The 72,089-nt window shown below is 40.9% G+C and overlaps 1 protein-coding gene and 1 pseudogene across 1 annotated transcript; one reads left to right on the top strand and one right to left on the bottom strand.

Moving 5' to 3' along the window:
• Positions 1 to 28,833: 28,833 nt before the first annotated feature.
• LOC147437354 (GDSL esterase/lipase At5g22810-like) lies at positions 28,834 to 29,563 on the bottom strand (annotated as a pseudogene).
• A 1,684-nt stretch (positions 29,564 to 31,247) lies between these two features.
• LOC147437353 (pentatricopeptide repeat-containing protein At5g39350-like) lies at positions 31,248 to 36,433 on the top strand. Its single transcript, XM_086486900.1, has one exon. The coding sequence runs from the start codon at positions 31,676 to 31,678 to the stop codon at positions 34,121 to 34,123; it is 2,448 nt and encodes an 815-aa protein (XP_086343026.1). The 5' UTR covers positions 31,248 to 31,675; the 3' UTR covers positions 34,124 to 36,433.
• The last annotated feature ends 35,656 nt before the right edge of the window (positions 36,434 to 72,089 follow it).

Here is a 72,089-nt window from a genome sequence, read left to right as displayed (position 1 = left end):
CTCTCTCTCTCTCTCTCTCTCTCTCTCTCTCTCTCTCTCTCTCTCTCTCTCTCTCTATCACAGAGTAGATAGAGACAAACTTGCTCTGGGGAACCTGCGCACTACCTATCCAAACTGCTTTTTGGGAATGTGCAAACTGCCTGTCCAAGATGCTTCTGGGGAACTTGCAAATTGCCTGTGGAGAAGTTCGAAGTGGTTATGAGTGCAATTGAGCAACGTAGACTCGCATATATTTTTTTAAGTTGGTTGAGTTGGTAGCTTTTCATGGAAGCGTAGAGCTTTTCATGGTAGCGTTTTTTTATATTTTTTATTTAAATGTAATGCTAGGTGGTGGCTTCTGTGTTCAGATATTGGAAAGAGAGCCTTGGGATCACCAAGTTAAATGTGAAACATAATTCACTTATAGATACAAACAATGAAAAATTTTCATTCATAGTACATAGCCTTGTTATATGCATAAACAGCCATCCATTAATGTTGTTTAACAGCACTTGTAACCTTAACAAGTCATTCTAAGTATTCAGAAATTTCTTGCCACTGAAATTGTTCCTGATACTATGTGCTGAAAGTGGTCGAGCAAACGGACTTGAGTAGCACCTAGGGAGTTCGTCGCAACACATAGTTGAAATAGCGGGCGCCAATGTCAGTCCCAGAGACTCATATTCTCCACATGTAGAATATGTCTCAAATAAAGATGTCTGGAAAAGGACATTCATCAAGTAAGAGATGTACTTGTGTGTGGAGGTAATTGTAAACACTCAGCTACATGAGTGAGAGGGACCCTCATTAACCTTGGTCCACACTAGCTAAACCAAACTCCTTAAGTTTCTAGACCATGTTGTATCCCATGTGACAACATGTTACCTTACGTATAGGTTCATAAGTACGTAATGTAAGAATGTTGGCCACTACAACCCAAAATACTTTGCTCCTACATGACCTTGGCATGTCTCTTAAAGAGCAAAACAAATGAAAACATAGAAGTGTATGCATCCTTCTTGGAGAAATAGAAAACATATTCAAAAAAGAAATAAAACCAAATCAAAGCGTATATGGAGGTTGAATAAGTGTTCACTTACTTGTAGTCAAATGCACATGCGCAAATTTCCCGCCTGCAAGGCCTAGGAACACTAATTGAAAATTAGTAAAACTCAAGCGGTATTGCACTCGTAACCATGCGTGTTGCCTTTGCAATCCAAACCCCTTGGTTAGATTTTGCAATGTCAAATCGCTTGGTCAAAAATGTTTGGAATCAATTGAGAAAGTTGAATATGTCCACTAACCCTTGGTAGATTGTGGAATGCTTTCCTTGAAAGTACAACTGTGTTGAACTCAAATCATGACTCTCAACACCTATGGATTGTGTATTAGCTGGTTCATACCCTTGAAAATATCACTACTAGAGACATAATCAATGTTGCAATTAAGCAACATATTTTCTGCAATTGGAATCTTATTTACAACTAAGTCATGAGAGGATCTGCTTCCTCCATGAACAGAGGTGAAAAAATGTCAAATACCCCAAAAGAAAATATCCATACTACATTTTCTCAAGTGTTTATACAAGAGATTGCCTGCGTGGAGGCTCTCCTAATTTATTCATGTCTTCCCATGAATCAGGTACTTGATAGCTAGGCTATGCCTACTTGCTACCCATAGGAATCATCATTGGAATTGGCTGCACATTGTGCATAGAGCCAATGGTGTGAAGTGCTTACCATTGTATACATATACAACGATTGGAAGCATATCTACTAGCCTCAAATCTTCTTGGATAGAGTAGGTGATCTGATTGTGGAAGTGTAAATACTGATGCACTGGACGTACTACCATCTTATTCGCATGCCATGTATGCATCTGAGAAAAAGAGATAGATAAGCCCTTGGCGTCAATGACAGTCTCAACTTTGTGAGCAACTGCATTCAATGATAATCTCAACCTTGTGAGCTACTGCTATACGTACCCTTCAAAAAATAGATGGCTCTCAGCCCTTCGTTTTAGCAGATCAACTTAGAAAGATTTTAGTAAAATCATGCCTAATTTCACTATTCGTGTGAGAATTTGGAAAGAAAAAGAGAGAGAATGCTGGGCTAAGGAAAATTGTGCCCCCTGTATATGCTTCTTTGCATACAATATATGACTCGTAGCTTATCTTATAAGCGTACAACAATGTGCTTTTGCAATGCTTTTCCATAGAGATGTAACAAAAAACATAAGTTACAGCTTGACTCACCCACCCTTGGTAGTGATCGTGACTGTATTATATTGACGTACTTCCGACGCTTTGGTTTTGAATGAAGTTCGTTTGATTAAATGGTTTTAAACATTCAACATTTGATTGTATCTTGGACAAAGTAATTGACATTATAACGAAAGGGTAAACAATGATGAGGTGGAATTAAATCCACCATACTGGCACAACACAAAAAAAAAAAAATGATAAGCCCTTGGCTAGAGCAACAGTCTCAGTAGAGTGAGCCAAAACAGTAAGTGTCATGCAACGTATGGAGTAGCTTGGATACATCGTGTTGCATATTGTCATAAAATCTAATATCTAACCAACCCAAATGACTTTTTCATATTAAATTGATCATTTAATGTGATATAATAAACGGGAACAAGGGTTAGAATATAGACATGTGCTTACGGATCTATCTTAACACGGGGACAATGGTAAAGGGGTCCAAATGAGAGATGGTCTGTTAAAGAGAATTGCTACCTAATGGAGCTTAAAAGACCTTAGGGTTAGCTTCATTAAAGACCTCCAAAAGCTAGTGTTAAAAAGTTCTTTGACCTTACGCAAGCTAGGGCTAACCTTGATGTGGGAATCGCACCCAAGCATGAGGTGCTAAGACTCTTAAAGTGGTTGTGGGAACCTTGCCCAAAGCTTGAGGTGATTTTTATGCTTAAATGACAGGTTTTTGAAATGTTAAATTCAAAGAGAAGTTCTCAAGAGGCATGAACTTGAGGGGAAGAGCTGGGAGCACAACGAAAGAGGAATACACATGCACACACTCACCACCATAGCCACACACGGATTGGAGGGGGAGATCCAACACGTACTTTGTGCCCCCTTTCTTTCTTCTCTTATGCACTAAGGCACAATACACATTGTACTTAGTGTTAGTGACTCACATAAGTGTATGGTTGTACACTTAGGGTTAGTAGAAGTTAGTGATGGGCGGTCGGCCACATGGCCATTAAACCTAACATTCTCCCACATGATGGCCAATGTGGGAGACTATAATAATGGAAGAGACTGCAACAATGGTACATGTAACTGGCTATGGAAGCTCTGCAGTACAAACTACCAAAAGAGGTTGAAAATTTCAGCTCTTGAACTGTAGCTTGAATGGGGTTTTTGATGGCTCGAATGGCCCTGAAAGGGAGGTAAAACTGCAGGACATCTGCTGGAAACGCTCGCGGAATGCTGAATTTGATGATGCCGAAATCAAAAACTTGTTTGTATTTATGAAATTGCGCGCGTGTAAAAACAATTTCTGGAATGAAACCACTCTGATACAAGATGAAGGGGAGGAGCTGGGAGCACAACGAAAGAGGAATACGCACGCAAACACTCACCACCATAGCCATACACAGATTGGAGGAGGAGAGCCAACACGTACTGTGTGTCCCCTTTCTTTCTTCTCTTATGCACTAAGGCACAATACACATTGTTACTTAGTGTTAGTGGCTCACATAAGTGTTTGGCTGTACACTTAGGGTTAGTAGCAGTTAGTGATTGGCGGTCGGCCACATGGCCATTAAACCTAACATGAACATCCATGCTTGATTGACTAAGGCTTGAAGTATTCAATTCAAAACAAATGACTTAAGAAGCATAAAAGACACATGCTTGCTTGATTGAATAAGTCCTTGAAGTATTCCATTCAACCAAATGACTTTATAAGCATAAAAGACACATGTTCAAATGATCCTCCACATGTGGCCCTCATGATGTGCTTGAATGCTATTTGTTAGGTTTTAAAGGGGTCCAATGAGAATTAAGATACATAAAAAAGAAATTAAGTTCTTTCTCTCAAAAGAGGAAAAAGAGGACACAGGTCCAAAGGAAATAATAAAATAATTCGAGAGAGAGAAATAGAGAGAGAGAGAGGTGGACCAAGCATGAGAGGGGGGGTATACTCTCCCACACACATGCACACACATTCTCTCATTGTGTGGAGTGCAAAATGCAAGAGCTCCATCTCCTTCTCTATGTTTGTTGAGAAGTGGAGAGCCTACACCAACACTCTTGGCTATGGAATGCAAATCCAACCAAGAGCCATGCTTCAATGCTTAAGCTTTCCATCTTCTTCATCTTCATTACTATGCTATTATGCTATGCTAAGCAAGAAGAGTGATGATAAGTGAGGAACTATTTCTTTCTCCTATGGAATGTTTCTTCTTCCTCTTCCCTGCCCTCATTCCCCGCTAGCTCTCTCCACCTTCAAAGGTGTTTGAGGCCTTGGGACTGAGGCTTGGGATAGTTAATGATTTTTGCAAAGTTTACGTTAAGCTCGTGATGCATGAAGCTTTCCATCTTCATAGCATCACCAATGTCACAAGGAACACAAAGATTGTATTGTAAAAAAGTCTCTCTTGATGGGATAGTCTATAATACAAACGCCTTTTGGAGGGGGGACCGGCCCCAAGTAAATCCGGTCCTCATCTATTGTCATGTTCTCTAATACTCTCTCTCTTGAAAAAGTATTTTTCATGCCAAGTTAATTAAGTACTATGTTTATGTTGCTACCATCAATTAAGTTCACCCTCCAAGTTCTCAAAGTAATCTCACAAAAATGCTCACTATAATTCTCTTAATTCCGCTATCCTCAAAGTTCATAGGCCATTTCCGTTACATTGGTATCAAAGCATTTGGTTTCTCTTTTCTTGCTTAAGAAGAGAGTTCCTTAAGTAGCCTATTAGTGGTTGATTTTTTTAATTATATTAGGGTAAGTGGGACTGGGATCTATTATCGGTTTTGTTGATCCCACTATGTGGGATATGATACACACCTCGGGAGCTTTGGTCTTAATAATGGAGTCTTCTTAGACTGATCTATTATCGGTTTTGTTGATCCCACTATGTGGGATATGATACACACCTCGGGAGCTTTGGTCTTAATAATGGATTCTTCTTAGACTTTCCTATGGCTTTACCATTATTAATTCATAAGAAGTCCGAAAGGAGCTATCCCTCGACAACTTTTCTATGTTAGACCCACTCCACTACTCTCTATAATTAACCAATTCGAGCCGTGGGTGTCGATACTTAAGTGCCTATTTTCAAAGGCTAAGAGGAGTAGCAACTAAGGTTTTGAATTGCCGAAGCATACACTAAGTAAACACATAAGTTTAATTAACATGACTGACAATAACCAAGAGAGTAGAAAGAACATTGATAACTTTGATTTTGCACATGAAGGTGCTAAAGATGATGCCCCCATGTTTGTTAATTATATTTTTACTAGGTTGCAGCAAGCTATGGGAAACCTGCTTTGCAAGCCAAAGTTACTCAACAAATTCGTGCTTATGGGATTTCCTTGCCTCTCCAAGAGGAGAGAGAGCTTAGGAGGCCCCTTGATGAGACCCCCAAAAGAAGACTCTCTCCCATACGAGAGGAGGAATCCAAAGATCAAGAAAGTAATGAATCCCTAAGTTCCTCCGAAGATGTGGCTCCACAAAGGAGGTGGACTAAACGATCGCCAACTCCTCCCAAGAGGAAATAGTTAACCCATATTCCTTCTTCTCGTCACTCCAAAAGGGAAGAGAGGAAACAAAGGAAGAAAAGGGCAAGAAAGAGGTCACCCTCTTCTCCTTCTTCTTCACCTTCCTCCTCTACCGATGAAAGCTATGGCTATTCTCCTAGAGAATACAAGAGGGGAGGACATCGCAAATCTTACCCTGCATGGCGAAGGTCACAAAAGCTAAAGAAGTTCAAAGAGGGAGGAAAGAGTATCTCTTTTGTCACCTATGATGGCACCTTTGGTGCTACCGACTTCATCCAACAATTTGATGTGGCCTTTGGAGACAAGGGATTCATGGAGTCCTCCAAGCTACACCATGTAGCTATGCACTTCTAAAAATTGGCTCATCAATGGTGGGCTAGCCTTCATGGAAATGGTGAAGCCCCAAAGACATGGAAAACTCTACGAGTTTCCATCATGAAGCACTTCCTTGCAAGCAATTCAAAGGACAAAGGGCTCACCGAATGGCGGAGTTTGAGGTTTCTCTCTCATGAGTCTATCCACAAATATATGGACAAGTTTTGGTATTTACATCTCAAGGCTACTGTCTTTCAAAAGGCATACTTCACCGAGCAAAGTAACAATTTTGTGAGGGATTACTTGAAGAAATGGCCGAGTATGTCAACTCCCAACGGCCTGGTTCTATCACCGAAGTAATCCACCACACCATGGTTGCTTCCCACATCAATTTCCAACAAGTGGCTAGACAGAATGTCAAACCCATGGAAAACAAAGACAAAAATGATGCAAAGGGAAAAACCAATGCCCAAAATTCTTCCCAAAGCACTTCCTACAACAACAACAATAGGTCCAAGGAGAAGGGAGTTTACAAAGGTAAAAACAAACTCTCTCATGAAGATCTTGAAGCTTTTTGCAAGGACCATAAGTGTTTTAAGTGTGGGGAGCAAGGACATGGCTATCATTCTTGCCCCAAGAAAAATGTTGTCAATGAAACTCCTGAGGCTTCCACCATCAAAGCTCCAAAAGAGGATGCTCATTGCAAAGGATCATCTCTCTCCTATGCTTGGGGAAAGGTAAGGGAGTATGATGCCTTCATCTTGTTTGACCCTGGCTCTACTCACAACTTCATATCAACGGATTTGGCCACCAAGCTAGGCATTTAAGCTTTTTAGATGGGAGATATTGTAACGACTAACACAGCTTTCAAGGGACAGCAAGCCTCCATTACTCCCTTGATTGGGAAATTGAGGCTTCATGTCCAAAGCTATGTTGACAAAGAAGAATTTTTCATCTCTCCTCTCCAACATGAGGATGCTATCCTAGGGGTGCCATGGTTCGATCGCATGGCTGCCAACATGAAGTTCCCAGAGAGAAGAATCTACTTCTCCCACAGGGGAAAGAACATGTATGTAGATGCTAATGAGTCTGGTCGTACTATACCACTTGTAAATCCTCTTGCCCTTGATAAATCAATGAAGAGCTCAGTTTCTGCGTACATGATTTTTGTCAAAGAGTCCATAAAAGGTACTAATGTTTCATCAAAGGTGAATGGTAGGAATCAAGAAGAGTTAGACTTGTCTAACTTTCTAAAAGGATTCCAAGATGTGTTCATCAATGATATCCCTATGGAATTACCTCCAAAACGAGGGGATGATGACCATCGAATTGAGCTCCTATCAGGAATCTCACCACCTTACAAACCTCCTTATCGAGTTTCCCAAGCTCAACAAGAGGAGATCATGAGGCAAGTACAAGAATTGGTAGACAAAGGGATGGTGAGGCCTAGCTCCTCTCCCTTTTGTTCTCTAGTCATTTTAGTGCAAAAGAAAGATGGAACATACCGCATGTGTGTGGACTATCGTGCACTAAACCATATCACTATCAAAAATAGGCTCTACCTACTTCAGTAGGATTGACCTTAAAAGTGGCTATCATCAAATAAGGATAGTGGAGGAAGTTATCATAAAGACCGCGTTTCATACAATGTTTAGTCTTTATGAATATCTAGTCATGCCTTTTAGCTTGACCAATGCACCTTCCACATTCAATTGTTTGATGGAGAAAATATTTAGATCCCACCGCAAGTTCACTCGAGTGTTCTTTGATGATATCATCATCTACTCCAATTCCTTGGAGGAACACAAGCAGCATCTCCAAGTGATTTTTCAAGCATTGAGGGAGAACAAGCTTTTTCTCAAAGAAAAGTGAATTTTTCCTTCAAGAGAATCAATAATTAGGTCATATTATCTCTCAAGATGGTATCCGTATGGATCCATCAAAGTTAGAGGTAATAAAAGCATGGCCTAATCCAAGGAATCTACATGAGCTAAGAAGCTTTATTGCTAAGAAGCTTACCTCTAAACCAGTCCTCATGCTTCTGGATCTCTCAAAACCATTTGAGGTCCAATGTGATGCTTGTGGTGATTGCCTTGGAACGGTCTTGCTTCAAGAAGGGCATGCCATAGACAATGAGAGCCGAAGGCTCAATACAGATGAACAGGTCTTGGGCATTTATGAGAAAGAGCTTTTAGCTATTCTACATGCCCTAGACACATGGAAGCACTATCTATTGGGGACTCCATTCATTTTAAGAACAGACCATCAAAGTCTCAAGTACTTCATGACGCAAAAAGAGTTTTCTGACAAACAAATGAGGTGGAGACATTTCCTTTCGCAATTTAATTTCCACATTGCTCACATTGCTAGTAAGCACAATCAAGTGGATGATGCACTTTCACGACGACCAGAAGTTAATGATGTGTCTATAGCAACTCACAATGATCTATCTTCTATGATAGATGAGTATGCTACTGACCCTGACTTTAAAGACATAATGTCAGCCCTTGCTTTAGGGAAGAAACAGGAACCATTTACCTTGCAGGATGGTTATCTTCTCCATGGCAATAGGCTATGTGTTACCCACTCCCTTCGTGAGAAAGTCGTGTATGAATCCCATGCTCCTCCCTATGCGGGGCATAGAGGCATTCAACCTACTCTTCGAGGAGTAGAGACGTACTTTTATTGGCCTACCATGAAAGTGGACATACAAGAGTATGTTTCAAAATGTGTGGTATGCCAAAAGACCAAGTATGATAGAGGGAAGCAACCTGTATTACCCCAGCCATTTCCAATCCCTAGTTCACCATGGGAGAGTATATCCATGGATTTTATCTTTGGATTACCCAAGTCTATCCATGGGAATACGGAAATATGGACAATAGTCGACATGTTTAGCAAGCAAGCACACTTTATTCCTGTCAAGAAGACTATTAAAGCACACCAAATGGAAACTCTCTTCATATCCTAGATTTTCAAACACCATGGATTGCCAACATCCATCGTGTCAGATAGAGATCCTAGAATGACCAGTAATTTTTGGAAAGGTCTCTTTGAAAATCTAGGTACAAGATTGAATTTCTCTTCGGCCTATCACCCACAAACAGATGGCTAAAGTGAGATAGCCAATTTTATGATTCTTGATCTACTAAATACCTATGTTACACAAGTAGATCAATGTTCACAATGGGAAAACTACTTACCTCTTGTAGAGTATGCGTATAATAATACTATCCATACTTCTACAGAAAAAGCACCTTTTGAAATCATAGAGGGAAGACCTAAAAGTCCCTTGCTACTTAAAGTACATGTGAAGATCTTTGTTGCGGATGAGTATAGCCATGACCTGCAAGCATCTTTTCAAAAGATTAAGGAGGCTATATCCATCTCTCAACTAAGGCAAAAAGTTGTTGCTGACAAGCAACAAAAGGGACTTAACGTTCAAAAAAAATAATTGGGTCTTACTTAAGTTTCCTAAGGCTTGATTGAGGCAAACGACGGGAAAAAATCCTACGGGCCATCAAAAGTATTATGCTAAACTAGCAAAAAGATACTTTGGTCCATTTTGAAGCCAATCAATGAGGTGGCTTATCAACTCAAGTTACCTAACCATTGGCTCATACACAATGCTTTTCGTGTGAGCCTACTTAAGCCCTACAAAGGAGAGTCTCCAAATGAACCAATTATTGAAGACCCTCCCAAAATCAAAGACCAAGAAGAGGTGCTACAACCCGAAGCTATCCTTTGGCATGAAGACAAGGTACTACGACATGGTAAGATTATCCGACGGTATCTTATTAAGTTCAAAAATTATTGTTTTGAAGATGCTAGATGGATGCAAGGAATCGAGCTTAAGGATATCATGAACCTTGTCAACACTTACAATGTTACATTAGAGTAAGCAAATGTACATGTTTCTTTTGCACAAATTTAAGTAGTATGCATACTAAGAATCATGTTTGTGATGAGACGTCTCTCAAACACCATGTACAATTTGTCACTCTACTTGGGAGGGACTAAAGACCAGATATGCTTGCGGCAACTATGTCTCCCAAGCACCAAATGGATTAGTCATCCATCTTGAAATGATGTCGTAGGGTTAAAAGAGATCCTCTACCCGCTAAGACAAATTGACTAATGACTATGGCTTTATCTCTTTTACCTCATAGTCGAGGACGACTATGATTTCAAGAGAGAGGTAATGTCATAAAATCTAATATCTAACCAACCCAATGATTTTTTCATATTAAATTGATCATTTAATATGGGATAATAAATGGGAACAAGGGTTAGAATATAGACATGTGCTAACGGATCTATCTCAACACGGGGCCAATGGTAAAGGGGTCCAAATGAGAGATGGTTTGTCAAAGAGCAATGCTACCTAATGGAACTTAAAAGACCTTAGGGTTTGCTTCATTAAATACCTCTAGTGTTAAAAAGTCCTTTGACCTTACGCAAGCTGTGGCTAACTTCGAGGTGGGAATCATACCCAAGCATGAGGTGCGAAGACGCTTAAAGTGGTTGTGAGAACCTTGCCCAAAGCTTGAGGTGATTTTTATGTTTAAATGACTAAGGTTTTTGAAATGTTAAATTCAAAGATAAGTTCTCAAGAGGCATGAACATCCATGCTCGATTGACTAAGGCTTGAAGTATGCAATTAAAAAAAAATGACTTAAGAAGCATAAAAGACACATGCTTGTTGGATTGAATAAGTCCTTGAAGTATTCCATTCAACCAAATGACTTAATAAGCATAAAAGACACATGTTCAAATGATCCTCCACATGTGGCTCTCATGATGTGCTTGAATGCTATTGGTTAGGTTTTAAAGGGGTCCAATGAGAATTTAGATACATTAAAAAAAAAAAAGTTATTTCTCTCAAAAGAGGACACATGTCCAAAGAGAACTATAAAATAATACAAGAGAGAGAAAAAGAGAGAGAGAGAGAGGTGTGGACCAAGCATGAGAGGGGGGTTATACTCTCCTACACACACACACACACATTCTCTCATTTTGTGGAGTGCAAAATGCAAGAGCTCCATATCCTTCTCCAAGTTTGTTGAGAAGTGGAGAGCCTACACCAACACTCTTGTCTATGGAATGCAAATCCAACCAAGAGCCATGCTTCAATGCTTAAGCTTGCCATCTTATTCATCTTCAGTACTATGCTATTATGCTATGCTAAGCAAGAAGAGTGATGATAAGTGAGGAACTATGAATGTTTCTTCTTCCTCTTGCCTACCCTCATTCTCCGCTAGCTCTCCACCTTCGAAGGTGTTTGAGGCCTTGGGATTGAGGCTTGGGATAGTTAATGCTTTTTGCAAAGTTTATGTTAAGCGTTGTGAGCGGGATGAAAACACACACAGCGCCTCTATAACAACTCGACACACACTCTTGGAATGATACACACACACACACACACACACACACACACACACACTATGGGGCACCACTCGGCTTACACAACACACCTGGCCGAGACAGGGAACACACCTCTGGAGTGAGAGGAGAGAGACTTTCCTTTTACCCACTCCACACAGAGACACACACACACACACACACACACACAAAACTCAGCTCAAAAGAGGAGAATTTCTGATGTTTAGATACAAATGAGCTTGGGCCAACACCAATGGGGCAAATAGCTCACACAATATGGGTAAAAATAATCCAGATACAATCACAAACTGGAGCAGAAGCTTCACTCACCGGAGAAACTTACACAGCAAAAATAGCAGAAAAAGAGTGAGGAATTTGACAAAATGGACAGCGCCATCGCGTCCGGAACGGCCCAAAACCTCATTCTACAATGTCAAAGTGCTCAAATCCGACCTCGGATGAGCAGTTTACGGCCAAAACAGACTCCAAAACCCCCAAAAACACACCTGCGGCTGTTCCTCCTCTCTTCTCCACGTTTTTTCTGGTCTTCTCTTCCTTTTTCAGTTCCCAAACTTAGCTTTATTAGTTGGGCACCCTTGGCCTTTTAGATGACCTCAAACGGACCCCGAACAGGCCAAAAACTGACCTCGCAGTGCATAGTTGTCACCTTTTTGCATCATCCGCACACTTGGCACTCAGCTTTTTCCAATAATGAGTCTCGCCACCACATGAAGTGGCCCCAAAATATGGTCCTCATGATCACCTTTCTGCATAATTATCACAAGAAAACATTCACGTCGTGTCTGTACTCATCCACGTGCAAATATTGACCCCATTCGACGTCCTGACGCCACTAGATGCCATCTGACGCACCTGCTTACCTCATGTCGTCGGCCCGCGGATAGCTTCCTCGAGAAGTTTTACGCGCTACCAACTCCTCCTTATTGTAGAAAAAACACACTGGTACTAGTAATAGTGAAAATCGCTGCACTATGTACACCCTGTCCTACCTGTACACATGTGGGCCCCACGTAACCACCTGGCTATGGAAAATGGGCAAACCTTTATTCGATGCACCATGCATGCATATGTACATATGTGCAATTCTTTGCTCCAAAAAACTCCTGACAGCGCGTGATGCATGAAGATTTTCATCTTCATAGCATCACCAAGGTCACAAGGAACACAAAGATTGTATTGTAACAAAGTCTCTCTTGATGGGAGAATCAATGCCTTTTGGAGGGGGACCGGTTCCAAGTAAATCCAGTCCTCATCTATTGTCATGTTCTCTAATACTCTCTCTCTCTCTTGCAAAAGTATTGTTCATGCCAAGCTAATTAAGTACTATGTTTATGTTGCTACCATCAATTAAGCTCACCCTCCAAGTTCTCAAAGTAACCTCACAAAAGTGCTCACTATAATTCTCTTAATTCTGCTATTCTCAAAGTTCATAGGCCATTTCCATTACACATATGGAGCCTTTCGTGCATGCAACCCTTGCTTCCTTGCCAAAACCGTGTTGCATACAACATCTTCTTGCATGCATTCCTTGTTGCCTTGCCCAAACCGTGTGGAATACAACGCCTTCCTTACATGTGGCTCCTGTAGGCGGGTGGGAAAGGCCCCATTGAAAGGGGATGGCCAACCACCCAAGCCCCAAAGGGCGGCCATTTGGTGTGGTTAAAAAAAAAAAAAGTGAAATTGCCTATCGCTTCAAAGTTGCAGAGTGATGGCGGCCTGAGCATGCTGACAACAGGAAGAAAAAGAGAGCAGCGGGCTGCTCTACTACAACTGTTGCAGAGGGCTGCTCTACTACAACTGCTGCAGAAGTGAAAAATGCTCCCTTTGCCAAGGCGTTTTCATCAAGGCCGACCTCACTCAAATCTGTGCAGGTCTACGACACCCGGCCTACTCCTTAGATGCTCTTAAACACAATGGTTCACAAAAATGTGCCTTTTAACCCAAAATATGGCATCTCAAACATCATACGCGTATAATTTCTAAGTTGTCATAATGAATTTCTATTTCTTTCCTAGGCGCCCCTTGATGTGTACAGCATGCACAAGTGTTTACAATAAAGTTTGGATATCAAAATTGCACCTTATCCTCGTCTATTGAAACTTCCCCCTCGACCCAAGGGGCCATGCCCACCCTGCGCCCTCCGCGTGCACGCGCGCACGCGAGAGAGAGAGAGAGAGAGAGAGAGAGAGAGAGAGAGAAGAGAGAGAAAATGCATGCCAAGCCATGCAAGACACCAGCTTTTCCCTTCCTCCATAGCTTCCCCTCCCTGAGCTCTGATACCAATATGAGACTGTGGGAACTGCCATGAGGTATCATCTGCCTTACCACCCTTTATATAGGCCCTTCGCCATCCATATTTGGAAACCCTTGTCCACACCTAGCAGTCGGCCCTTGGTCTGAGTCCGTGACCCCCCTGGGTTTGCCCTTGGCCACATACACACGCGCACACACACACATTGTATCAATGATCACACATACCATACACTTTTCCATTCAGTAGCACCTCTAGTTTCACTTTAGTATCTCTCTTTCTTTTTTTTAACCCGGGAATGGTATTAGATTCACTAGTTTGTAACGGTTTGGTCTCATAGGTCATTTTGTCCTATTTGAAGACGTTAATATATCATTTCATCTCTCTCTCTCTCTCTCTCTCTCTCTCTCTCTCTCTCTCCCCCGCCCCTCCTTCTCCTTTGAGGTAAAGGATCACATCTACTAGCTATGTGAGAGGGAGCCATAGAGGAATGAGCATTACATTTGCAAATGTATATAGTATTATGCTATTTGCAGAAGATGCCACTACATATCTGGGGAGGCTTTGGGCAAGTGCAAAGAGTGATGCATTTTGAGGACCAGAGATGTTTAAGGTTCTTTCTCTTGGAGCTCCAGAGATGGTAAGTAGCCATCTTGTGGCCCTACAACCACCACATCTAGATAGAAGCCCTTGCTCCAAAATCATTGAAAACACACAAAACTTTGTGGCCTTACTCCCTATTGAGCTTGTCTTCTAATCATTGCACGTATCTCAAATAGAAGCACATTAATCGTATCAAGCTTTTACTTGCTAAACAAAATGAGGACTACTGTGACTCTCATTAATTTTGAGATTGGAGACAAGGTTTTGCTACTATTTATCAATAGCCCTTTACTAACAATGTCCTAGTGAATTTGTTTCCTTGTGTCATCTCTTTTAAAAATTCATGCTAAAGTGACATCATCAAAGGAGAAGGCCTTGCCCCACATTGGCACATAGTAGTTAGTGTTCAAATCTTTTCTTTCGTTGGCCTAAGGATTTTTCTGAAGTAAGCCCTCACAATCGGCCATGTAGCTCAATCGCAATCATTAGATTCAATTCTCTTGTACACAATAGAGGTGCTTTTATTTAATGCCAACTAATGTTCACATGCATGCTTCACCTAAGGCTTTAACCGCAGCCTCCGTTGCAAGGCTTTTCAAAGCTTGTGCTTTTGAGAGCAATGTAAGGCTATGGTAATGCAAGGTTTAGCTATCAATTATAGATAACTATGGCAGTTATGCCCAAATAGAGCATTAAATGAATAATTAAGCTTGTTGTAAGGTCACAGAAGCCTTAGTCATTCATTCCACCTCACAACTATACCTTGAACTTCACAACTATGCCAAAATTGGAAGAGTTACAAATGGTAGGCATAGTTATTCATTAAATGCTCTTTTTTGCATGTGACCAAGAATGAGGCTTAGTTATCAATTCAAATAACTGATAACTAAGCCTCAGGTGACGACCACCTAAGCAGCATCAACTAAGGCTTTTGAGGGCGTGCCTCAACACTATCTAACATGGGATCATAAATGAAGCCAAGGTGGTGGGATCGACAATGGAGAAGTGCGAACACAAAACCAGAGATGTGTGTAGACGTCGGAAGGAAAAAAGTAAACAAAGATAGCAAAAGTAAACATCGACAAAAAAAGTAAAAAAGGGCCTGAGGGGGGGGGGGGGGGGGGGGGGGGATAATGACGAGCTTTATAATAATGTGAATTCACTTGGGTGTTGTAGGGAGGCGTTGTAGCATGACCTAATCGCAACCCACACAAAATTATCAAATCCGTGGACCCGACAACCCGGCTAGGGCATGGAAGCACGAGCATCGGATGAATGGAATAGAGGATTCAAGAAATCAACTCTCCATTGCAAGTAGAGATTAGCCATTGCAAGACTAACTCTAAACCTACTCTAATCACTAATCAATTAATCTCCTACACACATCAAGCCCACCGAAGTCCGACTTGCCATAGACTAGAAACTCCAAAGACACTAATGATAAGCACACACTAATTACCACACGTCAATTAAGGCACATCATCAATAGCTTACACGCATGAGGTGAATGGTGCTAGAGCTCCATAAAACCTATCTACACACACAAGCAAAGAATAGGGCACACACACAAATTAGAAGATTAAGACCCAACTTAACCACCCTAATTTATGATGCTAAATATCACAAATCAATTGCTCGTAGAGAGATAAGAGTGGTTACTAGCAAGAAGTACATACATATCTCAAATCTAGAATAATGAAAGTATAATACTACTTCATGACAAGATGAAATGTAGAGAAGAAGAGACTAATGAGAAAATAAGAATTAGATTAATCAAGAAGAGCTTACACTAATTACAATGGTTAGCACTAGCCTCTCAAGCATAGACATTAAGCTCAAGGCTAGGCCAAAGAGTGAACACTCTAGAGAGAGGAAGCTCTCAAAAGTAGATCCTCAAGAGTGGATACTCAAGAATGAAGCCTCCTTGCCTCAAGGATTCCTTTTAAGGGCTTTCACCACAATCCCTTCTACTATGGGTTTAAGCTTGAGCCCTCAAACTACCATATACAACTTTGGAAGTCCAAGTGAGCCCAAGACTTTACAAAGTGTGTGGGAAATATTGTGACATCCATAGATATCTCCCGCTTGATGCATATTTGGTGTAGCCCGTGTTAGCCGCTGCTAACAGGTGCCAACAAGTTTCACGTGCCTACGTGGTTAGCTCACTGGGTTGCCAACATCGAGATGCTGGGTTCGAATCCCTTGAAGTCGCGGAGCGGAGCGTGGGTCGACTCTCTCACACACACACACACACACACACACACACACACACAGTGAGCTTACACAATACAACGCAGAGAATTGTTAGAAGGGTTATCTCCCAATTCTTTTGTATTCACAAAGTATAAGTTAGTATATACAAAGAGTTAGAGGGAAGTGAGTTAGGCGGGCGGCCAGCCATATCCGCATAAGAGGCCACTTGGGCTTTAATCCCAACAACCTCCCACTTAAAGTCCAATGTGGCACTTTAAGTAACTGTAAATATATGAACATAAATGTACAAAGATTTACATGGCTGCCATCTATCCAATGCCCAATAACTCACGACAATGCACAAAGCCCTCTCCTGGAAGTCCCTTTGTGAGTAGATCAGCAGGATTGTCCTTGGTGTGGATCTTCAGCAGTTGTATCTGCTTGTCTTCAAGTACTTCCCTAATGAAGTGATATTTGACATCAATATGCTTAGTCTTCGAATGGAACAGTGGATTCTTTGCCAATTGTATAGCACTTTGACTATCACAATATAACTCTGGCATATCTACTTTGATTCCCAAGTCTGCAACCAATCTACCAAGCCAAATAGCTTCTTTGCATGCCTCATTTGCTGCAACATACTCAGCTTCTGTAGTAGACTGCGTAACACAATCTTGTAATCGAGATCGCCATGATATGGCACCTCCAGCCAATGTAAAGGCATAGCCTGATGTAGATCTCCTCTTATCCAAGTCTCCTGCATAATCTGAGTCAGTGTATCCTCTGACACTCAAATCCTGACTACCATAGCATATGCGCATACTCTTTGTATGTTTTAAGTATCTCATGATACCTTTCACTGCCTCCCAATGTTTCTTGTCGGGATTTGACATATATCTGCTAACCACTCCCACTGCAAATGCAATATCCGGACGTGTAGCAATCATTGCATACATCAAACTACCCACTGCAGACGCATATGGAATCTTATCCATTTCAGCCTTTTCTTCCTCAGACACAGGACAATCTTGTTTGCTAAGTTTCACATATGGTGGCAATGGAACACTCAATGCCTTTCCCTTCTCCATATTGAAACGTTGCAAAACCTTGTCAATATACTCTGTTTGAGATAACCAAATCAACTTCTTTGATCTGTCTCTCTCAATGCGCATACCAAGTATATGACTTGCCTCACCCATGTCTTTCATGTCAAACGATTTTGCCATCTTTGACTTCAAAGCTGAAATTTCTTCCAAGTGTTTGCAGCAATCAACATGTCATCCACATACAAAATAAGGATCATCCAACTGCCATCCTTAGCCTTCTTTGTATATAGACAGTGATCGAACTCACTACGTTTGTAGCCTTGAGAAAGCATAAACCGGTGGAACTTATGGTACCATGCCCTCGGTGATTGTTTTAAGCCATAAAGACTCTTTAACAACTGGCATACCAAATGTTCCATGCCTTTCTCAACAAACCCTTCTGGCTGTTGCATGTAAATTTCCACATCTAAATCACCATGCAAGAACGTTGTCTTGACATCCATTTGGTGCAACACCAAATCCAATATAGCAACCAATGCAAGAAAGCATCTCAATGTAGTCATCTTGACCACTGGAGAGAAGACTTCATCAAAGTCAATGCCTTGTTCTTGCTTAAAGCCCTTGGCAACAAGCCTTGCTTTGTACTTTGGCTGACTATCATGAGCGGTGATCTTATACCTGTAAACCCATTTACAAGGTAGAGCCTTTTTGCCCTGTGGTAATTTAACCAACTTCCATGTCTGGTTTTTATGCAGAGCTGTCATCTCTGACTGCATGGCCAACTGCCATTTTTTCGAGTCAACCACTTGTAATGCTTCCTTGTAACAAGATGGTTCTCCGCAATCTGTGAGAATGACATAATTTAGAGATGGCACATAACGATCAGGTGGTTTGGAGACACGCTCAGAACATCTCACCACAACTGATTCTGCCTCTCTAGCCACTATAGGCTGTTCCTGAGCCTGACCATGCTGTCTTGATGTGCTAGCACTAGGTCCATCTTCCCTGAAGACAACTCTTCTGATCTCCTCTGTCTTCTCTGGCTTAGCGTGAAACTTGGCTTCATTGAAATGCACATCATTGCTACGAATAAGCTTTCTGGACTCAGGATCCCAAAGCCGGTAACCCATCTCGCCCGATTCTCCGTAGCCAAGAAATATACACTTCTTGCTCTTTGGTTCTAACTTATTTCTGAACTCCTTAGGAATATGGCTATAAGCTTCACAACCAAAGACTCTGAGATGCTTATACGAAGGTGCCTTGCCTGTCCATAGCATCTCGGCCACTGCACTCTTATCCAGAACCCTACTAGGAGACCTGTTGATCAAATGGACTGCTGTAGCCACTGCTTCCGCCCAAAATCCATCAGGCAACTCAGCATTTGACAACATGCTTCTGACCTTCTCTTGTATGGTCCTATTCATACGTTCTGCAACCCCATTCTGTGAAGGATTATATGGTGCAGTAAGTTCCCGCTTAATCCCTTTTGCTTCACAAAAGTCTTGAAAAGCTTTGGAAACGTACTCTCCACCATTGTCAGTTCTCAAGCACTTCAGCTTCTGACCACTATGATTCTCCACCAGCTGCAAGAATGTCTTAAAGACCTTGAGCACCTCATCCTTGTGCTTCAAGAAGTAAACCCATACTTTGCGAGAATAGTCATCTATGAATGTACAAAAGTACGCTGCTCCCCCTAGTGACAAACTAGGCATTGGTCCGCATAGATCACTGTGTACAAGAGCTAACCGTTCGTCCCTACGATTCCTCTTTGATCTGTGCGGTTCCTGTGTTTGCTTACCATAAACACAATGCTCACAAAACTCGAAATCTTGAAATGAAAAGCCAGGCAAATAACCATAATGAGAAAGTATTTCCATTCCTCTTTTTGACATATGTCCCAACCTACGATGCCACAGTGACACACTTGGCTGCTCAATCACATTAATTACATGGTTTTTAACCTCTGAAACATGTAAAGTGTACAGAGTTCCTGACTTGCTGCCATGTGCTACAGTCATCGAACCTTTGGAGATCTTCTAAGCGCTGTTCCCAAAAACTGTCACATAACCCGCATCATCCAACTTCCCTGTACTAATCAAGCTCTTTCGGATTGCTGGAACATGTCTGACATTCTTGAGCCATAAAGAAGAGCCATTCTGAAACTTCAACTGCACATCTCCCACTCCAAGTATGTCACAAACCTGCTCATTGCCAAGTCTGACATAATCTTTAGTAGCCACATATGATGTAAACCACTCTTTGTGCGGAGAAACATGTAAAGATGCCCCTGAGTCGATAATCCAATCACTCATAGCATGTCCATCCTCTGCGGTCAAGAAAACAGAATCAAGATTGCTTGTAAGGAAGATGTCACCAGCTGCTATACCAGAATCACTGTCTGAACCAGATCCTGTGACATTCACCTCTTCAATCTTCACTGAACTCTTCTTTTCATCGTGCTCAGAACTCTTTGTTTTTCCTTTTTCTTGTTTCCACTTCGTACAGTCTCGCTTCATGTGACCCTTCTTGCCACAATGGTAGCATTCTATGTCATCCTTTGACTTCGAATCACGAGACTTACTTCGGTTTTGTGCCTTCTTACCCTTCTTCTCTTTAAACTGTTGTCTCCCTCGAACGACCAAAGCACTATTGCCTTTGCCTTTGTCAATGTTCTTCCTGTTCACTTCCTCTGTGAGCAAGCTGCCTTCTACATTGGCACTTGTAAGACCTTCTGGCGCGACAGAATTACTTAACGCTGTACGAAAAGTATCCCAACTGTCTGGCAAAGTGATTAAGAGAAACATAGCCTTCACTGAATCTGGAAAGACTATCTCCTGTGCTGTTAACTGGCTGAAAATTGTGTGAAATTCATTCAGATGATTTGACATGGCTGTCCCTTCCTTCATCTTCAAATCCACCAATTTCTTGAGCAAGTAAATCTGAGAAGCAGCACTTTGTTTCTCGTACATACCACATAGTTTTTGCCATACGCCATACGCTGTAGTCTCTTCTGCTACGTTGAAGTAAACATTTTCTGCCAGTGTCAGCATGATTGTGGAACAAGCTAACTCGTTAAGCTCTTCCCACTCATCTTCAGCCATACCTTCTGGTCTCTCCCCTTTGAGCTTCAGTGGCTTCACTTTTTTTTTCTGCACCAAAACCTGTCAAATCTGCTTCTTCCAGAATGGAAAGTTTGTGCCATCCAGCTTCTTTATGTTGTAAAGAGTCTCACTTTGAGAAGATGCCATATCTGCCAAACTGTTTACTCCTGAGAAAAATCCGGCAGAGTTTCCCCTGTAAACTGGCCTCTGTACACAGTAAACAAGCTGTAATCAACAAGCTGAACACCTCTCCTCAGGAACTGTCAGTATTTTGAAAATTTTTGACAGAGTCTCCCCTGTAAACTGAGCTCTGGGAACCAAAAGATAGCTCAAAAAACAATCATAAATAGCTGACCAGTGACAAATCTAAAAAATCTCTGTAATATGCTGTCCTGTAAGCATACACTGTCTCCTCTCTGGGCGATGACAGAACCTGTATCTGTCTCAAGACTGAACCCTGAACAATGCCTCAACGGCCTGACGCATAAGATGCAATCCAGTGTCTACACAAAGTCATACATCCTAAGGGATAAAAGTTGCCGAAGAGGATGCGTGTAGAGGGGAACTCCAGCAACCTAATCCACCTCACACTGGGTAACCCAGCCCCCAGTGCTTGGCTTCAAAAAACCTCACACACGACCCTCTCAGATGGCTCAGCAAACTGCCCAGAACTAGCATACATCCTATAATAGACCAATCACTGTCCTATGACCGCTGCGGCGGTCTGTCTACTAGCGTGACTCACAACTAGCAGACCCACAATCACAGTACATCAATCTGCAATACATGCCAGTGGTGTCAAGCCGTCGTATGGCCACACCTCCCCTGGAACCTGGCAAGCACAAGAAGTAACAATGCAGACTGCAATATATATATCTGATGATATATATGTGTACCTGGTCTATAGATGATGCTCTGAAGACTAATGAGTGATGTATGTCGATGCCGATATTGATGTCGGCCACCTCCTGCTTGCCAATCTACACAAGACAGATTTCTTTGCGGCTGAAATCTATCTTCTGCTATAGTGCTCAGAACGAAATTCTGAGGGCATAAACGGCTTCGAAAGGGGGGTAAAACCCTAGGTCGCCTGGTGGAAACGCTCCCGGAACGCCGAGTGTGAATTTTCGAACTCCGGATCCAGAATCTGCCGGAAAAGTGCGCGCGCGTGCGATTGCGCAAATCCGCACTGAACCAAGGCTCTGATACCAATTGAAGTCGCGGAGCGGAGCGTGGGTCGACTCTCTCACACACACACACAATGAGCTTACACAGTACAGTACGCAGAGAATTGTTAGAAGGGTTATCTCCCAATTCTTTTGTATTCACAAAGTATAAGTTAGTATATACAAAGAGTTAGAGGGAAGTGAGTTAGGCGGGCGGCCAGCCATATCCGCATAAGAGGCCACTTGGGCTTTAATCCCAACATCCCTGGTCATCACTATCATTGACTTTTTTTTCCACCCTTCGGCCACCTCGAGATCCACGCGCTTTAACCTAGACCGCTAATTCCATCGCTTGTGGGTCATTAAGACCTCGTGTCAAATAGTGTCAAGGGAGGGCGTGTGCTTTTGCGAGAAACTTAAGAACCTTGCATCTCATAGAGTAGCCTATGTCCGTCGTCACAAACTTTATAGTAGCCTACGTCCGTCATCTAAGGCTTTTGAGACCAAGCACTTGCTTTTAATTTATTGCTCATAAATAGAGATGGTAATCACTAGCGCCTGGGTTCTTTTTGTTTGCATGCATCACCATTAACGACATTAAAATCATTGACCTCGCCTAGAAGAGTCAAAAGTAGGAAGCATTTTGCCGAAAGCCTCAAAGAGAATGGTGGTGAGCTTCACGAGTACTTCTTCAAAAAGAAACATGTAGAAGTGTGACAATGGGTTGCAAGCTTTAAAGGGCATTTGGAGTTGATATAGATGTCACTGCACGATAAAGGAGGATGGTGGTCTCCTCAAGTGTGCTGCTCTACTCCAGAAGTGGATATGCTACTGAGGGTTGTCTATTGACAGTATACCAAAGTATAAGCGCTATAGAAGTATTACAAGAAAATTATCTCTTGGAAATGGCATTGACTATGTTGTTTTGAGTGCAATGATAAGTTGATAATGAGCATGGGGTTTCTTTTGCTGAGCGGGAGTGATGCATCCCATTTCAATAAGTGATGTGGCATGTGGAGGGCTTACTCTCGAGAAGTAACAAATGAAAAGCATAGTCCTACATATGCACTTGCCTTCTATCCACAAGATCTCAACTTCGTACACAATGCACTGAGTGATCAAGCCTTTCAAGCATGCATCATCTCCTTGTGCCTAACTCCAAGTGATCTCACCCAAACCTTGCACCGATGAAAAGTAGCCCTTTGGATAATAAATCTAATCCCTCTAGTATGAATCAGCCTTGAACAAGTCACAAAGGGCTTTCTAGGATTATCATCAGAGAGGAGGATGAAAATGGCTCTTCTAGAGGCGGCCACTAAACACAATGAGTTCACTTGAGAGGTGGGAAGCTAAGTAACTTGAATACCAAACTATCAGAAGGTTCGTTATCTCGTTCTTGAATACCATGACTATGGGCTATGGGACGTTTCTTGTAAATTTTGGAGAGACACTATGCCGACTCTCCGCCATACTTCAGTATGGCACTCATGTAAGCCATGCACTATCTCTTCTTTTTAGCTTTTAAAATTTTTATTAGTACGACAAGTTTAACCAAAGTTTTGCTTTTGCTTTCATAGCTCATAAATGGCAAGATTTTTTATGTACAAACTTGTTTGAGCGAAGACATTACTCCTTCTTCTATGTTAATTTTTATTTTCCATTTTTGTTTAGAAAAAAATTATCAAGCAATTTACCCATAGTATCCTACTTATACATTAACTACTATCGCTTATATCTACACATATACACCAATTCACACATGAACTATTAGGTCTCCCCAATCTCGAAAAATTAAAAAACCTTTCAAAACATCTCGAGTCCATAAGTAAAGGGTGAGTTTAGGAAATGAAAAGACCCATGAAAATGGAGAGTGAACAAGCTTTTTGTGTGCATATAAATAGAGACTAGTATGTGACCCGCGTGTTGCTGCGGCCAAGAAGAGGCAAGGCCCAATTTTGGTGGCCCTCTTCTCCGCCTCCATTGCTCAAAGTGAAAACGCTCTCTATGCATCCACAAAATGTAGTGCAAAGTATATTATCTTTGATGCTTCATTGTCAAATTTGATCCTCCTCCAAATCTCTAATGGAGTGCTCCATCTAACTATCAATATCACATTTAATGTAGGAGGGAGGAGAAGCCATTTAGAAACTCTCAAAAGACAATCCAACAAGGAGCCAATTAAACTCGCTTTTATATCATTGTTAAAGTAAAAAGCTACAACCTATAGCTTCTAGCATGACCCAATGCTTTTAAAGTCTCTAGATAGGGTGTACAAAAACAATAAACTTGATGTATACACTATAACAATTTGAAGATGCATACAACACTACAACATGGAGTATGCCAAATGCATTTCCACAATCCTTGCCATTGAAGTAGCTAAAAAAGGCATTTTGTGTTATCCTAAAGCTAATGTATGAGTTCATCTCTCTCTCTCTCTCTCTCTCTCTCTCTCTCTCTCTCTCTCTCTCTCTCTCTCTCACACACACACACACACACACACACACACACAAGGGAAAGGGGATGCTCAAAAATTTCTTTGTTCTTTGAAAAGGAAGACATTAGTCTCCAAGTAATTGATCATAAAGGTGCTAGTTTATTGAACCCCTCGTCTATGTGTTCATTAGGAAAATTTTGAACTCATTTTTGGGCCTTTTAAGAGTGCCACATCATCAAAGTTGTACAAAAGAAAGCAACCCGGTAGACCCCTCTAAATATTGCTTAGAACCCCATGATATGACCTATCATTGGAAAGTTCTTGAAAAATGGATTTTAAAGAGCCAAGGTCCAAAACGTTTGGATGACTTCTATGAAAGTTATGCCATTTTTTTTCAATCAGCTAGGTTTTGTTACCGTTACGGTAATCTAAAATCATCTTTTTCTAGATCTACATGATGGCAATGTCCAATACATGCATGCTATATATCAATAGATAGCATTTGAATAGTAGATTCTAAATATCCAACCTCCGACAAGTTTGGATCTTATTTGCAAAAAATTTACCGATCCCCACTTTTTGAAAGCTATGCCACATCAACAATTCTTACAAGGCCCATTTTTTAGTCCAAACTTTTCCTAATGTGGGCTAGGTAGTGGATATAATTGTTGTCATAGTGTGCATTGTAGAGGGCCTATTCTATTCCATGGAGATTCTCTTTGCCTCTCTGATAAAAAGAAAAGGATATTCTTTCTCTCTTACTCACTCGGTTTGAGCAAAGATGACATTCAATTTTCCTCTTAATTGGTCTTCAACTAACACAACAACAAAACAGTCTTTTCAAGATACCGAATGTCACTAAGATGCTAGCATAGAGAATCATATTTACTTAATGTCCCTCACTCTGCACTCATAAAAAATGAGCAAGAGATTCTTTATCATGACCATGTTGCACTCAGCCTACAATATGTGCCATAAAAAAGCATACACCCTTGAACGTAGCTCTTCAATGACATGTTATAAAAGAAGCTTCTTGTATCTTCCAAGAAACAAAAATTTAAAAGAACGGTCCAAGATACACTACAATTTGTATACATACTGACCACTTTGTTCCCTAAACATGAACTATAACGTCAAAGTGAATGTTTCTTGTCTCTACCCTTATTGATTATGTTGTGCAAACACTAAGTTTCAAGAGAGCACATTATGGACATCGATCTCTTTGAAGATATTTTTAGGCTTTAAATAATATATCACACTGGAAAATGTGTGGATCAAATCATTTCCTCTTTTTATACATCGGACCATGCATATGTTCATCGATATGCAAGCATAGAAGAGGAGCCCTCACTTTGCATCAACCAATACCTTGTCTTCCCTATGCGACCTTAACATATCCTAAATTGGGAGCATACATACTGATGAATGAGCACGCTTCCTCCTCACGTACCTAATGTCACAAATATCCAAATGTATCTTGTTGTGTTGGTACAAAGAAATTGATCCCAAGAAGAGTGCTATTCCAACCTCATCAAAAGATTGGTTCCCTATGAAACTTCTTCAAGAGAAAGAAGTCGGGATAATGATGTTTGTTTGTATGATTCATGCCCACACTAACAAACTCATTATGAAATTTTGCATAGTTCCACATGCATCCACAATGAAGCATAATGCATGTAGAACAAAAACAGCCAATCGCATTATGAAAATGGGCTACTGCTAATTTAGTCCACTCTTGCCTCAGAGATGTTGGGAATTTCCTACAAAAAATGCACTCATAATCGATGAAATCCTCGATGGCATACATGTTAAGCACAACATTGTCAAGCACAACATCTTTTTCCTAATTCTTGCATAAAGCCACATGCGTGTAGAGATGCAAGCCGAGGTAACTTGCAATAAGACCAAGAGCTTATTTGTCCTTCCCATGTTAGCTCCCCAATCACATGTTCTAGTCTCGAAGTGCACCGCACTTGGATTTTAATGAGGTTAGTATAAAAAAATTGTCATGCCACCCAAAATAGAATATCATCAATAGAAAGCACTCCAAGATACACTACAAAGTGCATACATACCAAAAAATGCGTGTCCCTAAGCGATACATATTCACACAATCCTCCTTCGCCTTGCCCTTAATGGGAAAGTCATGCAAACATTGCATTTTAAGAGAGCACATTGGAAGCATGAAACTCAATAAACATTGACATGCATGTGGGCTAAAGCGTTGCTGCTAACCAATAATTTCATCATGCATAGGTTCACAAATGATGCAAGCATCATATATGGGCCCTTACTTTGGATCAACACATAACTTCTCTACCCTGCCAATGTTGTACATACCGTGCAATAAATGCTTCCAATAAACAACATTCTTAATTAAAGCAACCCAAAATACACCACATACAACATGCCTTGCAATAAGTGCTTCCAAGAAACAACATCCTGCTTTAGTAACCTAAAGCAACCCAAAATATGCTACACTTTATGTGCATATGTCCTTACCAGCCTGCAAGTGTATCTAAAGTGAACCCTTGTCACAAATATATGTATGTATCCTACAACCCTGATATAGAGAAAACAGTCCTAAAAATGAAATCATTTTCTTTTGGGAGGCTAAGGCTTACAACCTCATCATGCAATTCTTGCTTTTATCATCTTTCTGAATTTCACACATGTTAAGATGCAAGCATATATGATTGCATTGAGTATAAAAGTGGAAAAGGAAAACTGGCTTGGTTACAAACAGGGATGAAAAAATTTGGGAAAGCATCTTACACCAACACATGAATGTAAAGAAAACGTACGTTTGGAGAAGACAGAGAGTGTATCTCAATAGCGTATAGTTAGGCACTTTTATAGAGTCTCACAATTTTCCACAAATCGCGTAGACCTACTACTTTTGTGCTTGTCTATGGCCCATGAAAAATCTAGAAACACTTGTTTTAATGGGGCCTCCATCACACATATTTTTCCATGCAGGTTGAGAAATGATATATTTTGACTTAAGTTAATGTGCATCTTGTGTGATAAAAGGTGCCCAAATTTCTTTGTTCAATGTCTTTTTGATGCTCATGTCTTACATGGACCTAATTATAATGTAACCATCCCTCAGGGCTCCCTATTAAGGACACCACAATCCACAACTATACTATAAAACAAAGTTGCAAACAACATTAGTAGTACTACCATTGGTCATCCAACCCTCGTCCCATGTTCAATTAAGAATTGGTAACCATCATGAATATCTAGCTAGACTCACTCAACCACCATGAATATCTAGCTAGAATCATTACATTAGTGTAGGGTGGACTTGAGTCACCTTCTCTCAAGTGGCTGCCATGCCCTATAGTAGCAAACGACTATATTGTGGTAAGGAATGGTAGACCACAACCTTACACACAACAATTCATGCAAGTATTTTGAGCTCCTTCATATCTACTGCTACACGTTTTCCACCACCCACAATGTTCTACTAGTTTTTTTCGCTCTTGCTAAGCCCTCTCCTCTACAAACAGATAATTACTTCCTTAATTTGTTATATGTGTTCCTTGCTGGCTATGTTGCATGCTGCTCATCGATTGGAGTCTACAATTATATCTTTCTTTCATGAGAGAGGCATGCAAATAAACATTTTTAATTTATTTCTCTTTAATTCAAATTTTGTTGTTTCTATTCAAAAATCCTTTTTGCCTTCTCTCTCTTATATTCAATTTTGAAATCTTTACCTAAAAAACTCTCTCTCTCTCTCTCTCTCTCTCTCTCTCTCTCTCTCTCTCTCTCTCTCTCTCTCTCTCTCTCTCTTCAAGTTTGTGCCTATGCAGGTAGAGCTATGTTCAGTAGGATTGAGGCCTCGTTCCCTAATCTCTTGTGAAGAAATACGTTCTCTACGGAAATATTCTCCATTAATTGGTCATGTAGTTCGCTTATGATTGAGAAGTAATTAACCAAGAGCAGAGGCGGCACGGGCCATTGTAGCTCATGTTTCCTATTGTTGGGTGTGGCAGCCTCCTTTGTCTCATCCACACATACCACATTGTCCTTGACCTTCCTCCACCCTGCATTGACGCTTCTACTTGTGGGTCTTGAATCACATGTGGACTCCCTCTCTCTAGATGTTTGTGCCCTCTTTTAAGCATTTTCTTGCACAATGCAGAACCCCCATCTGACTTAGCTTCAAAGGGTTCCCTCTAATGACATGCCTCCTTCTCCTAGTTCCAATCTAGAGCTACACGTTGTTGAGCTTTCTAATTTGGATGTGCCCTCCATGGCTCCCTTGCACCGAAGCTCAAAGCTCTTGTCCTCGGCCTTAGGCTCTCAGCTACATCAATATTGTCTCTCTCTCTCTCTCTCTCTCTCTCTCTCTCTCTCTCTCAGCTAGTAACAAAATCTAGATCAAGAATAGAATACAAAGACTAATCTAGCTAGAAAACATTCTAGATTTTTCATTGAGAATGACCTTGTGGTTAATAGGGGTTGTAGAAGAAAGCCTTTTTGGAGATTCTCTCTCTGCAAGGAAAATAAACCCACAAGCCAGATGCATGACACAAGGGCAATCCCGATAGCCACAAGGAGGTTATTTGAAAGAAGTTAACAGGCAGCCTGAGATGGATGGACATTGGACACTATCAAAGGAGTAGAGATTCTGAGCGACTTGGTTTGCAGGTTGAGGACGATTTGGTTGAACTGGGTGGCGGTGTCTCAGTCAGAGATTGATGTAGTAGTTTTGTCAGCATTGACTGCATAAAAAGCAATGTTGGTTGCATTGGTCGAGTATTTTGGCTGCCGACTTACTCGTATATAATTCTTTAAAAGACTCCAGGTGTTGAGTCATGGTTAAGACATCAAAATGCTGTGTTGGTTGCATTGGTTGAGTACTTTGGCTGCCAGCTTACTCATGTATAATTATTTAAAAGACTCCAGTTGTTATGGTAAAGACATCAAAATGCTGCATTGTGCTGTTGTAAAATCCTGAGCCGCCAGTTGCAAAATTTGCTCCAATGGTAAGATTTACACGAGTAGACCTGATTTCGAGGAAAGGTAGTGGAAAGCTATCAAAACACAACAAAGAAATTGTGTAGTCAGTCACAATGCGTCGATCGTTGAAGCGGCCTGTGGGCTACTTGGTGTCAAAAGTCATACCCGTATGGCAGGCAGTTTTCCTTCAAGATGGTTTAATAATTTTTGTTGCCCTTCACATCGATAGTGAAGTCGTCAGACACAAACACACTGGGCACTACATGCTGGGGCGCTGCCCACAACTCCGCAAGAACAAATTCAATGAGAAGCCTGCCCCGATTCTAAGGCAAAACAGTTGAAATCCTCTCTCTCTCTCTCTCTCTCTCTCTCTCTCTCTCTCTCTCTCTCTCTCTCTCTCTCTCTCTCTCTCTCTCTCTCTCTCGCCCCCCTTCCAATGCATTGTTGGGCCAGATTGCGTCAGAGCTCGGAGTTGAAACACATGCCTAGTACAATTCTTCTGGTCTATGAAAACTTGCAGGATGCGGAAGGGGGGGGGGGGGGGGGGGGGGGGGGGGAGAGAGAGAGAGAGAGAGAGGGATTGTCGGGCGTGAGGTGAGAGAGCAGAGGAAAGAGAGGTGGCGATGGTGGAGGGGAATGGAGACGTAGTAGACACGGACTCCCATTAATAGTAGGCGAAGGAGAAGATGCAGATGCACGCTCCCATTAGCAGCAGAATAATTGTGATGAGTCGTGAATACTATGAAGAAGGTAGGTCGCTGACATGCATTTACGTGATGGAATTGGAGCGCTTGTATTGGCGACATGTGGAGTCCTTCTCCACTCCCAAAAAGTTAAAAACTGAAAAGGTTTAGAGCTCCCAAAGCTCCCAATGCAAGACACGTTGATGCCCTCTTCTTCCTCAAAAAATTTAAGCTGCAGTATAAAGAGTATAGATTGTGGAATGCACTTTATTCATTTGTGTTTTTCTTCTAATTTTTTTTTCCTCTAGCGTTTTCAAGCCATTAGAGCCATTAAGAAAACCTTTTATTTTTTTTTAGAGCCAATATGTCCCTTTGATTTTCAAAAAGTTCCCATTACGAGGGATCTTGCAAGATACTACGATGCGCGCATCAAGCTGAGTTGTGGGAGGGAGACAACGATGATGACCTGCAATAGAAGCAGGAGCAAGAGAAGGAGACGAGGACGCACAGGTAGGCTAAGGTGTAGGAGCGAGATGGCAGTCAGGTAGGCTGAGGAGGAGGACTAGAGGGTTGAAGTTTTTTTTTTGGAAAATAACTCTGGCTTGCGAGCAACGAACGAGGCCAGCTTGAGTGGTTAGATGAGGTGCAATAAAGCCAGCTCTCTGCATGTCTGTGTTCGAACACCCATGTTGCATTTTGGAGAAACTTAAGAGCAAGGGGCATGGAAGCAAGGGAATTTTCGCTAAATAGACGAAGAAGCTACCAGTAGTAGGGGGTACCCAATTGAAGAAAACCGAAAAAACGACAGAATCACGCTAGATCCAGAAGCTTCATTGATGCTAGACACAGGCGATGCAAGCAAAAGGCGAAGTCGTGGAGGGATGTCATGCAAGCAGGAGGCGAAGTCGGGGAGGGTGTCGCGCTGCACAGTCACTGGGGGCGAGAAACGTCACGCAACCAGGAAGCTCTGAGCAGTGAACGATGGAGAATTCCTTTTTTTTTAAAAAAAAAGTGATGCTGTATCAGAGCAGCGTGCGGGCTGCACCCAGGACCGAATCCTACTTTTGGAGGTTGAAGGCCCTTCACCCTGACCTCGCTGAAAGTTATTGGCGTGACCAAGTACCTCTACGATTCCTAGGAGGAATCTAGGAAACTAATATCAATAAAGAGAAGCCATTTGGGAATAGTATGTTGCCATTAGGAAAGCCTTTTAATTTAAAATTTTACTAGGCTATGACAAGGCCAATCAAGGAAAACTTAAGAGGTAACTTGACTGTAGATTTTGTGGCTTTCCTCACCTTCAAATTTAAAATTTAAAGGTAAATTTACAGGTGTGATTACACTAAACGTAGGTTTTTGTCGAGCGCTAGCACAGAGAGGAAAGAAGCCCCTTTTCAAGCATGTCAAGCAAGCAATGCATTCCCACAGGCCCGTCTCGAGAGAAGCCCTCGCTTTGGTATGCCTTGCAATCAAATAGACTGCATCCCAGACAAGACCTCGCACATAAAATTAATAAGCAGGAAGCCCTGAGACCAAGAGGTCGCAAGCTTGATAACCACATGAGATGTGGTGTGCGTGATGCAGATAGTGCTTGTCACTGCCTGCCTAAACAAAAGGAAGAGTTGAGAATTTGAATCGCGTCACTTGGCTAACGAAGTAATCAAACCCAATAGACTAACAAGTCAGAAGCTTCTTCCCAATTGCACCTGGGGTCGTGTATGCGCGTGTTTTGCCTGCTATTGGATCGTGATACCTTGCAAGGGTGAGAAACTATGTGTTGCATTGAATCACAGAACAACTTAAGGTCTCCACAAAGTCCAATGATGGAGCTGGCAGGTATTAGTGGCATGTATCGTCCATGCCAGGATCTTGATGAGCCCACAAGACAACCCAAAGACAATCCACAAAAGGCAGTGTTTGATAAGACAAAGAAAAACTCCAGCCAGGTTAAAGTAACACATCAAAGACCACAACAAGCTGAAAAAATCTCACTTGTCAATGGTGAGAATCGTGCAGATAATCCTCGTATTGCAATCTCATTTGTCGCTTCACTGAAGGCTTGTGCCAAACGAAAGGACCTACAAAGAGGAATTGACATCCATGGGCAAATTGACAAAACAGAGTTGCTACAAACTAATACTTTTGTGAGTAGCTCGCTGGTTAATATGTACGCCAAGTGTGGCTCAATGGCGAAAGCCCAAGAAGTTTTTGACATGCTTCAACATCACAACATCATTTTATGGAATGCCTTGATTACTGGTTATGCTCAAAATGGAGATGGTAGGAAAGCATTGAACTGCTTTGAACGGATGCAAATTGAGGGTTTGGTCCCCAACGCTGTCACTTTCTCTTGTATCCTAAAAGCTTGTGGCAGCTTAAAAGACATGGAGAAGGGCCAACAAATACATACCCAAATGTTGCGAGAATGTCTTTTAGAGAAAGATATTGTGGTTGCCAACGCACTTATCGATATGTATGTAAGGTGTGGTACAGTTCAAAAAGCAGAGGAAGTATTTAATCAGCTTCCAATTCGCGATGTTATCTCATGGACAACGCTCATTTCAGGGTATGTTCAGCACAATCATGGTAAAGAGGCACTAGACTGCTACGAGCAGATGCAATTGGGGGGATTGCATCCCGATGGTGTCACTTATACTTGCATCTTGAAGGCCTGTGGCAGCATAGGGGCTTATGGAAAGGGTGAAGAAATACATGCTCGGTTAAAGAGAGAGTGTCTGCTGGACAGAGATATAGTGATTGCAAATGCTCTTGTGGACATGTATGTCAAGTGTGGTGCATTGGACAAAGCACAGGAAGCTTTTGACGAGCTTAGGAATCCAAATGTAGTCTCATGGAATGAGCTAATTGCAGGTTATACTCAATATGGACATGGTGAAGAGGCACTGAATTGTTTTGCAAGAATGCAAAGCAAAGGGTTCTCTCCTGATGCTGTGACGTTTGCAACTGCCCTGAAAGCTTGTGGCCTTGTAGGAGCGTTGGAAGAAGGCCAAAAGATACATCTAGAGATTGCGAAAAAGTGTCTGTTGGAGAAAGACATTGTGGTTGCAGGTGCATTAGTAGACATGTATGCTAAGTGCGGAAACCTTAATAAAGCACAGGAGGTATTTGATGAGCTTTCGATGAAGGATATAGTCACTTGGACATCATTAATTGCAGGGTATGCAGAAAATGGGTTTAGCGAGGAAGCTCTTAAATGTTTTGATCAAATGCAAGCGGAAGGTTTGAATCCAAATGCATTCACTTATGCTTGTGTCTTAAAAGCATGTGGCAACAAGAGGGCTTTAGACAGGGGTGAGGACATGCATGCTCAGATTTCAGAAAGGTATGATTTTCTTGAAAAGGATACTATAGTTGGCACTGCTTTAGTAGACATGTATTGTAAGTGTGGTGCTTTTGGAAAAGCACAAGAAATTTTTGAGAATCTCTTGTCGTTGGATGTTGCTTCATGGAATGCCTTGATTGCGGGATATGCTGAACAGGGAATGGGCAATGAAGCACTAAACTATTTCCAACAGATGCAAAAGAAGGGCTTCAATCCGGACACCACTACTTTTATGTGCCTCTTAAAAGCGTGTGGCTGCATGGGAGCAGTATGCATGGGCTTAAAAGCACATGCTATGCTCGTGAAACTTGGATTAGTGGATGAAGTCCCAGTAATTGGCACATCATTAGTGGCCATGTATGCTAACTGTGGCCTGCTCTTAGAAGCCGAAAAGGTTTTTCGTGAGTTTGCACTCCATGATGTAGTATCATGGAGTGCTCTTATGGAAGGATATGCTCAGCTTGGAAAGGGTGAAAATGTTCTTAACCTACTAAAAGAAATGACACAAGAAGGTGTATTGCCATCTTCAGTTACACTCACAATTGTCCTCAATGCTTGTAACCATATGGGACTCCTGGAGGAGGGCCAGCACTATTTTGAGTTTTTAAGCAAGGGATATGGTTTTCTTCCAAGTTTGGAGCATCATTCATGCATGGTTAATCTTTTTGGACGTGCAGGACACTTGGACATTGCAGTCACACTGATTGAGAAGATGCCACTTCTTGCTGATCTTGCAATGTGGCACACTGTGTTGAGTGCATGTAAAAACTCTGTGAATAAGGACATTGGGGAATTGGCTTTTGAGCATGCAATGCAATTAAACAATTTTGATGATGCAGTTTATGTCTCCATGGGCAACATCCGGTTGTCAGAATAATGCAGGCTATTGGATATTGTGTGAAAGGCGCTTGAGGAATCAGGATCAAATTGGCGGGGGGCATGGCCAGAGGTTGCTCTTTTGTATACTGCTGGGGAAATATCTTTACAATGTTGTTGATCGAACGCAAGTTACATTTTTTCCAACATCACAGAAAAGAAGATCCTGGTTAGCCCAGCATCTTTTTGGGCAAACCAGAAAGCAGAGAGAGCTACGTGGTCAAATCCTCAGTGTTTAGAAGGTCGATGTGCCATTATGCAAGGGATTGACACGCAAAGAATTTGTGAGGAGGTCGCATGGTGAAGAACATGCCATGCTTGCCATTTTTTTGATTTGACATCTGAATGTGTTGTATCTACAAATTTGGGTTCGAGCCAGATTGCTTTTGGCTTCTTTCAGATGATGCAAGCAAGGACCTCTTTAAAATGCAATCACCTATACATCCATCTTACCGGCACTTGGCACCATGATAGGATGCAATCACTTGTGCTTGCATCCTACAGGTTTTTAAAGGATGCGAGCATGGGCTCGGTCCATATGCTTTGATTGACATCTATACTAAATGTGCTGTATTCACAAATTTGGGGCAGACCCAGAATCTGGGCAGTGTCACTTGCAATACAACCTGCCCAATCTCTGACTAATAACCTCTTTGCATTTGTCATCTACACGGTTCCGTATTGCATCTGTCCAATTGAACACATTCTTGGCAATTTTATCTCCTGTAGATGCATCTGCTCGAGTAATGCAAAGGCCATGCTCTTGGAAAATCTGTGTGACATTTGAGACTACACAAATGCAAGCGTTTGTGTGTGCAATTCTCAAGACGTACTCCATAGCAACAATATTCTGGCAGGAATTTAGAGCATTTGATGTGGCTACTAATGCCCTCAAGACTGTAATCAGAAGCACGTCAAAGTTAAAAGGCCTCTGTCCAAGTGCAGCCACCAATGTTTGCATCTTCAAAGTCATTGACATGGGCCATAAATTTGCGATGGATTTCTAGTCCAAGGGCTCTTGCAAACACATGCTGTGTTTGGCATGTATGCCGACTGGGATGTCCGACAAAAGTGCAAGTTGTTCTTGATGTGATTCTGCTGCCATTTGAGTTCAGTGCTTGCAACATATACCTGCCAACAGCAGGGCCATGAAGCTCCTAGGCTGTTCTGGCCTAATCGCAGTGGATGCAAAGTAAGGGCCTCTCTCCAAATGCAAACACTATGCTTGCATTTGAGCTGCATTATGCAAGTGATGGACAATTGTTGAAAGATACTTGGCTGAGATTGCTAGTCGAGGCTGTGTTGTGCTCGGTGATACGTCACTTAAAATGTATGTCAAATGCAGTGTCCCTACAAAAGGACCATAAGTGCCAAGAGACAGCATCCCAATAAAGGAGTTCCTTGAACACTTCTGGTGCCTCTGAAACATAACCGCATTGGACATACATACCCACAAGCACATTGCCCAACACAACATCCTTGTGCAACAACCCCTACCATGCAACCTTTAATTTCCCTCGTGAACAACACTAACCGTGACGAACTCCCAACATAGCAGGAGCAAACAAGTGGCATAAATATCTTAGCTTTGCACACACTTATTTAATGGACTGAAAAGAACAGCACACACAATTGTACACCAGTTGGAAGCATGCCCTCATGCTGTATCTGTTTAATTTCAAAGCAATTCAAAGCTTGCTCATCATTGTGGCATCGCTCCAACTACGGCAGCCTTGCCCGCCCCAGTTTGAGGACTGTGAGAGATGGCATGACTATGCTTAGAGACTCTATCAGGAACCTGGACAGTCACCGATTCCAAAGCCTCGAGACCCATGCCTTACCACATCTACTTTCTTTGCAATGGTGGAGAGGGCTATTTGCCGCATGCAACATGGCCGTTTCTCATATCACACAGGCATGTAGAGTGAACATCTCATCTACACCATAGGTACCCTCACCCCATTCATTGCCTTGCTCTTCAACAGAGCACTAGTAGATTGGATTACCAAGCGAGTGGAATAGGCACACCATAGTGCCTATCCACAAGTGTTTGAGGTTGCTCCATGATTGGCAAGTGTGTTCATGATTGGCCACACATATTGGCGAATCTCTTTGGAGGAGTGTTGGGGGTAGAATTGAGCTCACATGCAGAGAGCGAGGGCTTACAAGCCATTGGACATGCTAGTTTCAGTTGAGCCTTACAAACCAGCGGACAGGCTAGTTTCTCTACCATCGACCAATTCTTTACTCTGCGTTGCTTGATTGATCAGGCAAAGGTGCAAAATAGGCAATTACATTGCTAGTTTGTGGATTCTTGCAAGCCTTCGACATAATTCCCCACGATAGACTCTTCCAACGTAGATAGCCACTTGGTGTGTCATTAAAGATGATTTGGGGGATAGTGACAAGCAAAGTCATTAGGAAATTTTGAAGGTCATTTGGAGGGCTTTCTAAGAAAAATATTTTTTTTTGGCGTTCTCTCTCTAAAATAGGTGGGGTAAACGAAAAGGGATCCTCAACACAACCGCTTGAAAAGCATATCTACATGTAGATTCTTTCCACAACCCATAACAACTATGATGATAGAGGAATGACTCTTTTCAGTTACATTGAATAGACCTTGCGTCGTCTTGGAGGGAGATTGAAGGATTGTAATCTTCTCTTTGCAACGTCTCCACAACTTTCTTCTCCTTTGTTTTTTTGCAATGAGAGATAATGAATTTCTCGTTCACACTCATGGTCCTCCTCACCAAACATCTTGAATATTATTAACATATTGACTTGGATCCTCAATATGAGCCATTAAGTAAATGAAACAAAACTAATAAGCAAGTGGCACTGACTGAGAAAGAAAGGCATAGAGCATAGGGAACAAAACATGCAGATATTTGGTCATATGGTTTGAATTCTACGAGTATTGATGTACATCCCAACCAAAATGAGCTGCCAATGCACATAGAAAATGCACAGTAGTCATACGACAAGTGGGAGCAAAAGTCTCTTCATAATCTATGCCTTTTTGCTGTGGATAACCCTTTGCAACAAGTCGAGCCTTATGGCGATCGATCTCACCATCCAGCTTGCGTTTCAACTTGTAAACCCACTTCATACCAATGGCCTTTTTGATAGGAGGCAAATCACATAAAGTCCATGTGTCATTTTTTATAAGTGCATCATATTTTGATTGCATAGCAGCCATCCAATTTTCTGAATTCTATGCTTCATCAAAAGACAGAGGCTCCTCAACATCATGTAAGCTAGACACAGCCAAAGCATAACAATCTGATGCATAAGATGCATGGCAAGAGCCTGAACTAGTACGACTAGACAAAGGTGCATCCAATTTACTGTCACGCAAAGTGTGCACCAGCCATTTTGGCATACCTCTAGCCGGCTCATTTTCAGCCCTTTCCTCATCAAGTACATCATGTACATCTGCATTAGTAAGAGGCTGATCTGTAACATTTTCAGAAACCCCTATAGGCTGTACATTTGTCTCATTGGAACTTACATCGTATTTCCACCACTGAAAAGAGGCAACAAAGTGTCATAAATGTCCTGTGAGCTTACATTACTGTCTCTAGTACATGACAGCAAGGGCTGAACAGAATCTTCCACAAATACTAGATCCCATGAAACCAGAATACGCTTTGTTTGCGGATGATATAACCTGTAACCTTTGCTTTCAGCACTAGAACCAACAAAAATACATTTGACTGCCTTATCATCCAATTTTTTGCGTTGTGTTTGTGGCACCAAAGCATATGCCAAACAACCAAAAACACGCATGTGCTCAATAGAAGGCTTTCTATCATGCCATGCTTCATATGGAGTAATAGACTGCAAAGCTTTCGTAGGACACTTGTTAAGTACATAAGTGGCACACATGATGGCCTCAAGCCAAAAAGAATGCGGCAAAGCTTGACTTTTGACCATACATCGTGCCATTTCCATCAATGACCTGTTTTTCCTCTCAGCAACACCATTTTGTTGAGGTGTATAAGGCACTGTACATTGGTGTTTTATCCCACGACTAGCCATAAATGCATTAAATTCATGAGACATATACTCCCCCCCTCGATCGGAACGGAGGGTGCCCATAGTACATTTTGAGACATTTTCAACCATAGCCAAAAATTGTTTGAAGCACATAAAAACTTCGGACTTCGCTTTAAGCGGAAATACTCATGCATGCCTGGAGTAATCATCAATGAAAGTCACGAAGTAAAGGTAATTGCCCAAGGACGGAGTTTGCATGGGCCCACAAACATCACTATGCACAAGCTATAACCTGCATGTGGCCCGAACTAAACCATCCTTTGGAAACTTAGAACGCTCCTTCTTACCCAAAATACAGCCTTCACAAACATGTTTGACAGGTGCTTCAAGAGGCGGCAAAGAAGCAACCATATCAAATTTCTGCAAACGCAGCAAACTGGCAAAATTCAGATGACATGTCAAAGTTTTGCATCTGAAATAGCCCTTGAATCTGCAACAGCATTTGCAAAAAAAATTCCACACTTGTCATACAAAGTGAGCTTATACAACCCACGGCACAAAAGGCCAGATATAACAATTTCATCACCAAAACTGAGATCATCCACAAATTTGACTACAAGTCCAAGTCTAGCAAGTGCGGATACAGGTAAGAGATTCTTCTTGATCCCAGGTACATAAAGTCCATCAACAAGTGTGAAGGAACTACCATTTGTAGTAGTAATCACAATCTTTCCAACTCCTTGAACCAGATAAGAGGCATTGTTGGCACAAGTGACTGAATTCCCATGAGAAACAGACTCGAGAGAGGAACAATTCACAATGTGAGGTAATGTGATTTATAGCACCACTGTCGAAATACCACACATGTGAATCTACAGCAACTGACAAGCATGCATCATGGACAACAGGATTGTAAGTGCACTCTGCGCTAAAAGCCCGTTCTACATCAACATCAGCATTATAGTCTCCTTTAACAGAAGACTCAACAATGGCTGCATTTGTAGTGGAACCAGCATTTACAGTGGAACCACCCTCTTTCTTATTAGCCTCTTTGGCCTTCAACTTAGGACACTGCTTGATCAAGTGAACATTAACTTTACAATAATGGCAATGAATCTTCTTTTTTCCCTTATCGCCAGAATTGCCAGACGAAATGCTGCCAGCAGAAGTATTAGGAACATAAGTTTTGTCACTCGCAACAGAACCATAAGAAGTGGTTGCATTGCTGTTACTACCCTTTCTTTGAGAAGCAATAAAAGCCTGTTCAACTGCACACTACCTAGTCCTGTTTTTTCTGGAAAGTTATTCTTGCAACAACAATGTGCATAATGCATCAAACTTGACAACTTCTGGATTTCCTTGGGTCATAAGTCTCCAAGTACTAGCAAAAGTCTTGTAAGAATCTGGCAAGGCATCAAGAACAGTCTGCACAAGGGAACTGTCTGAAATGACTTCACCTGTAGAAATAAGTTGCTCATTTATATCCTTGACACTAGCAAGGAAAGTTTCCATATCATCTTCCTCATGCATAATCTTCGACTCCATCTCTTTACGCAGCAAAGCAATTTTAGCCTCATTGCGACTTGCATAAAGACCAGCCAATATATCCCAAGCCTGTTTTGCAAATTTTGCTGAACGGATGTGAGGAATAATGGTGCGCTTCACAGACAACGCAATTAATGCATGAGCCTGCGCATCCTTTACATCCCAACAAGCTTGTTCTGTCGTAGGCAAAACAACTCTAATAGCAGCAATCCTTGCAGCGAGACCTGCAACATCCTCAACATCGCCTACATCCTCAGAACCAGGACGTACATCAATGCCCTGCACAATGTTCCAGACGCCCTTTGACACAAGAACATGTTGCATCATATAAGCCTACATAGGGTAGTTGTCCCCATCCAACCTGTCCTCAGCAGCAAACATCTTGAACACATCTGTGTTGTTGTTAGCATGGTAAATGCTGCCCCTGATGTGAAAACTACCTGAAAATAGGAGAAACGACGCGGGAACAACACGTGCTATATAGCACAAACCGTAGAAGACTATGAGACACCTGTTATGCTAAAGATGGCACTGATAGAAATTTTGCACAAAATGACGAAATAGCCTATGCAATGCTGCCTGTAGTGGAACGGAGGCCGAAATAAAAATCTGAGTAGACCAAGATCTACGAGATCTCCCAAAATATTTGTCGACCTGCGAACGCTCGCCAAACCTCACTGAAATCGGAGAAAGTGAGCAGGTGTGTGCTGGAGTAGCTGGCGACTAAGCTCGGGAGGACGCAACCCGCTCTGATAGCAATTTTTGGAATTAGGGTTGCAGAGAAACGCAAACACAGCTTGGAGAAGACAAAGGGAGCTCAATGAAAAAAATAGGTAGCCCTAGAGTGATGGGCGTATATACAATGCTCAGGGGAAAAAACCTCCTAAAGAGGGAAAAAATGCCCCGGCGGTCCTAGTGTGTTCACACACATCACTACCACATGTATATGGTAACATTTATGTCATTTTAAGAACAATGAGAACCAAACAAAACTTGGAACCATGCCCTAAGCATGAACATCTAAATTTTTGTGAATTTCTATGCAATAAATATGATCGCGACATGATACACTAGTAGATTGTTGATGAGTACAATGGCATATAAAAGAAAACAATTAATTGGAACATGGATTGAAAACATGAAATAGAAGTTGAAATTGAACTCAATTGCGTTCCATCAGTGGATTGGATGCTCAATGTACTATTCTGAACCAAGCTTGAAGCGCTTCATATTCTTCTTATTGGGTGAGACACATGTATGGGTTGTCCAAAACTTAGAGATGAGGTTCCCCACATCATTTGAGAGTGCATCACAACGCTTCCTTCTTCTAAACATAGCCAGAGAAACACATCCACCATCAACATTAGCCAAAGTTCTCTTTGTTGCATACAAGTTTTGCTTGTGCACATCTAACATCTTCGCAACCTTTTGCAAACTAGGGCCATCTTGGTCTTGTCTTGCATTTACGAGCATTGTTATGCTTCTTCTTTTCATTATCAATTAGTTATCTGATATCAGGTATTTTACACTAACAATGGAGATCCTAAGTGTATGGGAAGACTTCACCTGTATGTTTCCATGAACCTTGCAATCTCACGAAGCTCCAAAGATCTCTCCATGACGATATTCATGTGTTCCTTATTGTAAAACTTAGTTGTTTGTAACACAAGCTCAACAATTTTTGCCATTGCTAGCTCGACAATCTCTCTTGAAATAAGTTGAGCTTGTTTCTCCTTCTTTCTAGCTTTGTAAGACCATTTCTTCTTAGCCTCATACCGCCTGATTGTCTCTTCCACCTGCTCATGCACTATTTCTTGAACAAACGGGGACTTTGAGAGTCTCCTCTATGATGACAACCATGTTTAGGATTGTCCAGTAAGGGAAAACATTCTCCCTGTGTGTGTGTGTGTGTGTGTGTGTGTGTGTGTGTGTGTGTGTGTGAGAGAGAGAGAGAGAGAGAGAGAGAGAGAGAGAGAGAGCGAGAGAGAGAGAGAGAGAGAGAGAGCCTCTATGTATTTTTGTTCATGAGCGAGCCAAGGAATAGGCCCATTACAAGGTCTACTGAGATACATGTTGTTGACGTAACTCATGAATGCCAAGAAAGAAACACACGCATATGTTCTTGACCTCCAAAATATTTTCAAAAAAATAGACACTTTTTTCTCTCATCAAATTTCAACTTGGACAAGCCATTTATCACTTTAAAAGTGGTTGTCCATGGACTTAAGCAATGGTGCCACCTTACCATGCTTCCACCCCACATTGACCTTGTGAATAACACTATTAACTTTGAGTAAATCTTTAATCAAATGTTTTTGCATAGGATATACCATCAATATCTTGTTGAGTACACCACATTTTGAATATGGACTAATGTGATTGTCTCTCTCTCTCTCTCTCTCTCTCTCTCTCTCTCTCTCTCTCTCTCTCTCTCACACACACACACACACACACACACACAACACACACATCATGCTATCTACAATCCTCAATTGGCGAGAAGGATGACTTTCTTTGTCGCCGATAGACCAAAGAGTATCGTGGAAGAGATCCAAACCTAGCACAATATCTTCCCAAACTTTTTGAGGCACCCATCCTAGTCTTTCACAATGAAATGTTGCAAGAGAGGATTACCGCTACCTGCACCACAAGTGACAGCTATAGGTGATGCTACAAGTCTCAGAATGGAGCTTAAAACCTAAGCAATGTGAGGATACTCTCACGCTTCTTGAGTGGACCAATGCTGCCGTAGAATACAGAAAAAGTTATCCTCATCGATCAAAGTTTTACGAGAGAATGTTTTGGATATTTTCCTAGGTGTATGGGTGGCCATACAACCTATTATTACACATACACAACAATGATGCTTTCATTAGGGAAACACAACCCAAATGAAATTTTAGAGTATGGCAAACGTTTAATGATCCAATACAAGGGCGAAGTGTCAAAAGTTATATATAAATTGTCAACAAGTTGAAACACAAATCAGTATTTGTGTAATATTGTGACTTGTGCATGTTTAATTAAACACTTAGAGTCTTTTGCTCCACCAATGGTTCATATATTCCATTATCTCCCTCCATTTTCTTTGGCCTTCATGGGTATCTGAGTTGTTGACCTGGGGCATCCACTAGGAAATATGTAAGATAGCACGTGCGAACAAAATAAAGGATTTATAATTTGATACATTTATAGAAAAATATAATTACATAAAGGGTTTTTTAATTGGAAAGTGACAATTTCATACATAAGGGCTATGTTTTTTTACAAAAATGCATCCATAAGGGTTACAGATAATACTTGAAAATATACAGGTAATGGATTATTTAAATACCTCTTGTCCGCACGTGCTATATGTAGTTTTTACATAGTGGAATCCCCAGGGTTGTTGAATACCTTTGACTATTTAACCTTTTTTTGTTATAAATGTCGGATTGTGTGTGTTGTTGTTGAAGAGGCTAATACTTACTATTTTTGCATGCATTGAAGGATCTGCAATAGAATTATTGAAAGAGCTCTTTCAACCTATTTTTATTGTCTTTAGAGCCACCATGTTGTGTGTGTCTGAAGTAGGATATTTTGACCATGACTTTTCCAACCCTTGGGTATTCCATATGCCAGGGTTTTTATATTTTTTAATAAAGTATGTTCAATGGTTGAAATTGATGTGATGCAGAGTTGATAAGCAAGTTGTTACACAAAGTAAACTCTCATATAGCTCTTTCTAATTAACAAGAGTGCTTGAAGAATATCATGCAATGAGTAATATAAGTGTCAGTCTATGCTGTCATGAATGATTTCTTAGTAGTTGAAGGTTCTCGTTAAACTTGTTGGGATTTTTTTGTGACCAATCATCTTTTTCACACATTTAAAAGATCATGTCTATGGAATGCCAAACATTACCCTTGGCGGTACAAGTAGCTGGCTCATGCTCCTTTACTACCATGTGTATCTTTTCTCATTGTAGATACTCAACTTTACCAACATAGGTGGAGTCTTTTATCTCCCTGAGTTTTTTTAGCCTCACAACTTTTATGCTTAATGGTAACAAATGGAATGTCCAAAATTGGACTGAAATTAGGATATTCATTGTGAAGAGTAGGAGCTTTTCTCAACCACTTTGGGTCTATCATCTTTGCAGAATCCATGCAAAGCAAGCATGGAGACCTTTCCATGGCACCCATTCCACAATTATATATACACTTCAATGTTTTGAGGTTACCTGCATGATGTCTTTGGACTAGAAAGTCTCTCCTCCCATGCACATCCATCACCTCTCATTGATTTATTTGACAAACTCATTGATTTATTTGTCCGTCAATTACATCAAAAATAGGGATTTGATGGAAGATCCATTATACAATGCCATGGTCTAAAATGGATTACCTTAAAAATATTAAGCCACTATATGTTTATTTCTCATTGAACACTCAAGTACAAAGGATCATATGTGAGACATGTCAAAGTTCTTTATTCATTAATGTGATTGTGACTCACTCTAGCTTCTTCTCTTTAAGAATCTCACACAAAGAAGTTCCTTTTACACAATTTCAAATACAAGTGGCATGCATATCAATTTTGATGCTCCATCGATCAATTTCCTTATGAAGTTATTGTGTCGGTGGTTAAATTTGATGAAAACTACTCTTTCAAATAGCAAAATGAAGTACAATCACAACATTGGCGTACCAAACAATGCTCTATCTTGGTGCACATAACCTATCGTTGCAACAAAGAAAATGGGCAGCGCATAAAGGAGTTGCATTTCTACACCTTGGATGATACCAAACATGATACATTATTTGTCCAACACTGCTTCATACTTCACTACATGTGGATGACTAATGAAGACATTAATGTCTGCAAGCATTAGGTATGGTCAGATGGCACTGCATCACAATTCAAGGCATCAAGACCATTCTACTTTGTGGGTAGGTAAATGAGTCCATTGTTAGTGCACAACTTCTTACAAAAAAATTTATCAGTATATGTAGTTGTAGTTCAATGTGTGATGTTTTGACCCATCCATGATTGTAGGTACATCGGGCTGACACAGATGCAAATAACTTGGAGCTTCTTTGGATCTAGACATAGAAAAGGTGAACATGATGGTGCTGCAGTAGTGGTTAAGTGGGCCTTATCACATGAACATGTAAATCCAGATGGTGCTATCCTTAAGAATGCAAGGGATGTTGTGTCCTTTCTCTCGGAGAGACTTGGAAACAACACATCAAGGCCAAAAGAGAAGAAAAGATCAAAGAGGTGTTTTTGGGAGATTAAGGTTGACGATGTTGATATGAGATATACATTGGAGTTGAAACCATTTAGGGAACACAGAGTATGCACAATGTATGTGGTTTCTCGACACACAATCCCACATAGATCAAGCTTTGCGAGTTGTCGTGTTACTGCAATGCATGTAAGCAGCAATCCTAGAGGTCTTGTGTAAACAAGAACATCATCTCAAATTGGTCTCACATGAAGTTACAGCCAGCTGAGGTGGTATTGAATGATGAAGAGATTTCTACATTGTATCCTCTATATGAAGGGTGTGAAGGCTCCGTGGCAAAGTTTCTATCTGTTGGTGCTGACAATTTGCAGTTAATGATGAACCAGATAATAATCAAAAGGTTGAGTTTTACATTCTTAATGCTTTGCTATAAAGTTCAAGCAACCAAAAGGATCAAAGATGCATGGGTCACAATATGCCAAAAGGGATCATACGATGTGTTAGGATGGCATTATGAGAAAATTGATGATTGACACTACAAGTTGTTGCATGACAAACTAGTTGCAATCCACTACTCTCATCTAGTGAGGGTTATCAAATTTCCAATGGAGTTGGCTAATCCTTCTAATTTTAAGCTATATGTCATCAACATAGATATGCAGGAGTGTATTTACCACAATCCACCCTATATTGATTTATTGTAGTAGCCATTATGTGGGAATCACTGTCATCTTCTCAATGAAACTTTCTATTTTTGACACAACTGAGCATGTACTTCTTGCTTGTCTTTCAATTTATGTAGGCATGTTTACTTGATATTTCAATTACGTAGATCAGGGCCAATCTTTACACCTCTTGATTCTCTAAACCATTTCGGACCATTAAGCCATGTTTCTACTTTCTCTTTGTGAACATTAACATCAATTTTTTTGCTTTCAAGAAGCTCACCTCCAATAGATGATTTTTGTTCTTGGTCTAAAACAATCAAGCTGCACAATTGTTGACATAAAGGAAGAATGATATCATAGCAAGGTATACAAAAACATGAGTAGTTCTTTTCTTGTTTAAAGTGTTCTTTTTTGGACAAGTATCTGTGGTGAGGAAGTATGCGCAGCTGATGCACTCTCCACATTACTTTCGGTCATCACAAAATCATGATCTACACGTGATTTCCAAAAAGCATTCAAGTTAAGAAGCCATTTGATCACATAATCATCATAGTGAGAGGATGTAAGTATGCAACAAGAAGCGTAAACCTTGGGAGTTTGATCAACATCCAATTCTCCCGTCTCAAGTTTCATTCCTCCCATTCTTCAGCCACCACTGGTTCCCTCAATTCTTGAGTTGTGTCAGTAGCAACTTTTCCACAGGGTGTCTCTTGACAAGAAGTAGCTTTAGTAGAGGGACCAATAGCAGCTTCTTCGTTATCCAAAGTAGTGGGCACCTTCTCTGACAAGGAAGTATCAACAAAAGGCTCCTTCAAACTAGAAATGAATTCATCCCCTCAATAGCAACATTTTTATGCAAGGCACTATCCATAGCAGGTTCTTTCTCCACAACTTCTTCAATCCTCACATTCGTCTCGCAGGTTCAGAGGATTGCCCTATCAACCACAAACAAGAGTCCAATTAAACACATGCTACTTTAATCCTCTGTAGAGCAGTAACTACTTCACTTTTCCCTACCATTATAGGGATTGGAATCAGGTTGGCCACCATCTTTGCTTGTTGGCACCTTGACACTGGCAAGAAACAATATGGAGTATGTTCTTTAACAATAGAATTGTCAGCCCTAGTCATAAACATAGTAGACGGTTTCCATAGAATAAAAAAATAAACTACATTAGAGCATTGTTAGCAAATTTAGCATAATGCAAGTATGCAATGGCTTCCCCCTACTAGTGGAAGGACTAAGATCAGCCTATCCACAACCAAATCTATTGACAAGCACCCTCTCTAGGGATTAGAATGTAGAATCGTATCCATGTCATGAAGGCGAGGTGAGTTGTTGACACTTTGTGAGCATTGATATAAAAAATGAAAAAAAATTGTTTATAGCCAACAAAATATTCACCAAAACATGGTCATTAACACAAATATGGCATGGTAGAGATCACTTACGTTGGGGGGTAGCTGTCATACATGCCTCAACTTGCAAGCCTAGCATTACCTTCTTCTTGGACAACACATGCTACTCACAATCAATCACCACACACTTTTGATAGGAATGGACCATGTAAGTAAAACAAAGAAAGTGGTAGTAGTGACCACAAGGAAGTGACATAACATCTAGTGCCTCTCACAAAAATCCAAAATCACAACACAAAATGGTGCATATATTATAATGGTCTTGCAAGTATGTCTTGTTCAAGGTGGCCTTGGATGGAAGAGGCCTCGAGGCGGGTGTTTCGACAACATTGTTTCCAAAGAATTACAAAATTCACATTACTACATCATCATAGTAGGTGAGCTACAACTTTGGACATCACAATATAAATGTGCACATAGAATTATATAGTTCTGCAGATCTATAGATTTGAATATTACTACAGCTACCCACATAGCTCTGAGTGTTCATGTTTCACTATAAGTAGATTGTCTTACCTTGGCTTGATCTAGAGAGATTCTTAATGTGGCATGATTCCACATCCTCCAACATCCAACTTTGCAAACTCCTCTTGTAACTTCAATGTCATGGGATCATTGGGCTCCATGGTTGAAAGAAGGTCCTGGATGGTCTTCACAAATGCTATGAGCTCACACTTGCCCTCCTCTTTGAATATACTCTGAAGAATTTCCTCAACCTCTCTTTGATTGTCTTCAAGACCCACTACCACATTCTTCAAATTTTCTCCAGCAATTTCATGTAAATTGTACAACACTATCTTTTCATGGTCATCAAACTGTAAGCGATTAGGGACCACCTTGAACATGGATGATGCATGTTTTACTACATTGTGTTGGGTAGCAGATTCCATCTTTGAGAAGGCACTCATGAATCTACCTACACATGACAATGGTAGCCTCTTGCACCCAATTTACCTTTCAATGACCTCTCTTCATGGCCCATATGCAACATTCCTATACAAAGCCCCTCACAAACTAGTTTGTGAGTTCTTTATTAAAGGGCATCTCCTGGTACACCTTGAGGTGCAGTTCTAGGTCCATGAGCTACACATATATGTGCCAATGAGCCTAGTAACATTTGAATTTTGTGCCTAGCCCAGGCTTTGCACAATAGATAACCAATGCCCAGTCCTCATCTGAAATGCCTTCCATCTTGATTTCCCAAGGGTTGACAACCCCATCATACCACCCATGGACCTCTTTGAATTTATCCTCTACCTTGAAAAAGTTTCAAGACCCATTAAAATGGAGCTTGGGAAGGTTTAAGGACCTTGAAGGATGTTTCAATATCTTAGTACACTTGGTCCTGAGTTTGGCTATAACCTTTTGGGATCCCTCGAGGAAGAAGAGGCCGCTCTCTCTTTCTCTCGGCCATAAGCACGAAGCAGGTAGGAAGGGAGCTCACTCAAGAGCGGACTCGGACGACCAAGGAGAATTTGAGAAGATCTTGGAAAGTAATGGTCATAATACTCTCAAATTGTGAAAAAATGAAAGAAATATGCTTCACTTAACCTTGGCATAACTGAATAACTATGTAGAACAACAAAAGAAATGACAAGACTTGTAGACTCATATAAAAACCAAACAATTTAGATTACATCTCCCATGGCATGCCATTATATACACATTTAAAGACCTTCGATGATATCATATATAACCCCCTAGCACTTTGGACTACTACCATTGGGATATTAATACATCTGACAAGATGGGAGTACATGAAGATCAGCTTTCTACCCAAGAGCTTGTAACAATAATTGTCAACCTGCTTATAATAGAGGCCCTTTAAAATGTGCGACCCTACTTTGAACATAGTGCCCCACAACTTTGTGTACTTTGAGTTTATCCAATGTGCTTGTGAACTTGATTAGGTAAAAGTTGACACCTTCTTTTTCCCTCCTTGTCATTGACAACAAAGTTTTCACCTACTTGGATTGCATCATAATGCCCTTCAAAAGTAGGCTCCTTAGATTGTCATTGCTATTTCCATTGTCACTTTGAGAGATTTTGTGGAATCCCTAGCTAGACACGTGTGTTTTGTTACTACAATTCCTCCTCTTGTTGTCCATGCATGCACCACAATAGCAAGATAGCTATGCTTGAGTGTGATTGAGGAGCCATCTTGTTTTAAGTAGCCCCAAACAAAATGCATGGAGCATGCATTAGGGATAACTTCACAATCCCATCTATTATCCTGGGACACATCTCTAAGCTTGGTCTTCCAAAACACACGCTCTACTTGCCTATGCTTGGAAGGGTAGTGAGCAATGGATCCATTAGACAAATGCTAGCAAAGAAATTGCACGATATCAACAACTGCGCATTTGAGTACAACTCCATTGCAATTTAGTTGGTTATGTATAAGTGACCTCCTTACAGCTTCTCCTACCCCATCATGTTCTCCTTTTATGTGGTCACTTCAAAGAAGCTCCACACCGTCACTTTCCCTGTCAAAGCAGCATATCTACCAACAAAATAGGAAGGCCTCTTTGACTTAAATTGAAATGCCACCCCATTCGACCAAACCCAATTCTTGCTAACATCCAGGCCATTGCCAGTGTAGCATAAAGCAATGTTGGAAAAAAAATGTGTCATGCATTTTATCATCAAAAATGAAAAAGTGCAAAGTCTTTTTTAACTCAACTCCAACATGGTAGTAGGTAATGTGTACAAAAATGGTGACCTGAGTTGAATACCAATGCATCAATTGAATTTCATTCTGCTCCTTGAATGAATAATTCTCAAAAAATTACACCACAGATACAGCAACATCTTTTGGAAAATGTGTGATACATGCTTTGAACTATTTAGCCTACCATTGATACACAAAGTCATGTTTGATAAAATATTGATGCATCATGAATACATGTAGTAAATCAACAATGCTCATCTCCTAGCATATAAGTTCCTTTCTTTTCTTCTTCTTTTCACCCTCATAATTGCCTATTTCCACATCCTTGAATACTTTAACTTTGATAGTTTTTGCTTCCTTTAGCAAATTTACTTGGGGTACAAAATAGAATCTATAAGGATTGATTTCACATTGTACTTTGTGGTAGAACATGATTCTACAAGTGATGAATTTGTGCACACATTGCATATATGAAATTTTCACATGGTAGATACAACAACATGCCAACATGTCCTTTAGCTTTCATGCAAAGTAAGGCTTCTCTAATTCAAAGGCATGAAATTGGATTTCTACATCTAAATAGGCATCCTTAAAATGTTGGGAGAGCTCAGCCTGTGTTCCACAACAACAAAATCTTGTATCACCAAGAAATCATGAGGCATTAGAAAAGCTATTGGTATATCTTACATGTGGGTTACATAGTATGCCAAAGCTATACAATAGCTATTAGTAGTTATCAATAGCTATAAATAGCTATCAAGTAGCAATCACTAGGTATAAAATATCTATCATTAACTATTAAATAGAAATCATTAGCTCTGAAATACCAATCACTATCTATGAAATAGCTATCAAAAGCTGCCAACAATCTACAATAGTTATCAAATAGAATCACTTTCTATGAAATAGATCTATCTAAATCAAATACCTAATCAAAAACTTGTATGTAGTTGTTAATAACAAAATAGCTATTAGTGGCTATCACTATCAGCAAGTAGGTAATTACAAAATAGTTATTAGTGGCTATCACTATCAATAGATATCAAATAGCCTTGCAACAATTATGTAACAATTACACATAACTACTAGTTAGAATTAGATAGCTATTATTTGGCCATTAGCGGTGAACAACTATGAAAAATATTTGACTAGTTATCAGATGGTACATCATAGCTAGTGGGTGGCTATGAAACAAATTACATTTGATAGCTATTATGTGGTAAGTTATCCAAAAAACACAAATAGCTGCTAATTGAAATTTGACAACGTTGGCCATTACCAATGAAAAACTATGACAAGAAACTATGAAACACATATTTGATAGCTATTTCCATCCTTAAGTTATCATAAATATCCAATCAATATCTGTTAAATGAAGATATTCATCAACTATAGATAACTGCCAAATAGCTACCAATCAAAATACAAATAGCAAGACAATAGCTATCAAATAGCACCTTGTGTTAGGAAGCCACTTACCAATTTAACAAATACAGATATCTAGTCAATAGCTGCTAAATAACAAATATCCAATATGTATAGATAACTACCAGATAGCTACTAGTCAAAATATAGAAAGCAAGGCAATAGTTATCAAATAACAGTTATTTGATAGAAACAAATAAATAGTGGAAAATAATTGATTAGCTATTACATGGCAATAGTCATGTAACAAATACAAATGACTACAGTATGTCAAATAACTATTACCTCGCAAGAGTTATCTAGAAAATATAAAAATCTATTACATGAAAATACACTTTAATCCATACCTTAATACTTCCAATAGATGGATGGGATGTGTGATATACTCCTTTGGACCAATTCTCTTTTGACATATGATCTTTCTATCGGGGGATACACGAGTTTGGTGTCCATGTCCATTCCTTTTCTTTGTTGAAGGATATATTGTGCAATCCCTTTGGCTATCTTTGCTCTTTTTCCATTATCAATAATTTTTGCACAACTCCGTGCTTTTCCTTCATCTGCTTTTTCTTTGCCTACTTCATCCACTTTTCCTTCAACAACCTTACCTTCATTTTCTTCTCTTTTCAAAGCACTTGCTTCTTATCATCCTCTTCCAAACATGCAAGTTCCACCATTTCTTCTATTCAGCTACAAAGCAAAACAAAGACAAATGGTTAGGAGATTCTAATGACAAACAAAAAAGAGCCCACAAAACTTAACTCTAGGCTCAAAAAGAAAGGCTACAACAACTCGGGTCCACTCTTAGCAAGAGAAAAGAGGTGTTCTTGCACATACAAGATTTTCCAAAATATTACCAAGAAGAACCATGCTCCTTATTTGTTAGTTGATCATGCAAGTAAGTTTTCTCCCCCTTGAGCAAAGAACTTGCAAGTTGATAGCTTCATCAACACGCCAGATATATATATATATATATATATATATATATATATATATATATATATATATAGAGAGAGAGAGAGAGAGAGAGAGAGAGAGAGAGAGAGAGCGAGAGAGAGGGAGCTATAGAGAGAAAACAAGAGAGCTCATTGTAGAGAGATAAGCCTAAAGGGCAGGCTGGTTGTTCCATGACCACATTCAAAAAAGTAATTTTTTATTTTTCAAAGTTTATGCGACAAAAGAGCTTCTTCACTACCCTAAACACTATGTCCGAGTCCATCCATTCATGCTTTCACACTTGAGGAATCTAACTCACAACAATAGTCAAAAAAAAGGAAAATACTACATGGCTGCAATCCAAATCATATCTTTGGATGTGTGAAGTGTTCAAATGAGAGAGCCTAGTTAGAGAAAACTGCATCCTAAAGATATTAGTGGAGGAAAAAAACTATATACTAGAGTAATTCTTAGAGTTGTTTGAACCTTTTGGCTAGGATTAGATACTGGCTACTCTCTAGATGTATGCATGAACAAAGCAACCCCAATGAGATATTGTGAGAACAAAGAGGGCTTTGACATAGCACCCTTCCAAATGGTGAGTGTTATCTTGAAATCACGGTCAGACATGGAGGAACAAGATGCTCAAGAAACAGTTGAATGCAAACACATAATTAACAAGGTTTCCACAAGAGATCTATGTGATAAAAATGATGAATAATTCCATTATTCATGAAACAATGTTCTTGAGATAGAGGCTAAGAAAAATATATCAAGTAGCTCAAAAAACGAGGCAAACCAAAAGAGAAAGAGGTGATCTTTTATGATTTCCCTAATCAAAAATCTAGAAGACAAGAAAGGTATCGTGCAAAATGAAAACACACATAAAGAAAACCTATGTCTCTTTTAAAGAGAAAAAATAGTGTTTGATGCTCTAGGAGGAAATGATTGTCTCAGAGATATGATTACATGAGGATACATAAAACCTACTTCCACAAAGGCCAATCCCAAGAAACAAAGCAAGGTAAAATCCAAAGACAAACAAAATGTCATCTAGGATGACAAAATATAAGCATAATAGAGAATACTAAAAATTGAAGCAAAACCTGAAAGAGGTTTGGATGACTAAAATGGAGGATGAAGGGGGCTCAAATATGGACAAATTTGACGCACCCTCTCACTACAAAAAGTACACGATATAGGATCCAAAACTCAAAGTTCAAAAACTGATACAAGAACTTAAAGTACCATGAACATTCTATGATGGATCTAAGAACGCCAAGCAAATTGATTTAGATGAACTTCGATAGGAACCAGGCCAACATACATTGGCACTGACCTCACACAAGAGGAAGAGAAGCTATTAATAGTTATGCTCAAACAATATAGAGATGTGTTTGCATGGCCATACAAGGATCTTAAGGGAGTAGATCCAAGCATTTGTCAATATACCATACCCCTTAAGAGTGATGTGTTTTCGCACAGACAATGTCCCTACACATACAATGAAATTTTTGCCAAAAGGATCCAGGAGGAAATATAAAAGCTGAAGGAGGTGGAGTTTATCTATGAGAGCAAGAACACAAATTGGGTTTCATTGATTGTGGTAGTGCCCAAGAAGAATTGGAAATTACGTGTATGTGTGACTCTCAAATAGGTAAATGCAACTACTATCCAAAACTCATCCAAAACTACTATCCCCTCCCACTTATTGATCATGCAATTGAGCAAGCTGAAAGAAAGGAAGCTTATAGCTTTCTTGATGGCCTTTTGGGCTACAAACAGCTTGCTATAAAGCTAGAGGGTCATCATAAGACAAATTTTGTTGTAGAATGGGGCATATTCACTTATTGAGTGTGCCATTTGGCTTGATCAATGCACCTGCCACATTCTAGAGGTTGATGAGTCATGCATTCAAAAAATACTTAAGACCATTCTTAGAAATCTACATGGATGACTTATGTGTGTATTCTCTCTTGAGAAACCAGCACATAGAGCATTGAAAGAAAATATTTGAAAAGTGCAAAAATTATTGCATCTTCAACCTAGAGAAATGTGTCTTCACGCGGTAAGAAAAAAAAATTATAGAGCACATTGTGTCCAAGAACAAAATTTGCATGGATCTTAACAAGATTCAAGTGATTGTTTCTTTGCCACGACCAAAAAAATTTAGGGAGGCACAAGTCTTCATGGGCCATTGTGGTTACTATAGAAGATTCAAATATATATATGAAATCATCACCAAAAGTCCCTATGCTCTTATCACAAAATTTGGATGAATCGACGGATGTGAAGAAGCATTCTAGCTATTGAAGCAAGGATTAATTATTTCTCTAATCTTCCATGTCCATGTTGATGCATCAACTTATGCTAGCAAATGCATTTTAGCATAACTTGGAGAGAGAACAACTTGAATTTTTCCATCTATTACTCTAACAAACAATTGAATAGTGTGGGAAAAAATTACACGACAAAAGAGAGAGAAGGGCCATGAATGGTCTATGATGTAAAAACATTTAGACACTACCTTTGCTGACAAGTTTGTGTTCTTTGTGGATCATCAATCACTATTATACTTGGTAAACAAACCCTACAATATAGGACATATTGATAGCTTAATAGTGTGGAAAACAATTACACAACAATAGAGAGATAAGGGCTAGGAATGGTCTATGATGTAAAAATGTTCAGACACTACCTACTTGCAGACAAGTTTGTGTTCTTTGTGGATCATCAAGCACTATTATACTTGGTAAACAAAACCTGCAATATAGGACATATTGTTTGATGGTTTGTTATATTGCTTGAGCTTGATTTCACTATAGTAGTTAAAAAGGAACCACACATCAAAGAGCTAACCATTTTCTTAGATTGATACATGCTGAATCACCCAATAGAGTTTCCATGATGACTCATTTATGTTCAATATCGAGATGGTTCCAAGGTGGAGTGAACATGCCATACCTTTGCTCACCACTGACAGAGAGGAAAGGAATATCAATTGCGGATGTGTGCCACAAAATATAAATACATTTTGAATCTTGAGCAAGCTTGTGTTGGAGAGGCAAGCATATAATTTTTTGCTGATAAAACCACAAAAGTATTTTTTGTTGTTGTAGGAAGCTGGTGGTCAACCTTGTTCATGGATGTTGAAGCATATGTCCAAATATGTGAAAAATAACAAAGAACAAAAGTACCTATGCGAAGAGATGAAATGCATTTAAGACCAATGATGGGGGCAAGGGCTTTTTCCTAGTGGAGCATAGGCTTTGTAGCATCGATAACACCTTCCACATATCATACACATGCTCATTATATTATAGTGGCCATGGATTATCTTACCAAATGGGTGTTGAAGCCAAAGTGACACAAAAAAATGATGCAAAAACGATAGCACAATTCTTGTATGATATTGTCTTTACAAGATATAGGCTACCGATTGAAATATTTAGCGATAGAGGAACTCACTTTTTGAACAAAGTAGTTGAATTCTTGCTGGATGAATTCATCGTAGTTCATCACAAATGAGCACCTTATCACCCTCAAGCTAATGGACAAGCTAAGAGCACGGACAAAATTCTATGCACGATGCTCACGAAGATATGAACGAGTCAAGAGCAGTCTGAAAGCAAAATCTACATTCAACTCTTTGGGCATATTGAGTAGCTTACAAATCAACGATTGGTATGCCGCCTTTTGATATGGTGTTTGGGCTTAATACCATATTGCCCATGTATTTCTTGATTCAAACAATTTGAGTAGCCAACAACTTAGAGTGGATGGACCACAAGCTGTTACAAAGAATAGATGAGCTCGAGAAGATAGACTAAATATATATATGAGCTATTGCAAGAATCTATGCACAAAGACGATGCATGAAGAAGTTCCATGATCAACAAAGAGTTCAAAAAGGGTGACTAAGCCATTAGTCCACATCCTAAAACAGCACTCCAAGAAGTTAAAAAAGCAAGGAAATGGCCCATTCGTGATTCAAGACATATCATCAAGTGGAGCCATTAAACTTACAACATTAGAGGGAGAAGAGATGTCCAATTGGATTAGTGGCTATAGGTTGAATAAATATCATCTACCACTGACCAAAAAAATGGTGTAGAAGATCCACAATGCAACACAGAGGAGGAAACAAACCCAAGCTAATAAAGCATGAGCTTATAACAATGAAGCTAAGTTTCAAATTTTAAAGTGCAAGGAATGACAAAATAACGTACAATTTGAACAACCTACAACAACACCTCCTCAAATTGAAACAATTCAAATAGAACAAAATTGGCTAGGAGGTATGGATGTACATTTTTTCATTTTTCTAATAAAGATAAAGAATCAATAAAATTAACCAAGAGAGATAAAATTAATTTCTAAAAGAAAACACCATATCAATAAAGTAAACGCTTCAAGCATGTCAAGTTTGGAAAGATTTGGTACAAGGAAAATTAAGGACTGAGCCCATCAAAAGAAAAAGAACAAAACCTAAGGGGGGTCTTGTGAGGGGAGATCTAGCTTAGGGGTTTGAAACTCCTGGATGATGGCCTTCCCTCCGTGGTATACTGCCCACGTGCCTTTGGCTCATGTTGCACGTACTTTTATGAGCTCCTCACCTTTGCGCTTGACTTGTGCCAGGGTGAGTTCTTTGACAATCCAAAAACAAGTGTCTTTGAGAAATCGTGATTGTTGGAGTAGTCATAGCCATCCCTCCTTGTCTTTGAACTTGAGAATGGCATGTCCACATGGTGTGTGCTTGGTGTTGTACTTGTTGATGATACATTCTACCGCATCATAGTCAACATGGACCGGTTTAAGAGTCTCATTGAGGAGGTTGATGCATGCGGAGAAGTCTTGATTGCACTTGTCCCATGCTTGGGGTAGCCCTCTAATGCGATCCTTGAGGGAATTCTTTTCTTGCAACTGACGTTCCTGAATTTTTGTCTTTACACAAGTTTCCACTTTGGCGAGGGTGATTGTGTGAGCTTGAGCAACCTTTTCTTTGACTTCCTTCACGTTGTCTCAAGCATGGAGTCAAATCATTCCATGAGCACGGTGAGGTGCTCTTTGAGGTCTCAATTTTTTTCCATGACCCTATTGAGTGCAGTCTACAGTAATTCAATGCGATCAATCTTGCTCGGGGCTACTAGGATAGCAACAAAGCTAGCATGTGTTCTCTCGGGTGTTTTTGGGCTGCTAGTCTTGGAGCTTTTGGTCTCCATCCGTCCTCTTTGTATTGGTGGAAGTGGATTTGGTGTGTACATGCTCTCAACCAAACTTTAGGGATTTTGTGTGTTGCTTGAAGGACTTTTCCACCGCAAGGAGAACTATTGTCGATGAGGCGAGGACTACCTTGCTAGGGTAGGGTCCAAGGCTACAAACTTAACGCCCTCCCCCATGAGTAGCCCCTCGCCGAGGAGGAGGACCTCGACGTCTTAGGGCAGACAGAGGAAGGTCAAGGCCGAGCTTAGGGCTGAGAGAGAGAGAGAGAGAGAGAGAGAGAGAGAGAGAGAGAGAGAGAGAGAGAGAGAGAGAGAGAGAGAGAGAGAGAGAGAGAGAGAGAGAGAGAGAGAGAGAGAGAGAGAGAGATTAGCATGTCTGCCAGGCTTTGCAAATAGGGGCTACGAGAGAGAGAGATATTGTTTTTGCGACCTAGAGATTTCACGTGTTTTGGCTTGCTACTATGGATATTTGGAGCCACCACAGGACACAAAATTTAATAAGTATGTTCATCTAACCTCCTTGGGCAAATGCATGTAGGCCACACCGCACAAAAAACATCAGATTAACCACAATAATAAAATATCAAAAGAAAAATTTGTGGAAAATTGTCAAAGGCTAGCACAGGGGGTAAACCAAGTCCAAACTTAAAAAGTTTCAACGAGTGGACTCCCCAAGCCAAGAACTTTCCATCCAATCACACCCAGATTTTGGGGTGGAACATGGATCACGATCCATGTTCCCCCACCTCAATATCTAAAGAGTTTTCACCTTGTGCTTGCCCTACATAGCACATTTACACATGTGCAATCATAGACTGAAAATCTTTCAGACATGTAACTTACCCCCAACGTGCTAGAACATGGCCAAAAGTCACCTACACTAGATCAAAATATGGGGAACTCACCCCCTCAAATTTGAGGAAAAACGGATCTCTCTAGACACAAAAACCCTAGAAACTCAAAATTACAATTTATAAATGGTGATTATAACCCAAGAAAAACTGATATAAACCCCAAAACGTTATGACCAAGGGCTTGTCTAGATGCTTCCTCACAAGTTTGGTAAATATTAGATCCCAAACATGGATCACAATCCATGTACCCCAAGAGACAAATTGGCAAATTTTGGGTCCAAAGTGTATGCAAGTGTCCAAGTCATCAAGTATGAAGAAGTTATGTAAGACTCGCCAGAATTTCAAACAACTAGCAACTTCAAACTACTAGAGTGAAAATTTGGGGTTTTGAGAGAGCAAAGCCTTAAAGTGGAAAGTAAAACATATGGTTTTCTTTAAAGCTCAAATACTAACTAGGAAATGCTTGCACAAAGTGTAAGTCTTGTTAGTAAGACATGGAAGGGAAATCAAAGATGGATGGCAGTCAAAATTGATGGACAAGTAGACATGGGGGTGATAGCTAGTCTTGAAGCATCAAATTGTTGCAGAGAAACGCACACATCTTGGAGAAGATGAAGGAAGCTCAAGGCACACAATAGAGAGTGTGTTACTTAGTGTGCAACAAAAAGATAGATAGCCCTAGAGTGATGGGCGTATATACAATGCACGGGGGGAAAAACCCCCTAAAGAGGGGAAAAATGCCCCAGCGGTCCTAGTGTGCTCACACACATCACTACCACATGTATATGATAACAAAGTCCCCCCCGGAGTGATGCGGTGAACAAGAGGTAGCACATGAATAAAGGGAAGTGCCATGCCCTGAGGACATGATCAGTCCACAAAGGGGAGTAAGCCCAAAGATGTGCGGAAATATTCGAGCTTCTCACGAGACAATGCCATTGTGAAAATATCTGCAAGGTTGTCCTGTGTTGGCACATAAGCCAAGCTGATCTCTCCTGTTGAGATCCTCTCCCTGACATAGTGGTAATGCACCTCAATGTGCTTTGTGCAAGCATGAAAAATTGGGTTCCTCACAACTGCCAATGCGCTCTGACTGTCAGTGTAGATAGTGTTGGCAGTGTCCTGTCTAACAACCAAATCAACCATAAGGCATCTGAGCCATATACACTCAATCTTAGCTGTGAAGATTTCCCTATACTCACCCTCAAAAATTGAAGTGGCCATAATAGGTTTTTTCTTGCTCAGCCATGATATACATGAATTGCCAAGCATGAAACGAAAACCACTTGTGGACACTCACATGTCAAAACAACCCGCCCAATCTCAGTCCGAAAAAACATGTTAGTCTGGAGGCAATGATTCCCCCTTGGGATAAAATAAGCCAAGATGTAAGGTGCCACTAAGGTAGCGAAACCTCCTCCTGGCAGTCCGCCGATGCTTAGACCCTGGGCTATGCATAAATCTGTTGTCCTGTGAGACTGCAAACTGACTATCCGGCCTTGTGATGCATACATAAATGAGACAGCCAATAGCAGTTTGGTAAAGAGTGACATCTGTAGGATCACCAGCATCATGTAGACTCAATTTCAAACATGTTTCCATGGGAGTGGCAATAGGCTTTCAATCCTCAAGTCCAAACTTACATAGCATTGTCTCTGTGTAACTTTTCTGACACAAGGCAATACCACCATCACACTGCTTAAATTGTATGACCAAGTAATGATGCAACATCCCCAAATCTTTCATCTTAAAAGTAGCATTCAAATCAGCCTTAAATTCAGCAATATGTCTCTGATTTGGTCCTGTGATCAGCAAATCATTTACATAAAGAACCACAATTAGAAGTACGTCACCCTCATGCTTTACATACAATGTGCTTTTTGTTGAATTGTTACGAAAGCCTTGTTTGACCAAATGAGTGTCAGCTTTCTCAAACCAAGCACGAGGAGATTTCTTCAACCCATACAAAGCCTTGTTACATTTGCACACTTTGTCCTCTTGTACTTTCTTGACAAAACCGCGAGGCTGCGTTACATAAACTTCCTTAACTATGTCACCATTCAAGAAAGCAGTAACAATGTTTGATTGATGTACATCCCAACAAACATGAGCTTCCAATGCACATAGAAAATGCACAGTAGTCATACGAAAAGTGGGAGAAAAAGTCTCTTCATAATCTATGCCTTTTTGTTGTGCATCACCCTTTGCAACAATTCGAACCTTATGGCGATCGATCTCACCATCCAGCTTGTGTTTCAACTTGTAAACCCACTTTGTACCAATGGCCTTTTTGCCAGGAGGAAAATCACATAAATTCCATGTGTCATTTTTCACCCACTTGCAGAAATTTTATTTATCCTTGAGCCTTTGAATTTATTGAGTTCTCATCTCACCATTGTTGGTAGAGGGAAGTGATCAATGAGGCATAGTAAAGAGGTACATGTATATATATGTGAGAATGAGTGAGAGTGGGAGGTGAAGAGATGGATTTTTCTGAGTTTTATGGTTGATTTGAGTGGGGTGAAGTGTGATTTGTGATGAAAGATAGGAATTCATATTGAATCCATACTTGTGTGATTGTGTGTGTAGTTAACTAGTGCATGTGTGTAGGTAAATAGTGCACATCCTTACAAGAAAGGGGAAGGTGATGAAGTGCAGCCATGGAAGCTTGGAAGGGCTGATTAGGAATGAAGAGTGAAGGTAGATTTGGTGCAAAACTAAGTGTGTGTGAGCAAGAACATGAATAGGGCAAGATGAGTGAAGACTAGGTGATAGGAAAAAAGGCCCAAAATAGGTGTTTTTCCACCAAAATGGCTCCAATATGGGTCCCAAAGGGTTCCATCCGAATTTTGAGGGTAGGTGGCAAGGGGAGGGTGTGGAGGGGGTCCTAGGGGGGTCTACTTATGATATGGGATCCATACTTTTAGAAAACTATTGGAAAAAATGATTAAAAAGCCTTGTTTTTCTTGTTTTCCTTATGAGCCAAAGGGAAAGGTAGCCCACATCACATGCACCTTTCTTTGGAGTCTTCCATTATGCACCACATGAGCTTGACACCTCAGGATACCTCAAGGGCCCATGATGTCACCAATTCTATACACAAGGAAATTTCTGAATAGAAAATCCTGGAATGGTCGATCCTGCCACTTGACCTTCCAAACTTCACTCTTTCCCTAAGTAAAATTAACTCCCATTCCCTTTACAAATGGAGTTCACCAATGTATGGAACTCATTCCCATGTGAAGCTCATGCATGAGAAAAAAACCGAGTCATGATTAGGCAGCATCCCCCAAGCGTATCATGTCAACTAGCTATAATTTTCTGCCCACAGCAGCATCACGCATGGTGCTGGAAGCCTTCAAAATGCAAGATGAATTTTTTTAATTTTTTCTCTTTTTATTTTTTTGGTTTTTTCCTCTTGGCTATGTACAAGTGATGGCTTCTGGGGGGGTCGTGAAAAGCATGCATCATATAGCCCTCCCCTGATGGCTGGAGACATTCATGTCTCTAGCCTGTGTCCCAATCTGAAAGGTTATCAACAATGCATAGAGAAGTGTCAGCACACTCCTTAACCAATCTACAATTGTATGGTTTAAGCCGCCATCCATTTACTGGGGTTTGATGCAACTTTCCATCCAGCTCTTCTAGCCTATAACTTCCATTTAGGAACTTTTGCACTACCACAAAAGGCCCCTCCCATTTCAACAAAAACTTACCATCCTTCCTATGGTCGAATCGGTTGTCATATGGCAGCACAAGAGATCCCTCTTTGATAGCTTTCTTTATCAACTAGCTATTGAACTTTTTTCGTCGCTTCTCTGCTTATGTAGCATAATGTTGAATTGTCGATTCTCTATCTAGTTCTAGCCGCTCCAAGTCGATGATTCGTTGCTCCACTTCTTCTTTTGACCATTCTCATGGTAGGCTTTTAAAACTCATAGACCTTCCAACTCTATGTCTATGGGTAGAAGAGCCTCTTGCCCATACACTAGGTGAAAAGGGGTGTAGCCCAAAGAGGTCTTGAAAGATGTCCTGTAAGCCCAAAGTGTTGCATCTAAGTGTTTGTCCCATGTCTTTTGGTGCATATGCACTTGCTTAGTGATAATTTTACAAATAAGGCCATTCACCTTCTCAACCAGCCCATTACATTGAGGATAATAAGGAGTAGAGTGCCTACCCCTACTAAATCTGCTCGAAACCCAGGTCCTCTATCAGATAGGATCTCCAAAGGTGTACCAAACCTGCAACAAATGCACTCAAAGATGAAGTCACCCACCTCTTTGGAAGTGATCCTCCTAGTAGAGCGTGCATCTGCCCATCTAGTCATGTAGTCTACCCCCATGAGGACATACTCCTTTTCGGACTGCGTGCATGGTAATGGTCCGATTGCATCAATACCCCATTTTTCAAATGGGCCATAAGCTGAGATAGGACTTTGCTTCTCATAGTCTAACCTCCTAGGACCAGCCTTTTGACAGACCTCACAAGTGCGGCACCAGTGTTGCACATCTTGGTGTAGACTTGGCCAAACAAAACCATCTTGGAGAATCTTTAGTGATTTTTTGAGTAAAATGCCCACCACACACTCCCTCATGACAACTACTTAGAATCCCCTTGATCTCTTTGGTAGAAGGCACTTTTTTGAACAGTGCATCCTTTCCTCTGTAGTACAAATCTTCATTCACTATGCACTACCTGGTAGCCTTCCTAGCTAGCCATCTTTGTTCATTGCGACTCATGTGCTTAGGAGCCTCAGAGTGCTCCAAGAAATAGAGAATGTCCTCTAGTTCTTATTTGCTTTGAAATAGTGGGACCTTTACAGTGACAGCCCCCAGCATGACATTTTGCAACTCCTCTGTAGCCAACGCATCTGCTTCTGTGTTCTTCTCCCTTGGCACAAAGTGGATTCGTGCACTCTCAAACTTCCTCGTTAGAGATTTGGCCTCCCTCATTTTGGTAGCTAGTTTGTCACTCTTACAAGCCCACACCCCTATCATTTGTTTCACTATCAACATGGAATCACCAAAAACATTTAACCTAGTTATGCCATTGGAGAGACACCATTATAACCCCAAGATGAGAGCCTGATACTCTGCCTCATTATTAGAGTGAGCCTCTTCCAGTTGAAACCCTTTGCAAAAAAACTTTTCTCCCAAAGGATTTAACACAACAATTCCTGCTGACGCTCTATCTTTTACCCGTTTGTAGGCACCATCGAAGTATAAACTGTGAGCCTCCAAAAGAAGCTCATGCTTGGCTAAGGGGGAAGTCTTGCTAGGCTGCACTTTCTCTGGTCTTTCATAGCACCGTTGTGTTAGCACATCTTCTAGGCATGCCCTAGTAGTTCTCTCCACTTGTAGTGTGTAATCAAAATCCTGTAGCTGCACCACCCATTTTTCTATCCTTGGGGATAGTTCCATGTGTTGCAAAGCATACAAAAAAACATCCTCAATGGTAAGCACAACAAACCTTTTTGGTAACAAGTAAGCCCTAAACTTTTCCACCACAAATTTAAATGCCAAGACCAACTGTTCTGTAGAGGTGAAGCCCTTCTCCGCTTACAGTCATAACTCTACTTACAAAATAGACAGGTCACATCAAGAGTCTCTTTGGGTCCTTTTGCATCAAAACTGCCCCCAATGCCTCGCACCCAAGGCTAGGGTTGACATAGAAGGTCTCCTCCCAGCAAGGTTGTAAGACAGTAGGTAAAGATCCCAAAATTTTCTTAACCTCCTCAAAACACCTTTCACTATTCCCATCCCATGCCAAGGTAGCTTGCCTTGTGATTTGCTGCAGTGGATAGATTGCCTGTGAAAGGAGATGAATGAAGCGAATCAAATAGCGTACCTTTTGCAAAAATGATACCAATTGTTTCATGTTTAAAGGTGAAGGCAGAGCAAGGAGTGACTTCACTTTCTCGGGATCAGCTTCTATCCCTTTCTCAGACACTATATGACCCAAAAGAGTTACCTTGGATTCCCCAATGTGGCACTTATCCTTGTTGAGTTGCCCTCCCATTTGAGCTAGTCATGTAAACCCTTCATCTATCTTGCTCAAGTGTAATGCTCTAGAGCTATAGATGCAAAAGTCATCAATGAAGACTCTAATAGACTTACCAAAATAGGGCTGAAAAACCAAATTCATGAACCGTTGGAAGGTAGCTGGGGCATTAGTCAGGCCAAATGGCATGACCCTATATGCAAAACATCCCCATGGTGTAATAAAAGTTGTCAACCGCTGATCTTCATCTGCAATCCTTATCTGAAAATACCCTGAATACCCATCACACATAGTATACCTCTCATGACCTGTTCATTCAAGATCTCATCTTGAAAAGGGAGAGGAAAATGATCCCTCTTTGTAGCAGCATTTAGTGGCTTGTAATCTACACACACTCTCCACTTACCATTTTTCTTCGGAGTTACGACCACTGGGGATACCCATTCTGAATCCTCTACGGGATAAATGAACCCTGCTTTAAGCAGCCTCTTCACCTCCTTTAGCAATTTGTCTTGCTGGACCACTCCAAGATTCCTTAGCTTATGCACGACTGATCTACCACCTTCCTTAAGCTGAATGCGATGTTGTGTTACCATGACCCTTTTGATGTGCTCATAATCTGTGATGAAAAGGCCAACGTGTTTTTTTAAGACCTATATGTAAGACTCCCTTTCCTCTTGAGACAAGTCCTTGGCTAGCATGGTCTCTAGTCCTTTTTCATCTATTTCACCTTGGATGTCTTCGCTCTTCTCCTCCTCTGGATCTTGTAGCAGTATACCCATCACCTCTAGAGAGCTTGCCTCATCCTCGGACGTTTGCTCATTAGATGAGGAGTAATCACTCGTATTCCACTCATCCACAGAAGACTCTAGCTCTACATTCTGTTGCCTACCTAACTTCATGTCATAAACAATCTTTCGTTGCTTCCCACCAGACTTTCTTTTTAGCCGCAACTCCAATGCTCCAGTTTCCTAGTCTTGCCTAGCCTTCATTGGCATGAGCCAAGGCCTCCCAAGGATTAATGGGTAGCCCTCCCCCTTGGTAGAGATCACATATGCATCTATTGACACACTCACCCCAAAAACCGACCCCCTTACTCCATTTACCTTGCCTACACATGCAACGCAAACATTATTTGCCATCTTTGCCTGCAAGGAAGTGTGCTCATTCACTTCTAACCCAAGTCTGTGCATAAACTTTTCTGTCATTACACAAAGTTTTGCTCCTCCATCCACATAAGCATTAGAGATCCGTTGGTCCTTGATCTCAACCTCTTCTACTGGTACAATATCTTTGATTCACCAGGCGTTGATGGTCCCAACAGACTTACCTTTAGCTCTCCTAGTGCTCACCATCTTGGACCAAGCCATCCTCATCTTAGGTGAGAGATGAAGGAGTTGCTGCCAAGTGATCTTTGGTCCTTGCTTACTAACATCTGCCACAAGGTCATACGGTAAAGATCCCCTCCAAGTGGAAAATCCTCCAAGCCAATGTGTCTCCTAGACCTATTTTTCCTTTTATTTTCATCCTTGGGAGCTTGTGATGATTCTTCTTGAGGAACCTCTTCCCGCTTTGAGGCATCCATATCATCAGATTTATGTCTCCTTACCCTTTTGATTGGCATTGCATCAGCTTCACTCACCTTTGCCTCCCCCTTATCTTTGCCATGATCTAGGCTAATGACTGATACTACCCGCTCTTCACCCCCAGGAGGGAGTGGGGGAATTTCCACTGGTGTGAGTGGTGGTGGTGCTGGGGGCCTTAATATCTGTATTGGTGGTGCCATGGGTGCAACAGGCCTTGCTTGTGGCCTATCACGTGGAGGAGCTACTTGTGAGTGGTGGTGGTGGTGGGGGCCTTAATATCTGTATTGGTGGTGCCATGGGTGCAACAGGCCTTGCTTGTGGCCTATCACGTGGAGGAGCTACTTGTTGTTGGGGTAGGCATCGTGGATTACCATTCCCTTGGCGAGGAAAGGGGCAATAATACATACCATGACCTACCTGCCCACAATTGTAGCATACATATTCCCTAGCTTGCCGTTGACCACCATCACGATTAGCTCCATTGGCTGGTGGTGGGGGTCTCACACCTTGAACCAAGTTTAAGGAGAGGCTTTCCAACTGATTGGTAATCTGTTGCAATAGCTCTTGCTGTGCAATTTTGGGGTTGGCTGGGGCCACCCCTCCACTGGCCCTCGCTGTTGTGCCATTGGTGGAGGCTTGATTCCTCCTCGCAGTTGAGCTTGGAACTTCAGCTTACGATCCTTCTCTCTTGCATGAAGAATGGCTTGATCATAGGAAGTTGGGAACTTCCCTTTCACTTTTTCTTGCAAGATTGGATAAAGTCCTGCTAAAAAATAGTCCTTCTTAAGACAATCAGGTGCCCTTTCTCCCTCGCCTAAGCAGGATGACCACTTCTCCCAGAGCTTGAGAAACTGATCTTCGTATGCCTTATAGCTATTTGGCAAAGACTGACGGAGCTCTTGAAGTTGTCTCCAAATTTCATCTGGGGACTCTTGATGTTGATAGTTGCTGGGAAAAGTCATATTTAATCTCTCCTAATCCTCTCTCACGTCTGGAGGGAGCATCTGGTACCAAGCCTTGGCCCCCTCCCGCAAAACCAATGGAAAGTCTTTGACCTTAGTAGCTTCCTCATCTCGTCCGGATACCAAGAAGGCCATTTCTAGATTGTCTAGAAAATCAGGGGCGACTTCACCTGGCCTCCCATAGAAGTTTGGGAAAGCCATCTGCTCAAGATTACAGAATTGAAACACCTTTTTTTCTTCTTTTTTTGAAATATTTATATATATACAATGATTTGAAAATCATAGTGGTTTGTACAAAGGGTTGGAACTGAGCTTAATGAACAAGGAGCTAGAATAAAATGAAAATAGATACATCAAATGAGTGATGATAATCCAGTAGAGGCAGGATGATAGGATGTAGGGATCTAAGGATTTCATCTAATACTTGGGGTCCAAACAAGAAGACTATTTTCTGCTGGTAGAAAATTTTCCTATCGACATATATGTTCACATGCATATGACGTAGGAAGCTAAAAGGAAAAAATTGCAGCCCGTTATCCATGATCACAAGGTAAAAACTTACTTACTGCAGTCGCACCTTCTTGGTCTTGAAAAGGTTGTATATCCACAATAGATCACAACCCTTCATGACTTCCACCTTACCAAACTCCTCAGCTACCATCACATAGGGAGTGATGACGACGTGCTTGGAATCTCTCATTGCATTCTCACAAAGCGTCCAAGCTTTATTGATCTCTCCACCACTATCAAGAGCGAGCAAGATATTGCCTCAAATCTCTCCACATTGTTGTGCTCCCTGCAATCACCATGCACTCCGATACCACTTGTGTGCGCAAATGCGATGCGTGTGCCTAAAGGAGAAGGAGAGAGGGAGGGGGGGGGGGGGGGGGGGGGGGGAGAGAGAGAGAGAGAGAGAGAGAGAGAGAGAGAGAGAGAGAGAGAGAGAGAGAGAACACAGAATCTGGTGGAAAAAATCACCACAATGTGTGAGAGAGCCCCTTATTCTTCTATCTAGTAAAGAATAAGGTGTGTACAAGTGATGGGTAGTCGGACACCTCTGTCATGTTCGACCAGGATAAGAGGCACACTGCCTTTACCCCAACACCCCCTTACGTGGCACACCATGCTTTTCTCTTTGAGCTTTTCCCTACTAATCAAGGCAAAAATAGTACTTCAAACAGAGCCCCTCTCATATTAAATCCCTGTGAGAGCCACCATCAATGACCCTTGTAAGCTCGTATTCCTCTCAACCATGCTTTGCATACTCTTGACTGCTTGCAGCAATGGCTAGTGCATTGCTTCTACTGCACCATCAACCCAAGGTAGCCCAATCAAAGGAGCACGCAAGTGTGACAACACTTCCGGCATGAAAGGATCCAAGTCACCATCCTCTTGGGTTCTACCTCTACAGGCGGGTCGGTAAGCTTAACTCCTTATCTTTCAACCTTAGTTGAAGGTTGCAGAGAATCTCAACATTCCATTGCACCCAAGGGCATCATATATAATGACCTACAAGTCTTCCAACCAAGCCCTCATCATCTATTGTCAAAAGCACCAATCGATTTTGTTCATAATCCATTTTGTTTTTTAGGCAAAAACTTTTAATGTTTTAATTTTCCAATTCTCACTTAAAGGTTGCACATAATTGAAAATCCTCTATTGTGCTTCTTTTTACAAATATCCAAGCATTGCTGAAGGGGGAGCATTTTACCATACCTCTCATAGGCCATTTGCACTTTTGACCCACATTGTAATGGGCTAGACACTGGCAAGAGGAATGTTTCCTTTGGCAAGACATCCCCAATCCAAAATGGGCAAAGAATCTCTAGCAAAATTTGACGGCCAAGGTTTTCATACCATGCCAAAGTAAAAGGGTATCTCATGAAGAAAAATTTGTGGGAAACATTGAAGCCATTATTTGAGAATGAGAGGATAGAAACTAGGGCAACCACTGCTAGGTATCAAGAGAGAGATGAACAACCCTATGGCATTCTCCTTACCTCTCTTGACAATAAATACATCCACAACCTACAAGAATACAAAACTCAAGAAGCTTGGCTCACCCGAGAAAGACACTTTGGAGCAATGGCTAAAAGGTCTAAAATTGCACTAAAAATGTAACTTTATGCACTCACAATGGAGCCAGGAGAAGACATAGCCTCCTAAGTTAATAGGATGAAAAGAATTTGCACTCAACTTACCTACATCCAATGCCCTATTGATGATTAAGATAAAGTATTCATACTAGTCAACAAGGTTGTGCCCGATAGTACCTTCAAGAAAATAGTGATGGTCCTTATGGAAAAGGATTTTGCACCTAGCCTAGAAGACACAATCAACTCACATCAAGACCACAAGAAGACAAATGACCCCTCAATGACCCAAAGAAGGACATTGGAGAAGAATTTGCGGTTTCATTCAAAAAGTGCAAGGAATGTGAAGAACCAACCGCCCTACAAAGGACTACTACATCATCAACCCATGAAATATTTTCAAGAAGATAGGACACCCACCTTTTAGGTGCTTCAAGAAAGATCGACAATAAAAACAAAGACCAAGAGACAGAACCTTCAACAACAATCCAAGAGACAATGGCAAAGGAGGAGCTCATCTTGTTCTCAAGAAAAAGATGATGACCATGACCACCTTGAAGATCCTTCTACTTCTACCACTTATGGATCATGTCATTACATTGAGCACAATCTTGATTATGATGGCATACTCTAATTTTTATCTTAGGGATGTGCTTGTCTACTTTGAGGCTCAAACTGAGGTTGCACCACTCATTGAAGTCAATATGTCTAATCCAAGCTTGCCTTGGCTCCACGTCTGCAAGTAGAGGAAATCACATCTTGCCCACATTGATATCTTCAACAAGCAAATGGAGGTGCCACTTTATAAACATGGCCCACAACATCCATGTACACCACAACTTTGGTGATCATGTCTTGTTGGATCTTAATTCTTGGCATAAGAGGAGGTTTAGTTTTTAAATTCCTTCCACACCACTTGGAATTCAAATCCAAATTCATGATGTTACTTCAGCTTGACTTGTAGTGTTTGATCTTTTTCATCTTGGGTTGGCAAGTCACACAAAGGCCATGGGCGATTCTTCACAATAAAATGATACTTAGATTGCATTGCAGTCAACCAAAAACTTGAATTTTGTGCTTCAGCAAATGACAGGGGCATACAGACTAGTAGACACATCCATAACATAACAATTTGATGCATAGAAGGCATGCTAAAAACCTACACAAGTACAACTAGACAAAGGTGCATCCAATTTATTGTCACACAAGGTTTGCACTAGCCATCTTAGCATACCTTAGCCTACTCATTTTTAGCCATATTCTCGTCAAAATAACATCTTGTAAATCTATATAAAAAAATGGCTAGTCTGTAACATCATTTGAAACTTTCATAGGCTGCACACGTGACTTATTAGGACTAACAAAGCTTAGCTTTTGACCATCTATTGTGCCACCTCCATAAATTACCTATTTCCCCCCTTTACAATTCCATTTTGTTGAGGGGTATGCAACACTATTTTATAACAAAACTAGTTAAACATGCATTGAGCTCTTTAGACATATACTCCCCCTTCTTGATTAGAATGGAGGGTGCCCACACTACAACTAGATACAACCATAAGAAAAAATTGCTTGAAGCACACAAATACTTCAAACATTGCCTTATGTGATGAGTGCACGGTGTGGGAAAGGGAAGATGAGAGCATACACGGTGTGTGGGTGGAGCATGCCTCAAATGAGGGGCTTCTTATTATTTTGTATATATAAAACTAATAAGGATAGGGGTAGGCCGTGGAAGATTGGCCATCGGATGTTTGGCCCCAGGCAAAGGTACGTCACCTTTACCTCAACAACATTCCATGAATGTGCTGATAAGTGGGTGCTACAAGCTAAACTACTAGTGTGTACAAGAAAATAGGTGAGAGACTCTCTCAACCTACACCCACTACCTCACTCACGTGATCTACATGTAATCGTGTTGGCTCTAGTGATAGGGGAGATGTGTATCCATGCTAGAGCATGCATGCAAATCCCACACACAACTCTGTATGGTCTGCATGGCTCCAAATTGCATCATGCTAGTGTCAGTCATCGTACAACTAAAAATCCCAGCTACACATGCTTGCATTATAGCTACTAGGTTGGGTTGTGACACTAATAGGTCCATTAGGAAATTTCAGAGGTCATTTGGAGGGCCATATGAAGAGAGAGAAAAATAGAGCGCGTCCAATGAGCATGAAGGCTACGTTACGTAGGAAAGTACGTGGAAAGACTCAAAAAATAGGAAAATAGCATAAAACTTTCACGAATCTAGGATTGTAGCATAGTAATTTCCTTCCTTTTACCGAGCTTTTAGGTGCTTGCATGTGGTCCCACTTCTGATATTCTCTTATGGTCATTAACGTACCGGAGGGTGACCATTAAGCCCGCACAAGATATTGGAATTCTAAAACACTTTCCCTCCATTAGAATGCTTTCAAAGTGAATCTCCCTCCACTAAAGCTTTTCTCTGAGAGCTATGGCGTCCACGTCTTCTCGCCCAAGAGGCTCCAGGTGTTTACTGTCTCTCACACCAACAACCAACAACTGCACTTTGCCTAGAAGGCCAAGTAGTAGCATATCCTCAATTACAATACCAGCTTCAATAAGTGCAGAGAACCAATGGGTTGGACAAAGGATAAACAAAGGTTCATGGGTCCTCATGCAACCAAGAAGACCCAAGAGGTCTAGTGGTATCAACGTTTACCGCTCAACATGGAAGGCCAGAGTGTTGGATTTCAAAGTTGAAATCGGCAAAAGATCTGTAAAGGAAGTTCTTGTTCAGCATGTGTTTACTCATCCTGAGGTGATAGCAAACGGTGGAAATGTATCAGATATACATCAACCACGTTGCAATTGTAAGTACTCTTGACATGTGAACTTACTGATACTCTCATTATAACTTTTCTTATATATTTTGCAATGTTTCTCCCGCTTGTTATGAGCAATGTCTCCATTCTTCACAGCTCAATTACATTAGATTTGTCATTTGTACTTATTGATACTCTTAGTTTAACTCTTCTTATATATATTGCAGATGTTTATCCCTCTTCTTATGAGCAATGGGAGCCTGTGGAGTGCATAATAGGTCTCTTCCATGTTGTTCATGCCCACATTGGTTCTCTACAGTATTCAGAGAGGAGCAGCAAAAGACTGGCTGATGAGGGAATCTTTTTTTATGACCACTTTTACCAACTCAGCTCAAGGAATAAGAATGGCATGTTGGTGAAAGTGCCTCTACCAACCGATTGGAACACTGTGGATTGGCCAGTTCCCGAGGAAACAATGGTGGAGGCAATGCGAAGTAAGCTCAAGGATATACAAAGGTCTCTACGTAGCTCTATTCCTACCAAACTGGTTAGAATTGCAAACTTCTGT

Source organism: Adiantum capillus-veneris, chromosome 17, assembly GCF_014529385.1.
Source record: "Adiantum capillus-veneris isolate H3 chromosome 17, ASM1452938v2, whole genome shotgun sequence".
NCBI lineage: Eukaryota > Viridiplantae > Streptophyta > Polypodiopsida > Polypodiales > Pteridaceae > Adiantum > Adiantum capillus-veneris.
Note: the sequence above shows the minus strand (reverse complement) of the source record. Positions and strands in the feature narration are given on the sequence as shown.

Excerpts from the sequence above, each read along its gene's own strand:
- LOC147437353 (XM_086486900.1), top strand. The coding sequence starts at position 31,676 with ATGTGTTGCATTGAATCACAGAACAACTTAAGGTCTCCACAAAGTCCA.